The sequence below is a fragment of the Salmo salar genome, chromosome ssa12 (assembly GCF_905237065.1).
Source record: "Salmo salar chromosome ssa12, Ssal_v3.1, whole genome shotgun sequence".
NCBI lineage: Eukaryota > Metazoa > Chordata > Actinopteri > Salmoniformes > Salmonidae > Salmo > Salmo salar.
Window position 1 is genome coordinate 78,558,741 of NC_059453.1, and position 72,089 is coordinate 78,630,829.

Sequence of the window (72,089 nt, forward strand, 5' to 3'; positions counted from 1 at the left end):
CAAGAGATTCCTTCTAGGGCACTTTTTTTGCTAATGGAGAATAGCACGTCACAACGTCCACGCTCACATATATCTCCATGGGCTACTTTGGTGAGCTATAAATAAATGAATGTTGATGGATTTCCCTTAATATAATAGCATCGGTATTGCTGCCCGTCTCATCTATATACTTATTTCTAGTCTACGTGTAGTCCATGTTCAGAAAGATCCATACGTCTGAATTCTGAAAGAGGAGGAAGACAACTACTCTACCCAGAAGCCCTATCGCTCTTTTGCAAGCTGGCTTCTTGCGCTTTGGGAGTGTTTCCCATTTAAACAAACACAGTGGTGAAGATGGCGGAGAGTTAATAGGGGCAAGAAAGAAACTGGTGTAGCCTACTCAATGAATGCATTGAAGCGGGTGAGTTTTTCCTGCTAGTAGCCGGTGTTTTGTTGGTAACACTGATAGAGTTTTAAAACATGTGGCACATTTTCCAGTTAACCTGATGTAGCTAAACGCGTTTCTTGGAATAGGCAGAGGTTTCACCCGTAGCCTACAACCAACCTACCTTGTAGTTCTGAGCGTGTCCGTTTATTTTGGATTTGTTGGCAACATGAAGAGTGCTCTCTCCCTGATGATGTAAGTCCATATTTGTCTATTGGCTGTTTTAAATATGTGTGCATTCCTCGTGGAGGTTGCATACGGCTTTTATGTTAATCTTTGTTACAAAGTTTATCAGAGGGGCAAATTGATAACATTACATTCAGAAACTATTCCATCTCGACTGTGAGTTAACTCTTATATTTGTGTAGGCAAGATACCTGTTTGGCATTGCAACGGTTCTATTGAAGTCTAAGTAAATCTTTTTTTTTTAAAGTACTAGTTTGCCCAAATATTTAGGTTGCGTTTTCATACTCTTTAAATTAAGAACAAATATCCATAGTTTAACATTGGACTACAGCTGAATCTACTGTCGCCAACTAGGCTAGATTCAGAGGTTCAGTGTAGTTCTTATGGTATTAATGGTTACAAGGAATAACTGTTTTCAGCAATCTGCTACTTCGTAATGATTGTGACAGTTGACGCGTGAAAATGAACATTGGCAACATTGTATCAACCTCAACATGACGTAGCCTAATGGTCAGCTAGTGTTAAAATTACAACTAACTTATGTTGGACAAAACAGCGACATGGTGGAGGTAGTAGCCCGGCCATTTAAAAATCCGCACATTTGCTGTTATTTATGGTTCAGCCGTGCTAGGTTAAGTAGCTATTTGTGATCATAACGGTGAAGATAATGACCCACCACAACGCCGTAGGATTGAATACGTACGTCAGGCCACCAGCTCAACTCTCTCGTAGGCTTCATGCAACATTGCTACAGAATAGGCTATTTATGATACAATATGTCTCAAGTTCACATACATTTAATTTACTGCAGGGCATGGTAAGGAGAATGTTGGTCTTCATTCACGTGTGTGTGCGAGAGAGAGGGCTCATGTTTAAGCGACTCTGGGCTGAACACTCCTCACCGAGTTTTTGGTTAGAAAAATGGCAACAAAACGAATTACTGATCAGTTTGTATGCTGAGCATTTACTTTGCGGCAATAAGGGAGAATTCTTCGACAGCTTGCTCATGTATTCTCGACAGACAATGGAGGGTGAGTAATTTCCCTTGAATTTAAAGGTCTAGGTGGGCAGTCTTTGCTTGGGGGCAAACCACGTGAATCACAAGAAACCTTTCTGATACTCACACGCACACATGTACAGGAGGAGGACCTACTCATCCCAACATGCAAGACTCTCAATGCTCCGTCTGGCTTAAGACTTTTTTAAGGGTCAATTAATTGAATTTGCCCTAGAAGAATTAGAAAGAACTGTGTGGACACCTACAAATTAGTGGATTCACCTTTCCAACAAGTCAGTATGTCAAATTTCTGCCCTGCTAGAGCTGTCCTGGTCACTTGTAAGTGCTGTTATTGGGAAGTGGAAACGTTTAGGAACATCAACGGCTCAGCCGCAAAGTGGTAGGCCACAAAACGGGACCGCTGTGTGTTGAAGCGTGGAGAGAGAGAAGAAAAAAATACATTTGTCTGTCCTCGGTTGCAACACTCATTACCGAGTTCCAAACTGCCTGTAGATGCAATGTCAGCACTGTTCGTCGGGAGATATATGAAATGGGTTTTCATGGCCGAGCAGCTGCACACAAGCCTAAGTTAATCATGTGCAAGACCAAGTGTCGGGTGGAATGGCGTAAAGCTTGCCGTCATTGGACTCTGGAGCGGTGGAAACGCGTTCTCTGGTGTGATGAATCACGCTTCACCATCTGGCAGTCAGACAAACATATGGGTTTGGCGGATGCCAGGAGAATGCTACCTGCCCGACTGCATAATGGAAACGGTCAAGTTTGGTGGTGGAGGAGGAATAATGGTCTGGGGCAGTTATTTATGGTTTGGGATAGGCCCCTTAGTTCCAGTGAAGGGAAATCTTAATCCTACAGCATACAATGACGTTCTAGCCAATTCAGCACTTCCAACTTTGTGGCAAGTTTGGGGAAGGCCCTTTCCTGTTTCAGCAGGACAATTCCCGTGCACAAAGCGAGGTCCATACAGAAATGGTTTGTTGAGATCGGTGTGCAAGAACTTGACTAGCCTGCACAGAGCCCTGACCCCAACCCCATCGAACACCTTTGGGATGAATTGGAAAGCAGACTGAGCCAGGCCTAATCGCCCAACACCAGTGCCCAACCATACTAATGCTCTTGTGGCTGAATGGAAGCAAGTCTCCTGTTCCAACATCTAGCGGAAAGCCTTCCCAGAAGAGTGGAGGCTGTTTAAGCAGCAAAGGGTGTACCAACTCCATATTAATGCCCATGATTTTGGAATGAAATGATTGATGAGCAGGTGTTAACATACACTACATGGCCAAAAGTATCAGGTGAATGTGTATGGTGTCTGAGCTATGGGCTTGGAGTAAGAGTTAGGCCACTGAGCTATCCTGACTAGCAAATTGTCTTCATGGTCTCATTTTAGGATTAGGCCTATTTATCATGAATACTTTTTAATGCACATCTACATTGTCTCCATCTTCTCTAGCAGTGTATATGTTTGTAGGAAGGGAACAGTGGCTGCTGTGTGAAACTACTCAATGAACTGCTGCTGCTACTCTGATTCTTTGCAAATTGAGCCCCCCTTCTCTATCTCTCCCTTTCTCTCACAGGGTGTCAGGCTGCGTTAACAATGAATCAATCTTCTGGGAGATTCTTTGACTGCAGATGGGTTGAAGAAGTGACTTTGATGCATGCCTTTTTCTTTGTCCATTTACTACTGTGTTCTCAATAAGTCATTAACTTATCGCTTCACCTCATGGGTGTAGGAACATCTCTCTGGTGTCAGCTTCCTAGCAGATGAACCAATCCATTGATTTCCATGACATATTGAGTGGATATTGTTACTGTTTGTGCATTGGCATTTGTCAGCATTAAGACTAGGGTTTGATGATGCATACTTGGCCTAATATTTAACTGTCATATTGTTTTCGCACAGACAACTGTTGTCCTTGTCACTTCTGAAAGTATTCACTTATTTAAAATCTGGTTGTGGGTATTTTGACTTAAAGCAGAAAGAATGAGTGGGGAAATATGCAAATGCATCACCTTTTGTGGGGTGGAGAGGTACTTTATAACTGTTCCTACTCTCTTTGGCAAGCTGAATTTCTGCTCCATTGATGTTTGAATAGATAGCTTTTTTTTGTTTGTCGTCAGGGTTGTGACTAAGGGGGAAATGTTAAAAAATAAGGTATTTGTTGGTCAACGAGTAAAGGTGAGGGTGTGTGCTCATTCATCTTGTTAGTGGGGAGAGAAGAGCAGTGGGTAGGGGTGGGCTCTTGGAGACCCACTGAGCTGAAAGGAAAGCCTGATTGTTTCCCTAATTGAAATTTGATTCCTTGGCCTTTGTACCTTTTTTGTGGGTGGTAGTGAGGCGCTGGGTTTGAATTGAAAGCATAAGAGAGAGCTATAAAGTTACATTTCCAAGAAGACAAGCCCACATGACAACCTCAAGGTCATTAATTTGGTGACAGTAAACTCTGCATGTCAGCTGACATACCTGAGGGGCCTCGCAGCCCCACGCTCCACAAATACCTTCAACAGGTTAGTTTGTTGAATCAACTAAAGCAAAACTCCTCTCCCTCCCCCGAAAGGAAAGAGCCCAAGATAGAACTGGAGTGGAGACTTGAGTTCCTGCTGATGAAATATTTAGGACTGACTGCTCAGATGGAGTGTTAAAGACCAGAAGAGTAGGAACTGTGGAGCAACTAAAACAGCGGTTTCCCCTTCAATGACACCAAACCCTGGTCTCAATCACTTCATGCAGATTGCAGTGTGGCTCCGCTAGTATCAATTCATATTCATGCATTCCCCTCTCGTTCAACTCTGAGGTAATACCCAAATGCAGGGGTAATTCTGCCATATGTGAGCCCGAGCCATGCACACTTATGAAAGCCAAACGTGCAGCCTGAAGTAATCATTGCACCCAATTCCAATTTATAACCACTAAGGCGTTGGAACAGTTAGTACTCTGTAGTCACTGCTGGTTGGACGACAGAAGGAATAGCTTATGAGGAAGTGAGAGGGGGGGCACAGCTCTTCTTTCCACCCGTCTTTACTTTCTCTCCCTTGGCTGAAGAATGCTCGTTAAACTGGTTCACCTGAACAAGCCAATGGGAGGGTAGCTCCCTGCCCTGGTTTTGTTACCATTGTAAAATGTTAGTGAGACTATTTGTGTTTTGTTTAGGGCCCCCTTTTTATAAAGTCTGGGGGGAAAGGAAGAGGGAAAAAAAGTTTTGTTTGTGAGATAAATGTTACCAGATGCTTTCTCCGTCAGGCAGGCAGCGGGGAGAGAGCGTGTCAGTTCTGAACTTCTCAACTGCTACACGGCCACCTTGCTTTGATTCTGCCCCTCCACGGCTCGGAGGAGAGTTAAGTCTTCCACCCTGAAGTGAGAGGCCTCTGGTATTCTGGGTCGATCAGCGAGCAGACTGCGGATTTACTACACTGTGTTAACACCAAAGCATGATACTACATTTATTGTAATGTTAACATTTTTCTGCAACTAAATAGTCTTAATTGACTTGAGGTTGGGGTGTTATGGTGGGGGGGACTGTTGTGGAATAGATGAACATATTCTCTTAGCTGTCATTTATGCCCATTTTTTTACCATGATGTTGCACTTGTTTTTTTTGTTAAGATGACACCCAATCCAAGGGTTGCTTGCTGATACCTGTCAATCCCTGTTTTAAGAGCAGTGCAGCACTGCTGTCATTTTCACCATACTCAGAACAATGGGGTGACACACGAGTAAACCCATTTTGATTCTGAATATGGTGTTTTGAGTCTTGGCTCTGCATTTATGCACCTCAACTGATGGGCACTACCAGGAGTCAGGACTCTACCACTGCTTTGATAGGTCCCTGTGGTCAGAAGAGGTTAATAATGTGCAGATGGGAACCCAATTGCAGAAGAATAAGCTCCTATTTGATCAGATTTTATTTTCTCTTTCCCATATTGTTACTAGCCTGGCAAATTAAGCTAGTCTTTCCTTGTGTGTAAAAGAGGCACCCAACATTGAGGCTCCACCCTCATGCTTTATATTACCTAATGAAACGCCATTAACATGTAGAGTCAACCTCTGACCTCAACCCAGGTCAAAGGTTATCTTTTAAAGTGCAAAACAAATGTCGTTTACCGCTTTACTCGTCTAAATGGGTGGTGAAAGCTGAATGTTTCTCTGCTGCCTTTTGAAGAACATTCGCTCACCCTGTCACAGTTGAGTAGGCTTTTATACAGATATTCAGAGTCCAGTGTTTGGGTCGTTCTGTGCTAGAACAGAGAACCATCATGGTAGAATGTATATGTTATACTTTTTCACAGTTATATAATTTGTTGTGTTTTGACCTATGAGAGCTGTGATTGGCTGTAAAGGCTTGACTTATTTATTAACAGATGGAGTAGAGCGTGCTGCCATCGAGTCAAAAACAACCACGTTTGGGTTGTCAGTAGATGACAGCTCTGCTGGGTGGGTTTATGAGTTGATCTTTGAATCTGAGTGTTCCAATCCCCAACGTATGGCCCCCTCCCTCCTTTAAAAAGCTTGGTCCTTCTGACCCCTCTATCCACCCTGTCCTCATAAGTCATTTAAATACACTTTTAAGTGTTAATCTGAATCTGTGCAGCGTGTGGTGGGCCCAGTGCTGGACAGAAGGAGGGGAGTGAGAGGGTGAGACCGGCTTGAGTATACATTTTGGGCTACTTTGCTTTGCGAATTGCGTTCACGTTGACCACTATTATGCTGTACTTTGATTCAGGACTTTGTTTATCTAATACAAGAAATGTAGTAAAAACATAAAATGTCTGACCCAGAATTGCAAATGAAAAATTGACACCCTTACCCAGTTCAGCTCCAATGACATCTATTGCGATGGCTTGACATAAATGGTCCTAGAAATGAATGTTAGAGGTTTTATTCTTTAACCTCCACTTGTGTAGAATTGTGGTTCCCACTTCCAGTGGAGATGTTATGGAGAGAAATTTAACTAATTTGATCAAGTTGACCACTTGCACCTATAAATATGTGGTGGTGTTAATTGTATTAGGGGAGATTCAGTTTAACTCACGAGTAACCTGATCTGAGTAAGACCAATCATCCTTTTATTTCAAAGCTACTGGTGCTTCTTTCTCTCTGCATAGCATTTCTGTGTGTGTGTTTAAAAACAAATAATCAGTAAATAAAAAATGAATGGTGGGGCAGGGGGTAGTGATTAAACTGGCATCAGACCATTTGAGTGGAATTCTTTGCAGGGGTCATAGTTCAGCTGAGGAAAGGTGAAATTAAAACTATGCTAAACTTTTGACCCTGCAGGAGCTACGCAGGAACGCCCAGCTCTGGTGTGGAATGGAGACTGTTCTCTTCCTGTGTTTACTCCACGGATTCATAGAGGGAGGAGCGAGTAAGGGGGAAATGGGCTGAGCTGCGGTCTGAAATGAATGTTGACTTTTCAGCTGAGCAACACTGAACACCACACTGCTCCTGCCTGGTTGGTGGGGGTATAACGTTAGCACTCCTCTCTGTAGACATTTTTATTGTTCATATCATTTACCCTCAATTCAAGAGTTGAAACTTGGTGGTATAGATTTATGGTTGTCTTTTGAAAATACGGTTAAGGTACCGTGTGCTTTCCTCTCCATAGCCTCTTCAATAGGAGACAGAGGATGCTGATATGTTGATATGTTATCTCAAAGGCAGAATGGGGGCATTGCAGGCTTGACTCTGTGCTGTCAGATAAGTCTCTGGCCATTGATTAATGATCTCATTAGCATAATATTAGCCCTGTGTGATCATGTTTAGCCATGATCGGTGTTCTATTGGTTGCAAGATGGTATGGGGGGGATGGGGTAGTAGTTAATAAAAACCTAACTAGCACGTTCAAAGACCTTAGTAATGCCCTAAGGTAGTTAATATAGGGGATTATGATAGTACACTTTTATTTGGTGTGCTCGTGTCCGGTCTCCTTGATGCTCTGTCTATTTTAATGATGGATAGCAGTGAAGAGATGTTCCTGCAGAAACTTCTCTTTGTCTCTCCCTCTGAGAGAGATATAGAGAGATATATTACACAAACAGTGAGTGAGATTAATCTCTTTGTCTTCACCTTCATTTATGTCAAAGTGAAAGTGTGTGCGTTGTGCTGCTACGGCTCTGGGGATGGAGGGGGAGTACTTTCTCGGAGAAGCTGCTGTGCTTTGAATGTCTGTTCCTTTCAGCTTTGAACTACCTGCTCTGTGTCTGAATGTCTCTGTCTCTCTGTCTCTCTGTGTCTGAATGTCTCTTCCCCTTTACTGCAGCACCAATAATTCACTCTTCAATGTTAATGTGCACACTTTCACCTCTTCAGGGGAAAAAAACATGCAGAGAAGACACCTTCACTGTTGTGATTAGTTGAATATCCCTTAATCGTTGCAACTCTCTGAATAAGCTGATGGAGCCCATTGGCGGTTAGTCTACCAATGTTCCCTTTTCTTGCTGTAAATAAGGAAGTACATGTGTGGTTTTCTTGTCTAGAATCTCTGCCCTTCCTTTCAGTCCCCCCCCCTCTGTCTCTCTCACTCTGTCAGTATGAAGAATATGAAAGGCTTGTTTTATTCTAATTTGAGCTGTTTCCCAATGAGGCTGGGACTGTTTGAACTCTACTGTGAACTAATGATGGGGGAAAAATCGATACAGGTACATATCAAGATATTATTTGACAATATATCGCAGTATTACTTTTGTATTAGTAAGCTGTACCTGCACCAAAACATCAATATTTTTCTTATCTTGCACTCTTTTAAATTGTGAGCCAATTTCTTTTCAGCACTGATCAACACTTTTCTCATGACTCTGTGGTTCCGCTGCAGCTGACATATGGTGATAGCAATATGTTTGGAAAACCGCAGTATCGAACCGCAATATTTCAAAAATATATATATATTTTACCCCTTTTTTTTCTCCCCAGTTTTGTGGTATCCAATTGGTAGCTAGTCTTGTCTCATTGCTGCAACTCCCGTACGGACTCGGGAGAGGCGAAGGTCGAGAGTTGTGCGTCCTCCGAAACCCAGCCAAGCTGCACTGCTTCTTGACATAATGTCCACTTAACCCGGAAGCCAACCTCACCAATGTGTCGGAGGAAACACTTACACCTGGCGACTGTCAGCATGCACTGCTCCGGGAATCGCTAATGTCCGATGGGACAAGAACATCCCTGCCGGCCAAACCCTCCCTTAACCCTGGACGACGCTGGGCCAATTGTGCGCCGCCCCATGGGTCTCCCTGTCGCGGCCGCCTGCGACAGAGCCAGGTCTCGAACCAGGATCTCTAGTGGCACAGCTAGCACTGCGACGCAATGCGTTAGACCACTGCGCCAGTCGGGAGGCCCTCGAGCCGCAATACTTATAGAATCACAATACATATGGTATTGTGAGGTCCCTGGAAAATCACAGCCCTACTGTAAACCTTAGCTCCTGCTTTCCTGTCTGGGGGAGGCGCTGGCATTTAATTTGAGAGTATAGAGCATTTTTGGATGCCTCGTTGAGAGGATATTAAATCGTGACTTATTTTTCTCTGGCACGGTCTGCAATAGCTGCATTCTTCCTCCCCACTATCTCCTCCCATCTCACCCATCTGGTTGTGGAGATGGGGAGGAGTATGGCTATCAACAGCGCTATGAGGCTGGTTTTGATCTGAATTTTAAGAAAACGGACTCAACAATTTCAAAGATTTTATTTTAAATCATTTGGGCCCAAATCTATGGATGTCACGACTGGGAACGCAAATATGCATCTGTTGGTCACAGATCAGTAAACCAGTCAGAATCTGGTGTGACCACCATTTGCCTTATGCAGCGTGACATATGGAGTTGATCAGGCTGTTGATTGTGGCCTGAGGAATGTGCGAAGTTGCTGTATTTTGGCATGAACTTTAACATGCCATCATACACAGTGATCCAGAGCATCCCAAACATGCTCAATGGGTGACATGTCTGAGTATGCAGGCCATGGAAGAACTGGGACATCTTCAGCCTCCAGGAATAGGGTTGTGGCGGTCATGAAATGTCATTTGGTGACTGTCAAGCAAATAATAGCTGATCTCACAGTAATTAACAAACACATTTAACATCCACCCGTAGCCTACAAGCCACTGATGCAGACCTTTTTTGGAACCTCTTCAATTTAAAAAAAAAAGTCTAAACCCATGTAATATAGCTACACCACAATAAACCCATTTATTGATTACAATACTCTGAGTTGTCCTTATGTTAGGCCCTGATCTGGCTATGGCTGTGGGCTACGCTAGCTCATTTAGTAGTTAAGATTAGCATTCAGTGTCATTATTTTATAGTATGAAGAATACAATTGAACATACAGTAGCTGAATAAAACATATTTTCTCCAAACGATTTGAGGGAGAGTGCACATGCGGCTACTCTGTATTGCCTTTTGCATCCAGTGACCGTTGTGCCCTCAGGCTGAATATAATTATTGTTCCCTTCTCCTGGCTGCATGCGCCGAAGTGCCTCTCACTAACATAGCTCTCTGATAGCTCTATTATTATTAGCCAATGCCCGTCACGTAATCACACATCGGGGACGCAACTGTGAGCGTCCTTATCCAATTCTGAGGCGCATATTGAAGCTATTGGGACTGTACACATTTCGTTAGCCAACAAGATGTAGGCCTAACGAACAGCAAAAGCACTGGCCTATGTTAATCTACTATTCCCCCGTAGTACAAAAGTTGACCTATTCTGTGTAAGAACAAAATATTCCAAACATAGTCTGGGACCGTTGTGTGACGCGATAGATCCCAAAGTATTACAACCACTAGCCTCAAATTTTTAAGCAATGAGGCAACAGACGAGAATTTGGCTTAAAATGTTGATTAAGGATATTTCTTCACATAAACGCAGCAATGCGCACACGGCAGTAGGCTATAAGCACGAATGTTCCAAAATGCAATCAATTAGCGGGAAAACACTATTCTCAAGTCACTGCAGATGCGACCATGCATTTAATGATTGTATTATAAATCTGCATTTTTATGCTAAATCCTTCCCCCAACTTGAAACGCACTGTATATGTATGCCAGTTAAGCTGTTGACCCGTTGTAAAGCGGATGAATTCTAAGTTATTTGGCCACTTGTGATACAAACCTTATCAAAACATATAGGCCTATGGGCTATGCTACATTAGGTGTGTGTGACTATGATTTTTAAAGTTGAAAAAAAGGCATGCACTGTTTCTTGCCTTACTGCACACAAGCTGGGCATGTTTCACAAGTGATGGGCTAATATTGTCACCCATCAGACTTCTGGATTTAATCTTGTATTTACATATACTAACTAATGTGAAATTTGTTTTGATTTAGAATGGACCCTTATCATGCACCTCGAAACGGGCAGGGGAAAACATGTCATCTTATGCACTTAAATAGCGAATGGAGGATTCCCCCCCCCGTGGTTCATTTTCATGGCAGTCAGGTAGGCTATACGCCTGTTGTAAAGAGAAGCAATGTGCTTAACATTAGGGAAGTTGATAAATATAGTAGGAATGGCCTATAGAAAGCTGATGGGATCCTCTTTTTAATAAAGGCCATCACTCTGTTTTCTCATGCAAATGCATTAGCCTATAGAAATGTTGCGCAACATGAGCTCATGGGCTCTCAGGAAGTGTTTGATTAGATTTTTTTTCTTCACATTTGCATTGATGTCAGAGTGATTATAGAGACAGTGCTGAGTACCAGGCAGTTAACACGTTTGGTAGGCTACTAACGACCATCAGCCGCATCAGAGCTTGGAGAAACCTGATTACCGTGACTAAACTGTCACGTGGAATTTGACTGCCGTCATGACTCGTGACCGCCGGTGTGAATACGTTCACAGGAACAGCCCTATCCAGGAATTGTGTACAGATCCTTGCGATATGGGGCTGTGCATTATCATTCTGAAACATGAGGGGATGGCAGTGGCTGAATGGTACGTCAGTATCTCGGTGCATTCAAATTGCCATCAATAAAATGCAATTGTGTTCATTGTCTGTAGCTTATGCCTGCCCATTAGGCAGTATACCATATACTGGGGTATTTGTAAAAAGCCACGCGATGGTTTATTTTAAGTACTTTTTTTTTATACATTTGAACAGTGTCACAATACATTTTTGCAGATGATTCCAGGCGTAGTCTCATGAAACCAGGGTGGAAAACAATAGGTGTTCATGTTTTTGAAATGTTCTCCAAAAACTTGTCATTGAAATTCACACTTCTACTCAATACAACATTGAATTTAGCTTCACACTGTTCTGAGTATAATCAAATACTGCATAGAATGGCTGATTTGCTCATTTGCAGAAGCCTACCTATAATTTGGCTGGAGGAGTGGGAGGAAGGGATGTACATGCATGTCATTGTCAGTAAGGGAAATGGCATGAAACCTTTACTCTTCAGTTTACACACACACCCGCTCTCTCCCTCTCACAAACACATTGCTCCCAACTTTTAAAACGTTAGGAACCAAACAGAATTAAAGGAGAACCAGAAAAAAAATAGTTTTCATATATTTTAGGCCTTTATGAGTCCTACCATTTTTTTGAAGCACATCTCATGCGTTGCAGACCCTTTTCCTTTCAGGCAGTGCCAATCAAATTTGCCTAAACCAACCGTCAACTTACCAGGTTGTTAGCTAGCTAGATGACAACATGACTTAACAATGTTTGCTGTCAAACCAATAATTAGCGACATGGTTTGTGAAATGTGTCTGAAATGCCTGTGTTTAGGCTGGAGACAAGCTGTTTTCTCTGCTATGAAGCTGCATGCCTGTCGCCAAGCTGTGCTCCATTTTCCCTCTGACACTGAGGCTGCATGACCGTGAACTTGCAAAGTCTACTCAGACTGGTCTGTGCTCTTGGGTATAACGGCAATGAAATTATACAATGCATCAACATTGCCCTCTGCGCACTGCTCCAATGTAATAAATCTAACAAAAGACTCGTCTGGGTCTGCATCCCTGGTTGCCATCACGGCTAAATGTTATATTTTAATTGACAGGAATACACACATGAGGAGTGGACAGGGAGAAACAGGTGAGTGATGGCTGGCTGATTACAGCTGCCACACGTCATATGTGGGTGAAGTGGATATTATTGGACATCCCTGTACAAGAGACTAAAGGCTGCTTCAATTCAACTGAGTTTATAAAAAAACTTGGTAAACATTTTATAACAAGTGCCAGCAAATTCTTTAGCTCGGTAGGGTTGAATTCTGTAGTATCATATGAAACAGTACTAGGGTATTCTACAATGTCGGTATCATGTTTTTGTACTGTGATATTACCGTGGTACTGGTATACCGTGCAACACTACAATTTTATGTTCGTAGCTACTTAAGTATATAACTGCAGTCAACTTGTGCAATACGTTAGGAGATAAAGAACATTGCGTTTTTCATTTCACCTGTCACATTATGGCGTTTATGGTAGTTCCCAGTCATGTTTGTTTACAAGCACACAATGAGAGACCAGAGACTTCTGAGTCACTCACTGTTGTGCAGCCTGCTCCAGGTCATCTAATTACAGTATGCAATTCACAACTGGATGTTTGCTATTAAGTTAACTGTGATAAATGCTCTGCAATTGTGCATTTTTGGTTTGCTTGTTAGCTTCTTCCAAAATCAAGCATTTTACTTGGTAAAAGCAAATAATCCCCTCCTGGATCAAGAGATCAATGAGTATTTTTAGTTGTATAGTTTAGGTCAAACTGTACAAAATGTTCGCTATGTGCTCGTTAGCTGAAATTGTTGTGTTAAAATGCTATTTTATTTTAATATTTTTTTTTACAGTTCATATAAGGAAATCTAATGAATTTATTTAAAATTGACTGCTTTCCTTATGAACTGTAAGACCTAATTAAATCTATGGACTGGGCAGGTGCGCAGCCTTGGGTTGGCCTGGGAGGGTGTAGGCCCACCCACTTGGGAGCCAGGCCCAGCCAATCACAATGAGTTTTCCCCCAGAAAATGACTTTATTACAGACAGAAATACTCCGTTTCATCAGCTATCTGGGTGGCTAGTCTCAGACGATCCCGCAGGTGAAGACGCCGGATGTGGAGGTCTTGGGCTGGCGTGGTTACACATGGTCTGCGGTTGTGAGGCTGGTTGGACGTACTGCCAAATTCTCTAATGACTTTGGCAGCTTATGTTTGAAATGAACATTCAATTATCTGGCAACAGCTCTGGTGGACATTCCTGCAATTAGCATGCCAATTAGCATGCACCCTCAACTTGAGACATCCGTGGCATTGTGTTGTGACGATACTGCACATTTTAATGACTTTTTATTGTCCCCAGCACAATGATCATGCTGTTTAATCAGCTTCTTGATATTCCACACCTGTCAGGTGGATGGATTATCTTGGTTAAGGAGAAATGCTCACTAACAGGGATGCACACAAATTTGAGAGAAATAATCTTTGTGCATGTGGAAAATTTCTGGAATCTTTTATTTCAGCTCATTAAACATGGGACAAACTTTACATATGGGGTGTGTGTGAGACGGCTCTTGGGATGGACAGAGGAGGAGAGAGCAGCCAGATCCAACTCCAGACTGTCCTGCTCTGAAGTGCAGACGAGGAACAGTTAATGTTTCCCCTCATGTTTTTCTTGCGTCAGGGCTTGGCTGGAATTTGGAGCTGCCAGCGTGCTTCATAATAGAGGCTTTCCTAGTTTATTATTTTTTTTTACAGCTTAACTTTTTAGAAGTCTGCACATGTACACACACTTGGCATTTGTCTGCCTCGCTGCACTTTAGTCCCATTGTGTATCGTATTTCTTTGACTATCTCAAGTCAGTTTTCTGGCTCACTCGCTCTGTTTTCATGAGAATTGTATGCATTTTCACAAATGGATGAAACCGTTAGGATTCTGTGGTGAACTCTGGCACATTTACAGTGCCTTCAGAGTATTCACACCCATTTGACTTTTTAACACATTTAGTTTTACATCTGGAATTTAAAATGGATTTCATTTTATATTTTTGGGTCACTGGTGTGATGCACGCACACAACGTCAAAGTGGAGTTCTGTTTTTAGTCATTTTTACAAATTGAATAAAAAATGGAAAGCCTGCCGGGGCGGCAGGTAGCCTAGTGGTTAGAGCGTTGTACTAGTAACCGAAAGGTTGCAAGATCGAATCCCTGAGCTGACAAGGTAAAAATCTGTCGTTCTGCCCCTGAACAAGGCAGTTTAACCCACTGTTCCTAGGCCGTCATTGAAATTTAAGAATTTGTTTTTAACTGACTTGCCTAGTTTAAATAAAGGTAAAATAAAGTCTTCAGTCAATAAGTATTCAACCCCTTTCAAGTTCAAGAGTTAACATGTGCTTAAGTCACATGTTGCAATACTAGTGTTTAACATGAATTTTAATGACTACCTCATCTCTGTACCCCACACATGCATACAATTATCTGTAAGGTCCCTCAGTCGAGCAGGGAACTTCAAACCGATTCAACCACAAACACCAGGGAGGTTTTCCAATGCCTTGCAAAGAAGGGCACCTATTGGTTAAAAAAAAAAAAGCAGTCATTGAATATCTAATTGAGCATGGTGAGGTTATTTATTACACTTTGGATAGTGTATCAATACACTGTCCAAAGTGTTGTACAATCCAGGTGTGCAAGACTCTTAGACTTACCCAGAGACTCACAGCTGTAATCACTGCCAATGGTGATTGTAACATGAATTGTCTCAGGGATGGGAATATTTATGTCATTGTATATTTCATTTTCATTACATTTGCTGAAATGTCTAAACATGTTTTCACTATGTGATTATGGAGTATTTTGTGTGTTGGTGGGTGAGAATATATTTAAACCGTTCTGAATTTGGGCTGTAACACAGCAAAATGTGGAATAAGTCAATGGGTATGAATACTTTCTGAAGGCACTGTACATGGTTGTGAAAACACATTATTTGTTGATGTGCACAAGTCTGTCAAGTTCAATTGTATAAAATGGATATGACACTGGGTTGACGCAAGAGAAAAGCTCCAGCAGTGTGAGCAGCAGCTATTGTAATGTACCTGTCATCATCCCAATGTGTGAGCTCTAAGCATGCTCCTGAGGTGGAGGTGGGGCTGGTCTTTGAAGAAAAACAGGAAGTAATTCTGTTTCCTTTTACACTTGTCCTAAAATCCAGTAGATGCCTTTTTGTTTCTGTAAGACTGTGTGGAAGAGGGTGTGTCTAGTAGGTGGGTGAGGGGGGTAGCTATACATGGTTAAAGAAAGGCTCCAAATGTTTCTGCCACAATTTTTATATTTGAAGACAAAAGACTGATCCCTCAAGACAGATCCCACTCAGGATGGTGGCATCAGTGGGTGATGGTTTGTCGGTTTAATATGTTGTGCGTAGCCTTTCGTGTGAAAGCTGTGGTATGGTAAGTCCATTTTGTGTTTTCTTTGTTTTGGGTGGGACATGTTTGTTATTTAGCCTGCGTCTCACAGAGCTCAGATTACAGCCTTGATTTCAGGCTCTGCTGGAATGTCCCCGGCTCCTCGCTATTCTGGTCCTGACTGAGGGACACTGCAGCTCTAGAGCTCAGCCCAACGCTCTTCCTCCTCCCCTTACTATACCTCCTTTTCCTCCCTTCTACTGCACCTCCCCCCCCCATCATATTCAGCTGCCTTCAGCTGTACCTTTTTATCTCAGTTGCTGTGGGAGACCTATTGGATTTGATCTGTGTGGAAGATCCCATAGGCGCACAGTTGTTGCCACGCTAGCAGTGCCTACTTTCTCGTGTGTCGGCAGGAAGTTGACCTATGAATAATGCAGGTGACCCCTCCAAGGGGGGCTAGGGGATGTGGAAATTAAGTGACTAGGTTACCAAAAAAACGGACAGGGGATAGCTTACCGTTGCTTGGTACTGAGGGTATTAAAGATGCAGATGGAGCGAGAAAGGGACAGATGCACAGAATATGTAAATGTTGTGGATGGGTGGCCACATCCAGGAAGTGATGATGCAGGGGACGATGAGAGAGGATGCAAACAGGATGTGATCTTCTGTGGCTTCCTGTTTCTTTTTAGAATGAATGTTCCCATGAAGTTCTACCAAATATTAAACATTTTAACAGGAAGTAGAAGAGTGTGGGTTCTGTTCTAAATAGTATCAGCCAGCCAATGGGATCGCTCATTACTGTAGTGCTTTGAAGGCGGGACATAGTCCACATTAAAACATATCTAATAAAAGGAAGTTGGTGAACAAACTCAAAATAGCCAAATAAACTTGCAGTTTGTTACGTTAGTTTTCAGGAGCCACATTGGGCTTGGTTAATTTTGTTCAACTCTCACCATTTTATCTTACAGTCCTGTCTGTCAGACTGACTGGTAGCATCCATTGACCATTTACTGCTCAGTAGCCTTTTTCTTTTCTTTTTTTTCTTGGTCAGAGTACTTGCTTTAGACCTGCCAGTGTACAGTGTGTGAACTGGTCTCTTCACTCATAACAGGCTGTGCTGAGACATTGAGGTCATAGACTCTGAATTGGGATTGGACACAATCAGGTGAACAAGTGCAGTGGAGTCCATGTCATTTACACTGCACCCCATTCTCCAGATCCTCATTCATCTCAATCTAGTTCAAACTTTGTAGGCCTATGCTGTCTTATAAAAACATTAACTGCTTTCAATTCCTATCACTTTAAAACCTGCCCCGTACCTGGAACGAACATCTCCCAATCTCTGGGCAAGTTTCACATTGTCAGGTGGCTGATTCAGGATAATTTGCATAATGCCAGGCTTGTTGTGACTTGTTCATGGTGGGCTTCTGTTCAGACGACGACTCTCTGAAATATCTAGCTGGCGTACATTTGTTTCCTTCCTCTTCAGAGTATAGGTCTGTTGAAGTAAAAGCGAACAACAAATGGAATGACCTAGCTTTCACCTGGATTCACCATTTCAGTTTGATTTCTTATTAACGTCACCTGTTAAATCCGCTTCAATCAGTGTAGCTGAAGGGGAGGAGACGGGTTAAAGGTTGTTTCAGCCGTAAGACAATTGGGACATGGATTGTGTATGTGGGCCATTCAGGGTGAATGTGCAAGACAAAAGACTTAAGTGCCTTTTGAATGAGTGTCAAGAACTGCAGCGTTGCTGGGTTTTTCACAACAGTTTCCTGTGTTTCAAGAATGGCCCACCACCCAAAAGACATCCAGCCAAATTGACACAACTGTGGGAAGCATTGGAGTCAACATGGGCCAGCATCCCTGTGGAACGCTTTTGACACGTTGAGTCAATTCCCCAACAAATTGAGTCTGTTCTGAGGGCAAAAAGGGGTGTAACTCAATATTAGGAAGGTGTTCCTAATGTTTTGTGCATGTATGCAAATATATTCCGTTTGATGCCACTGGGCAGCATGGTTGTCAAAATATTTGAGGTAATCAATGTTCATATGCTTTACCAGCACCACATTGATATTGTGCAATGGAAAGAGTTGTACAAGGAAATAAAACTTTTCACTGCAGTCTCCTATACAACCTCTTTCTTGTTCTTTTCCCCCTATATCTTGTATACAGTCAAGCTATATAGCTTCACCTTTTTCTTTCAGTACTGACAAGTGGGACTCTGCTCTAAGGTGTGAGGGAAGGGGGGAGAAAATAAAGGAAAGACAGATTTAGAGGGATGGTGAAAAGGAGATTGAACAGGGAGCATGCAGTGGAGACGTATGGCTTAGAGACTAGGGGTGTGTCAGTGGTGGTGCTCTACAAGAGACTAGGAGTGTTTCTCAATGCATACTACTGTGCTCCTAGCACGGGAGGGTCGGAGTACGAGTTCAAATCAAAGTATGCGAAAAAGCAGCACTAATCAAACGCATACTCCGTTTGTACATATTTGGAAGCTTCAACAGAAAGTATGCACAGAAATATATATATATATATATATATATATATATATATAAATAAATGCAACCACGTAAAAAATTATGCACATTTTCTTGAAATCAATGGCGGCCATTTTTTGAGCTGAAGCGAGAGAAAATACACTGACTTCGGATTGAAATGTTGCCCAATCACATCGCATGCTGTATGTTTCCAGGCTACAATATTTTATCTTGACAAGTTAATAAATGCATGTTGTAATTTGGGCATTGTTTTACCTTTATTTAACTAGGCAAGTCGGTTAAGAGCAAATTCTTATTTTCAATGATGGCCTAGGAACAGTGGGTTAACTGCCTTGTTCAGGGGCAGAATGACAGATTTTTACCTTGTCAGCTCGGGGATTCAATCTTGCAACCATTCGGTTACTAGTCCAATGCTCTAACCACTAGGCTAGCCACCTGCTGCCCCAATACCCACTGTAATGTGCGTAGGTCGCAAGCCTATAGTCAGTCCGGGTTCCCGATTGGCGCAGTGGTCTAAGGCACTGCATCTGAGGTGTCACTACAGTCCCTGGTTCGATTCCAGGCTGTATGACATGATTGGGTGTCCCATAGGGCGGTGTGCAATTGGCCCGGGTTTGGCAGGCTGTCATTGTAAATAAGAATTTGTTCTTAACATGTCTGAGAAGTGGGACGCTTGCCTAGTCAACAGCCAGTGGAATCGTGTCGCGCGAAATACAAATGCCTCACAAATGCTATAACTTCAATTTCTCAAACGTATGACTATTTTACACCATTTTATAGATGCACCTCTCCTGAATCGAACCACGTTGTCCGATTTTCAAAAAGGCTTTAGAGCAAAAGCAAAACATTAGATTATGTTAGAGTACACTGCCATTTTCAAAGCAACTAGCATGCATCACAAATACCCAAAACACAGCTAAATGCAGCACTAACCTTTGACAATCTTCATCAGATGATGCTCCTAGGACATCATGTTACACAATACATGCATTTTTTTGTTTGATAAATTTCATATTTATATATAAAAACAGCATTTTACATCGGCGTGTGACGTTCAGAAAATATTTTCCCTCAAATGCTTCCGGTGAATTAGCGCTACAATTTACAAAATTACTATTCGAAAACATTGTTAAAATGTAATATTGTCATTCAAAGAATTATAGATTAACATCTCGTGAATGCCACCGCTTTGCCAGATTTAAAAATACCTTTACTGGGAAATCACACTTTGCAAGAAACGACGTGGTATGCTCAGAAAAATAGGCTGGGCGATACATGTTAGCGCCATCTTGGAACCATCTAAAATCAAATATACTATTGTAAATATTCCCTTACCTTTCATTATCTTCATCAGAAGGCACTTCCAGGAATCCTGGGTCCACAACAAATGTAGTTTTGTTCGAAGAAGTTAATTTATGTCCCAATAGTTCCTTCTTGTTAGCGCGTTCAGAAGGCTACTCATAATGTACGAGGCGCGTTGGACTTGTCGTCACGAATGTGCAAAATAACTATTTACGTTCGTTCAAACGTTGTATAACAAATCTTTAGGGCCTTTTTCAACCAGAGCTTCAATAATATTCATGGCGGACGATTGCATTGTCTTACCAAATGTTTCGGAACAAAAGGGTTCCCATGGGCGCCCGCGTCATAGTAGTAATGGCCCTCCCCATGTGACCAACTTCCCAAGCCTCTCTTTGGGTCAGTTTCTACCATAGACTCAAACCACTTTGTAAAGACTGTTGACATCTAGTGGAAGCCTTAGGAAGTGCTAAATGATTAATAAGTCCCTGTGTGTTTCAATGGAAAAGGCTTGAAAGTGATTCCACACATCAGATTTTCACTTCCTGTTAGGATTTGTCTCAGGGTTTTGACTGCCATATGAGTTCTGTTATACTCAGACACCATTCAATCAGTTTTAGAAACTTTAGGGTGTTTTCTATCCAAATCCACTAATTATATGCATATTCTAGTTACTGGGCAGGAGTAGTAACCAGATTTAAATCGGGTACGTTTTTTATCCGGCCGTGCAAATACTGCCCCCTATCCCCAACAGGTTAACTGACTTGCCTGATATTTGTATTTATTTTTTAACCTTTGAAGTCAATAGCGATAGCAACTTCTATTAGCTAGCAAGCCAGATATAGCCACACATAATTTAGCTAGCTACCCACGAAGAATTGACATCTGCCTTAACATTAGTCATTTTTGCGATCTGGTTAGGGTTGGTTAGATTATGATTCTCACATACTTCATAACTATCAGCTAGCTACTGTAACTATTGTTGCCATTGTCCTGGCTGGAAGAAGGTTCAGTGACTGGGGGCGTAGCATGAGGTAATACAGTAGGGGGGGGGTGTGGGTGCTTCTCAAATGTAATGCTTTATCTGTTCTCCACACTATCCCATCTTCACAAAAACGTCCTCGGAGAATGTACTTGGCGCATGAGCATGTGGAGCACGGTAGTATGTACACTGAGAAACCCCCTAGGAGTGTCAGAGGTGCTGCTCTACACGTCCAAGCCTGCAGTTTTGGACTGAGGTTGCATAACAGCGCTCATCCATTCTGCAGTTTTCCACTCAGGAATGATGAGCTCATAGCGTGTGTGTGATTGTGAGAAAGACGGTATGTCTGTGCGTGCCAGTGTGCTTGCCTGCCCATTTCAGTTTGTGTGTGTCGTAGCCTACCTCTCAAGCGCTGGAACAATGAACTTGAATGTTTTTGTTCTTTGTGGTGCGGGAAAGGGAAAGTAGTGGCCGTCTTCCTCTGGTGTGAACCCTGAGGGGGTCAAGGCCCGTCCAGGGGAGGAAAACAAGGGCAGAGTCTACGAAGAAGGGAAGAGCAGATGTAGAGGGAGGATTCTGGGTAAGAGAAGTGGCCATGAAGGGAAGAGGTGTGTAGTGGCGGCAGGGGCTGTTGGAAACGTGAATGCAGTATAGTCTAATCTCAGGACCAACATTTTCTATTGTTTTCCATGAATATAATTCAGCTTGTCCCTGTGCTGGTGTTTATTGTACTGCTAGAGGAGGAGTAGCGCAGGCAGCAGCAGGCTGAACGCAGGATGACCCATTTCTCCAGAGGCTTTAAATCACATCAGTCCCTCAAACTGGAACAGATGAGATTTTCCTCCTATCAAATGCTATGTAGGAAGACTCGTGTAGCTATTAGCTAACTCCGCTTACTGTCTGAATCGCCTTTGTTAATATGTCAATTCAAAAGAAAAATAGGAGAGGGATTTTGGTAGTTAGTGTATGGAATAATAGTAGTAATGGACAAACCTCTTGGACAAGGTGCACTAAGAAGAGGCCTAACGCAGTTTCAACTTAATCTTAAAAGTTGTAATGGTAGAATGCACAAGGTGCAATTTGGAAATTGGGTGTTACATCATCAGTTCCTCTTGTCATATCAGTCATTGCATACCTTGGCTATTTATAACTTTCAGAAATGTCCAGATCAACTAACCCATGTAAGCTAATGTTTTTTAGCCCATAGATTTTGTTGTGATGTTTGAGTCACTCATATCACAGGAATGCACATTAGCCATGGCAAAATGTATAGAATTGCAAGAAAATGACCTTTAAAACCTGCACATTTTTTTTCTGCAAATGAGGGGTGTGAACAACTTGTGTCGTTAACAGTGCATGGGATGTTCCCCAATGCTGGAAGGGGGGCCTGAGTAAAAAAATGTCTGGGAACCCTTGCTCTAACGCATAAATCGGAGCGGAATAAAGTACAATAAGCCAGTCAGTAGCACTGGTCACATGTCAGTCAGTGTCTGCGTCTCAGATCTGTCTTGTCTCCCCAGGTGCTGATATGTGCTGAGGATGAGTGGCGTGGCAGACAACTCCATGGCGCCCATGTGCTCCGAACGGAAACGCAAGATCTCCACCTGTGATACACCAGGCCTTGGGCGAGTCACTGTTGGGAGCTGTGCCTCCGTCTGCATCTCCTTCCTTTCTGTCTCTCTGTGTGTGCCTGTCTTAGTGTGTTTTATAAGCAAAGAGTTTTCTTTCCTCCCTAGCCTTTGTGAAATGCCCCTTTCCTTGGCTTCAATATCTATTTTTCATTCCCATAGATTTCTGGTCATTATGGAGGATAGGTGTGGTTGTCATGGTGACATATTTGACCGTACCCTCCCCCACCCTGCAGGTGTGACAAGCGCAGAAGGGAGCAGGAGAGTAAATACATTGAGGAGCTGGCCGAGCTGATCTCTGCCAACCTCAGCAACATGGTCAGCTTCAACGTGAAGCCAGACAAATGTGCCATCCTCAAGGAAACCGTCCGGCAGATCAGGCAAATCAAAGAGCAAGGTACCAGCTCCCCAATGCTCTCTACTGATTCCACTAGTGTGCTCTTAATAATTGTTTTTTATTTCACCTTTTTTTAACCAGGTATGCAAGTTGAGAACAAGTTCTCATTTACAATTGCGACCTGACCAAGATAAAGCAAAGCAGTTCGACACATACAACAGAGTTACACATGGAGTAAAACAAACATACAGTAGAAAAATAAGTCTATTTACAATGTGAGCAAATGAAGTGAGATAAGGGCGGTAAAGGCCATGGTGGCAAAGTAAATGCAATATAGCAAGTAAAACACTGGAATGGTAGATTTGTAGTGGAAGAAAGTGCAAAATAGAAATAATGGGGTGCATAATATCAGCATGTTTTGGATTTTAGCTTAACAAAAGGAGGTAGGAGAACATGGTTAGTCATAAATCATTGATGTAGTATTTGCTCAGTGCATGGTTTTATGATTAGGAGGATGCTGTGTCTAACTGGGCTGTAGAGACTGTCAGTGATGAAGCTGTTAGGTGGTGGCTGCCTGGCCTCGGTGTTGGTGGGTAATGAACACCTGTAATTGAGTCGTGGTGGCGATGGCTCAAGGCCATGGTGCTCTAGGCTCATGTGTCTGCTTGCACTGGAGTGGCAGGCCCAGCCTAGGAGACGGATGGGACTGGAGATCAGGGTGGAAGGGGAGGGCTCAAGACAAGCGAGGGATTCAAGCACCATAAATTCCCCCCCCCTTGCCCTTTGTGGCTCTTAAGTGGTTGGATTGTGTAAGCAGTATGGTATTAGCTCCACCTAGCCTTCAGGTAAATTATGTGCCGTTTATACCTATGCAATCCACTCGGTTTAGACCAGTGAGGAAGGTGAGAAGGAAGGAAACTTATTGGATTGGTATCCACCCCAGGGCCACAGCTGGCTGCTGCTGCTTGGAGCTTTGTAGAGCCAAGTTGCCATAGTTACAGGAAGTGAATGATGAAGGCCGTCTTGTTCTGTTACCTTTTAACCACCTATCTCTTGCCCTTTTTTTCTCCAATACCTTTACTCCTGTCTAATTTAGTTCTACTCTTTCATCTCTTCCCTCAAATTAGTGTTAGCCTTGTGTAACTCTACATAAAGAACCAAAAGCTATTTTTGTTCAATCTCCCCCTTCCAAGTCAATCTCTCTTCGAATCAGAATATGTTGAACACTGAACTATATCATGATTGAATCTAATGGTATTTTTAGAAGTGTATAAACTTTGTTAATGCTGCCTCCTGGTGGTGGGCAGTTGGTCATTTTTACAGTGACATGGTTGGCTGGATAACTGGTGTCTGTAGGCTAATTTTGGTCTCCTGCAAAACTGTTTTGCAGTTCTGTTTCTAATTTATCCTCACAATTCCACAATGGATATCAAGCTCCTTGTTTAGAGTTATGTCCTGCACTATGTGTTGCACTGTAATAACTGGATTTACCTCATCTAATGTGAATTGTCTTCCCTGTGGCTCAGTTGGTAGAGCATGGTGTGTGCAACGCCAGGGTTGTGGGTTCGATTCCCACAGGGAGCCAGTACAACTATTTTTTTTTTAAATGTATGCATTCACTACTGTTAGTCGCTCTGGATAAGAGTGTCTGCTAACTGACTAAAATGTAAATGTAAGTAACTGTGGATCCTTGTCCCTCTGCAGGGAAGAGTTCATGCAGCGATGACGACGTCCAGAAGGCAGATGTGTCTTCCACTGGTCAAGGGGTCATTGACAAGGACCATCTGGGACCGCTGCTGCTACAGGTTAGCCTCTGGACAGGGTGGGGGTCAAAGGGCAGTGAAATTAGGTTCACCTCCTTATGTTGAATCGGTGACATACAATTCTGTGACTAGCTCTTTTATCCTCTCTAGGGTATGTGGGACACAATCGTCCCACCTACTCAACAGCCAGTGGAATCCCGTGGCGCGATATTCAAATACCGTGGAAATGCTATTACTTCAATTTCTCAAACATATGACTATTTTACACCATTTTAAAGACAAGACTCTCGTTAATCTAACCACACTGTCCGATTTCAAAAAGGCTTTACAACGAAAGCAAAACATTAGATTATGTCAGCAGAGTACCCAGCCAGAAATAATCAGACACCCATTTTTCAAGCTAGCATATAATGTCACATAAACCCAAACCACAGCTAAATGCAGCACTAACCTTTGATGATCTTCATCAGATGACAACCCTAGGACATTATGTTATACAAGACATGCATGTTTTGTTCAATCAAGTTCATATTTATATCAAAAACCAGCTTTTTACATTAGCATGTGACGTTCAGAACTAGCATACCCCCCGCAAACTTCCGGTGAATTTACTAAATTACTCACGATAAACGTTCACAAAGAACATAACAATTATTTTAAGAATTATAGATACAGAACTCCTTTATGCAATCGCTATGTCCGATTTTTAAAATAGATTTTCGGCAAAAGCACATTTTGCAAAATTCTGAGTAGATGGCTCGCCATCACGGGCTAGCTATTTTGACACCCACCAAGTTTGGCCCTCACCAAACTCCGATTTACTATAAGAAAAATTGGATTACCTTTGCTGTTCTTTGTCAGAATGCACTCCCAGGACTTCTACTTCAATAACAAATGTTGGTTTGGTTCAAAATAATCCATAGTTATGTTCAAATATCCTCTGTTTTGTTCGTGCGTTCAAGACACTATCCGAAGGGTTACGCGCCCGACGCGTTTCGTGACAAAAACTTTCTAAATATTCCATTACTGTACTTCGAAGCATGTCAACCGCTGTTTAAAATCAATTTTTATGTGATTTTTCTCGTAAAAAAGCGATAATATTCCGACCGGGAAACCCTGTTTTCGTTCAAAGACAAAAAAATAAAAACATGGTGTCGGCTCGTGCACGCGCCCCCAGTCTCATTGTTCTCTGATCGACCACTATCCAAATGCGCTACTGTTTTTCAGCCTGGGCCTGCAAAGTCATCATTCCCCGTTCTGCCGCCTTCTGAGAGCCTATGGGAGCCGTAGGAAGTGTCACGTTACAGCAGAGATCCTCAGTTTTCAATAAAGAGAGTGTAGAAGGCCAAGAAATGGTCAGAGGGCACTTCCTGTTTGGAATCTTCTCAGGTTTTTGCCTGCCATATGAGTTCTGTTATACTCAGACACCATTCAAACAGTTTTATAAACTTTTTAGGGTGTTTTCTATCCAAATCAAACAATTATATGCATATTCTAGTTTCTGGGCAGTAGTAATAACCAGATTAAATCGGGTACGTTTTTTATCCGGCCGTGCAAATACTGCCCCCTACCCTAGAGAGGTTAAGTGCAGCTGGTCACAAACATTAGTATTGATAGTTGAAAATTGAATTCTCCCTCTGTTCCTCCCTCTCTCTCCCCTCTCCCCCCTCCCTCAGGCCCTGGATGGCTTCCTGTTTGTGGTGAACCGGGAGGGCAGCATCGTGTTTGTGTCTGACAACGTGACCCAGTACCTGCAGTACAAACAGGAGGAGCTCATCAACACCTCTGTCTACAACATCCTCCATGAGGATGACCGGGAGCAGCTGCACAAGAACCTGCCCAAGACCAACGGTGCCAGACACACAGTCCCAATAAAACTTGAACATATGCCATTTCACTTTTATTTAGTGGCACTGCAGAATGGCATGAAAGTAATTATTGTGTCCCTTTATCTCATCCAGCGCCCAATGGTGGGTCATGGGGAGGAGAGGCACTGCGGCAGAAGAGCCACACCTTTAACTGCCGTATGCTGGTGAAATACGGTCACGGACAGAACCATCAGAACCATGGGCAGTCTGAGGGTCCCAACAGGCAGCGCTACGAGACCATGCAGTGCTTCGCCCTGACCCAGCCCCGTGCCATGATGGAGGAAGGAGAAGGTAGTGAGCTAGGCGCAGGACGTCCTCCTCAATCATGTGTAACAGTTAAATGTGTATTTTCTATTTATGACACAGACCTGTTGTACTTCTCACATTTGACTTTCTGTAAATGTATTATGGGAACTGGGACAAATGTTGTAGAGCCTGATCTAGGTTAATTAGAGAATGATTGTGTACTGACTGGGCTGTGGCTGTGTATGTCCAGACCTGCAGTCGTGTATGATCTGCGTGGCCCGTCGCGTCAATGCAGTGGAGAGGACCGAGAGGTTCAGCACCCGCCATGAGCTCTCAGGTGAGACGACTGTAAACACGCTACAGTCACATGTTCATTCTCTATTCAAATGCTCGCTCCATTCGTTCAATCTGAGTAACCGAACACGCTCTCAAACTGTTGTGATTGTCTATTGATCTGTACCGTTTTAGGACATGAATTTGAGTCTGGGACACAGACATTTGTTGATCAAAATGAAATAAGAATACAGTTGCAATGTATGTGACCCCTGCCCTGTGGTTGTGTTGTCTGATAGGTAAACTGATAGAGATCGAACAGCAGAGTTCTCTCCACACCACCATGCATCCAGGCTGGGAGGACCTGGTGAGGCGCTGCATGCAAATGTTCCTTCATCGCAGCGAGGGCCAGCCCTGGTCCTACAAACGTCACTACCAGGAGGGTACGTCTCTCTCTGCTATACTCTTCTTTTCTGGCTCCCTGCAATATAACCATGTCTTCTCACAATGTCTCCCCTTGATACTGAGCAATAAATGCACAAGTACAAAGCATCTCTGCTCCTCATTTATAACAGACTACTATTAGGTGATAAGCATGTTGGTTGGTCAGTCTCATTTACTGTCTTCATGGTTCTCTCCAGCCTTCCTGCATGGCTGTGCCGAGACGCCATCTTACCGGTTCCCTCTCTCCGACGGCACCCCGGTCACGGCTCAAACCAGGAGCGAACTGTGTCGTAACCACACCTCCAATGAGCCACCCACCTTCCTTTCTACCCACCTGCTACAGAGGTTAGTATGTCAGCTTGGTGTGCTCAGAACCATGGCATCACCATCACCCACTCAGTGTAGGATTTGACTGTTTTCTTTGTCCAGTTGTAGTAGGTCAGATTGAGGTTTTTACTTTATTGTAGGTAGTTTTCCACTCCTGACCTCTCATTCTCCTTCTCCCTGCCAGGGAGCAGAATGGCTTCCAAACCAACCACGGGGGTGTGATGAGGCACCAGGGCATGGGCCTCCCCAACACCCAGATGAACATGGCTCCTGGAGGGGGCATGGGTGGCATGAACAGGGGCTTCGGCATGGGGGCAGAGCAGGGGCACATGGGTCAGAGAGGCGGGCCCCCGTATGCAGCTGGCAACAGGATGAACTCCATTAATCAGACTAACTCAATGAACCCTTCGATGCATCAAATTAACTCTCAAATGAATTCAATGAACAATAGGAGTCCGATGAATTCCATTAATCAAACAAACTCCATGCATCCAATGAACTCTCAGATGAATTCCATGAACCAGATGAATTCTATGAGTCAGATGAACCAGATAAATCGGATGAGTCAGATGAGCCTCCCTGGAATGCATCAGCAGCATCTACAGCATCCTCAGCAGCAGCAGGCCCCGTTCCATGGAGTGGGGTACGGCATGGGGGCCGTGACTAGCCCCCCCCAGGGCAGTCCAGGTATGAATGCCCCCCAGCAGAACATCATGGGCTCCCCTAGAGTAAGGGGGAGCCCCAAAATGTGCGCTAGCCCCTTTTCCCCAGGAGGTATGCACTCTCCCATGAGCTCGGGTCACCCAGGGGGGTCAGGAGTGAGCACTGGCTTCTCCAGCAGCTCCCTAAATGCCCTCCAGGCCATCAGTGAGGGGGTGGGCACCTCTCTACCTGCACTCACCTCTCCCCCCGCACACAAGCCTGACAGCTCCCCAAGCGTCAACTCCACCCAGCAGGGACCAAGCCAGGGGCAGGGCGCGGTCTGTAAACCAGGCAGTTCAGACTCCAAGAGCCCGGGTAGCTCACTGGCCAGTGGAGGGGAGCAGCAACATACCCCCACCACAGAGGGGACCTCAGACAAGCCAGACAGCCAGGCCAACAGGGAGGGCCCAGCCTGGGGAGAAGCCAACCGACGGGGCCCTGACAACAAGAGGGGCCATAAGAAGCTCCTGCAGCTCCTCAACTCCCCTACAGAGGAGTTGGTGCCCCCTAACCCCCAGGCCGGCCCTGGCACCACCCCCATGGGCTCCGAGGCCAAGGAGAGCTTGGGGGGTATGCCCAGCCCCTCCACGGGTGTGTCGTCCTCCACTGCTGCAGTGGGACAGCAAGGCCTAGGAGCAGGTGCTGCAGCAGCACACTTTGTCAACCAGTCCCTGCAGGAGAAGCACAAGATACTCCACAAGCTGCTGCAAAATGGCAACACCCCAGATGAGGTGGCCCGCATCACAGCTGAGGCCACGGGAAAGGTCACTGATGGTGGTCCAGAGGCTGGGCCAGGAGGTCCAGGATTGGGGCCAGGGGCAAGGGGGGCTGAGATGAAGCAAGAGCAACACAGCCCCAAGAAGGAGAAGACCCACGCCCTCCTCCACTACCTCCTCAACAAGGACGACTCCGAAGGGACAAGGGGTGATGTCAAGCCAAAGCTGGACGAGCTAGAGGGGAGGGGAGTCTCAGGGGTCACAACCTCTGAACCCAATTCCATGGTGGGGAAGGTCAAGACTGAACCACCTGATGAGGTAGGGAGAGACGTTGTGCCTATGGTTAATTAATTTATATTTATTCAGCAAAGAGCAGCTTGTTAACAGAAACAAACAAATGTTATCCTTCCCAGTTGGAAACCCTGGAGACAATTCTTGGAGGCTGCAGGAACTCCAGCTCTGGGTTTTATCCCGAGCCCGACTCCAGAGCTGGAAAAGAAGGGGGAAACCAGCGGGGAAGTGGCCCAGACAGTTTGCATGGTAAACTAGCATGAGTGGCTGCTAATTCTGAATAGATAATTCCAGAAGTGCTTATGTTGCCCATTTTTAATTGACTTATGCAGCAAACCACACATCCTTACCATATGTAGAGCGTTTGTCCTTGGCCTGTACTGACCCTTCCTCTGTGTGTTCCAGATGGGGGGAGAGGAGCCATGATGTCTGCCCAGCGTGGTCCCCTCCAAAGGGCTCTGTCATTGGACGCTAGGCCCCTGGGTGGTGGTGGAGGGCTGGCAGGGAGGAGGAATGTCCCCTGCCCCACCCTCATCAAACTGGAGAACATGGAGGCCCCTATCCGGCCAGGCATGACCAACGGTTTTCCAGGACCTGGAGGCATGGGTATGTGTCCACCACAGGGTGGTGCTGCCAACAAATAACTTTCTTACTCACTTACGTTGGGTTGATTGGTTCTTACGTTGGGTTGATTGGTTCTTACGTTGGGTTGATTGGTTCTTACGTTGGGTTGATTGGTTCTTACGTTGGGTTGATTGGTTCTTACGTTGGGTTGATTGGTTCTTACGTTGGGTTGATTGGTTCTTACGTTGGGTTGATTGGTTCTTGCGTTGGGTTGATTGGTTCTTGCGTTGGGTTGATTGGTTCTTGCGTTGGGTTGATTGGTTCTTGCGTTGGGTTGATTGGTTCTTGCGTTGGGTTGATTGGTTCTTGCGTTGGGTTGATTGGTTCTTGCGTTGGGTTGATTGGTTCTTGCGTTGGGTTGATTGGTTCTTGCGTTGGGTTGATTGGTTCTTGCGTTGGGTTGATTGGTTCTTGCGTTGGGTTGATTGGTTCTTGCGTTGGGTTGGTTGGTTCTTGCGTTGGGTTGGTTGGTTCTTGCGTTGGGTTGGTTGGTTCTTGCCCCTTTCCCTCTCAATCTAGTGACCTTTCTGGCTTCTCCTTATTACACTCCAATGACAGCACTGCTGTTCAGTTCTACAGTTAGATATATTTAGGTAATTGACGTTAACAAGACTGTTCTCTAGGAGGTATGAACAGGGCTATGGGGATGCCACAGCGGCCCTCCATGGCAGGGCAAGGTGACTGGGGGATGCCAAAGTCCAGTGGCAGTCCTGTGGGGGCACCAGGATACCCCTCGATGGGCCGGCCAGGGATGGACTTCAACTCCAAGGGCATAATGGGAGGCCCCTTGGTCAACCGATCCAATAGTTTACCTGGCAACACCAGGTCTATGCTGAAGCAGCAACTCATGGAAATGGGTATGTAGTGTGTTGGTGGGCGGGGTGAGTGAATATTACAAGTAGTTTGGTTGAGTATTTATGACCAACTGTATGCGTGTTTGTGTATGATTTGGTTCATGCTGAATTCTACTCTGTAGCTTCCAATGAGGTGAATATGGGGATGAGTCCCTTCAGTGGGCAGGGACCTCCACCTCACTCCCCCTCCTGGCCTGACAGTGCCATGGGAATGGACAGACCACCCACTAACACACATAGGTGAAAAACCATCTTAATCATAAACACACATTTATACACACTCACTGTCTGCCTCTGTCTTCTGTTAACCCAAACATAATTAGCACTTGGTCTGGAGTGTGTTGGCTCCTCTGTATACAGTACAACTGGTGCCTGTACTGTACTAACCCCCCTTCCTTGTTGTGTACCAGGCGTAAGTTTGGGAACCCCCTGGATGAGCTCCTGGTTCCACCCTCCACCAGCCAGGGGCAGAGTGACGAGCTGGCACTGCTGGACCAGCTGGACTCTCTGCTCAACAACACTGATGTTATCGCCCTTGAGGAAATCGACCGGGCCCTGGGCATCCCCGATCTCGTAGGACAGGTACCTTATGAGGACTTCCAGATAACATGGAGCTGAATCCTTTATTTACAGTGCCTATAAACCATGTGACAAGAATCATACTGTTATATTGACCATGTCTAACCTCTCTCCTTCCCAGACTCATGGTCCAGAGCAGCAGCCACAGCCAGGTCTGGGGCGGAGGCCCCCATCAGAGCCCTTCGCTGGCCCAGGACCAGACACCTCCATGGGGGTGGAGCAGAAGCCCATGTATGGCCAGGGGTACCCAGGACCCCCCTCTATGGGCATGCAGTCAGCCTATGGGGGTAACCCCATGCAGGGCCAGTCCCCTGCTGGTTTCAACCCCATGATGAACCAGATGGGGGGCCTGCAAGGCTCAGGGGGCTTCCCTGGCATGGGGGAGATGGTCCACCCCCGCGCCAACATGAGACCCCGCATGATGAGTGCCATCAAGCCCCTTAGACAGCAGCTGGTGCAGAGGTTACAGGGCCAGCAGGTATGAGCATATGACACACATCACTTCAAAGTTGCAGAAAAGGCTATATTTGATTGTGATGTCTAGATGTAGAGGCATGTGGACGCAGGCAGGTGGATCACCTATATGGATGGCAAATGTGACTAACTTTATTCTCTCCCTCTGTAGTTCATGAACCAGACCCGTCAGGGTATGGGCATCAAGATGGAGAATACCCCTACAGGAAACCCTGCGTTGCGGCCTGGGATGCAGCCCAGTATGGGGAGTCAGGTAGGTAGTCACACCCCTCCCATGTCATGTTCCATAAAATCAACATCTGGTAGGGCATACCACCCCTCTCTCTCACACACACTGATTAAACCCATCCTGTTGCCATGTAGGAAATCTCATTTTATTGGTCACATGCAGATGTTATTGCGAGTGTAGCGAAGTGCTTGTAGTCATATCAGTGTGTTCCCCTGTCTGCTTGGGCAGCCTGGATTCCTGAATGCTCAGATGATGGCTCAGCGCAGCAGAGAGATGATGACACTACAGATGAGGAGACAGAGGATGATGATGCTAATGCAGCAGCAACAGGCTGCAGCAGGAGGCTTCAGCGCCTCACCTAACATCACGGCCCCTGCAGGCATGGACAACCCAATGGCAGGACCCCCCATGAACCAGCCAGGACAGCAGCAGTTCAACTACGGCGGGAACTATGGTCTGACCAGGATACATTTCCATTTATTTATTAGCCTTGAAGCATCTCCTCCATTTGCTATTCTCTAAAATAGAAGGCTCTATACTCCTGTACCTACTCCCTTTCAAATTCATACCCTTCTGACGTGGAGTTTGTCCAGTCATAGGGTTTGTAATGTTAACTGTCCTCTGTCTAACTGCTATTTCTAACGCATCATTACAAGTATGCATTGTTCATTCAAAGACCTGGCTGTGCTTACAGGAATGAGCCAGCAGGGGGACCATTCGTTTGTAGGTGCAGGCAGCAGCCCGCCCAGCAACATGCCAGGTCGTGTGGGAGGGCCTCAGAATCCCATGATGCAACACCACCCCCACAGCGGCCCCATGTACCAGTCAGCAGACATGAAAGGCTGGCCACAGGGTGGAATTCCACGGAACAAGTATGTCTGATGCGCTGATTATAATGGGGGAGAACACATTACTTCCTGTTCTCTCGATCTTCTCTACTCTGTTCTTTCTGTTTCAGCTCATACCCCCAGCATCAGTTCACCCAGCAGGGGAAGACAGGCCAGTTTGGGGGGCCCATGATGATGAATGGCTCCATGGGCGGGCCAGGCCCGGTCAGTGGTGCTGGTGGAGCACAGATGGGTATGAACTCCATGGGAATGGGCCGGATGCCAATGGGACCTGAACAGGTAGATGGCTTGAAATGTGTTAATAAATAAAAATGGTTAAAGGTAATAACTTACCGGTAGTGGTTTGATAGCTCAGCCTGAACAGTGTGGATTTATTGTAACATCTGTCCATCCATTTTGTCATTTACAGAAATATTGCTGAAAACGTATGTAATCTATAAGAGCCCTCACCAGGAGGACAGCAAAGACTGTAGTGCCCCACCTATGTGTCTGCAGTGTGGGTGGGAGAAGGGATGGCTAGGGGTCACCGAACAGAGCCCCAAGATCTTCTCCCTCCACTGGTCTCCGGCTTGAGCGTGGAGGACACTCATAATAAGCCACAGTGAAAACAAACCAACTACACAGTGAGACTCTGGAATAAAGATACACCTCATACCTAATGCAGCCTCCCGTTGTAGGCTTGCCCCTCTGGGTGGAGTGTGTATGACTTAGTTCAAGAAGAGGCCCTGCTTGTTCTTCCTGTGGGAGTGTGTCTGCTACACCAGAGGAGGCCACATCGTATGTGTGCTGGGAAACAGAATCTATTTGATACAGGATGGGATACGGTACAACTCGCTATGGCTGCACTTTACCAGAGGGCTTCTATGTAAAAGGATTGTTGCAATATTTCTTAGTCATTACAGCCTTACTAGATTCAATGCATTCACAGCATTGGTTTCTTTTTCTTTTATCCTTTGGATATGCCCCTCTAATTGAAATATACATTTGGGGAGCTGTTAGCGCAGGTTATTTCTATATTATGCAGATTCAAGCAATACAACTTTCTTCTATGCTTTAGATGGAAACTGAGTGTCAAACTCGTAAGCAAACGGTACTGCAGTATTAATGTCACAATTTATTCTATGTGAATACGAATTTATAAATATGCTACAAAAGTATCGTACATGCTTTTTATAGATCACTTTTTTTGCACAGAGTATGAGACTTGGTCAAATTCTAACTTGTGTATTTGTCTATTAAGGTCAATACCATTTTAGTCTGCAGTTTGTTTTAACGTTTTGGACTGATGAGTGAGGGTTTCCCACTTTCCACTTTGTCATTATCTTCTGAACATGTTTTTTCTAAGTGATAACAGCCATGTGTTTCTTTTTAGAAGCACTTTTATTTGGATGTGGTGCATTGACAGTTTGGAGCTTTGAAATTATCAAAAGGTTTGGTGGTGATGGAAACAAACACCGAATTGCAGTGAATGAAGAAAGGACAGTGTTGGAGTGAGTATGAGTATTATAGAAAAGATGGGGTGGCGTTATTGACTAGGGACTGTTTATAAAGTAGTTCTTCCTTTCTTTCCTAGCTCTCACTAGTATTTTATTTCCTTTGACTGTTACTCTTGACTCCAAGAAATGTACCTTAAATCTTGCGCAATCCAAAGATATTTCTCCAGTTCTTTGTATGGTTTTTGACAGTGTACATTTTTATCTATGCATTGTATATGCAGACAGTAACTGGGTACATATTGTCATATGATATTGTACTGATAGCATAGGGGACTGAGTACTGTTGTTCAGAAGCCAGTGGGTAGCTAACAGTAGCAGTAATGTGTGGACTGGTGATTCAGTGACTGGCGAAGCCCTTTGCAGTGGAATGCAACAGAATGAAAGGCATATCAACCTCTTACTTTTACTTTTTATTTGAATTTTTCTCCCGAAAATAACATTTCTGTTTTGTCAAGTTTAATTACTTAAGTAATTTCATTATGTAGAAATGCAATGAAGTCAAAAACAAAGGATTCACCTGGGTATGTTAATTTTTGTAGTTTTCCTTTGTTTTACAAGATGTATATTCCAACGGTTTTGTCTCGATGTTGATAGGGCCATGCTATCCTGGATCCTTGGGACATCTCTAAGCTGACTTTTTTTTTTTTAAATGGTTAAGGTTGGGTAAGGGTTATGGTTAGTGATGTCCCAAAGGAACCTGGCTAGCATTAACTGATGTTGATATTGATGTAAATACAAATTTCTATTTAAACACTCATGGCTCCAACAGTTGTCTTTTGTCCACAATTTATTAATCAAGAAGAATTGATGGTTGTCTGAGGCATGGCTCATCTCTGGACCTCTGGACACCAATCATTTTTCATAGGGGGGAACAAGCTGCAAAATACTGCCAAGAACCGAGTGCGATGGAGGTTAATCTTGGCCTACTCTACCAATGGATTGATGAGCATATGTAAGTAATGCCTCATTTAGGCTGTGTTTAGATAAGCAGCCAAATCCTGAATTAAAAAAATTAATTACAAATTATCCCAGTATTTGGTCTTTTGCTCCTTTAACATCAGATATTTTTCAGAGCTGATCTGATGGGTGAAAAATGTATTTCACCAATTGGTCTTATCATAATCGGGCTGGCGTATTAACACACATACACCAAAGGTTCAAATCGGGGTCAAATTGCTTTGTCCTTCTCGTGGTGCAATAACACCAGAGGGTGGCGCTCTTGACTGTCCACCTCAAGCCTAATACTATTATTACTTATCTGGGAGCCCATGACAATACACTGCTCAAAAAAATAAAGGGAACACTAAAATAACACATCCTCGATCTGAATGAATGAAATAATCTTAAATACTTTTTTCTTTACATAGTTGAATGTGCTGACAACAAAATCACACAAATAATCCATGGAAATCCAATTTATCAACCCATGGAGGTCTGGATTTGGAGTCACACTCAAAATTAAATTGGAAAACCACACTACAGACTGATCCAACTTTGTAATGTCCTTAAAACAAGTCAAAATGAGGCTCAGTAGTGTGTGTGGCCTCCACGTGCCTGTATGACCTCCCTACAACGCCTGGGCATGCTCCTGATGAGGTGGCGGATGGTCTCCTGAGGGATCTCCTCCCTGACCTGGACTAAAGCATCCGCCAACTCCTGGACAGTCTGTGGTGCAACGTGGCGTTGGTGGATGGAGCGAGACATGATGTCCCAGATGTGCTCAATTGGATTCAGGTCTGGAGAAGAGGCGGGCCAGTCCATAGCATCAATACCTTCCTCTTGCAGGAACTGCTGACACACTCCAGCCACATGAGGTCTTGCATTAGGAGCAACCCAGGGCCAACCGCATCAGCATATGGTCTCACAAGGGGTCTGAGGATCTCATCTCGGTACCTAATGGCAGTCAGGCTACCTCTGGCGAGCACATGGAGGGCTGTGCGTCCCCCCAAAGAAATGCCACCCCACACCATGACTGACCCACCGCCGAACCGGTCATGCTGGAGGATGTTGCAGGCAGCAGAACGTTCTCCACGGTGTCTCCAGACTCTGTCACATGTGCTCAGTGTGAACCTGCTTTCATCTGTGAAGAGCACAGGGCGCCAGTGGCGAATTTGCCAATCTTGGTGTCCTCTGGCAAAAGCCAAACGTCCTGCACGGTGTTGGGCTGTAAGCACAACCCCCACCTGTGGACGTCGGGCCCTCATACCACCCTCATGGAGTCTGTTTCTGACCGTTTGAGCAGACACATGCACATTTGTGGCCTGCTGGAGGTCATTTTGCAGGGCTCTGGCAGTGCTCCTCCTGCTCCTCCTTGCACAAAGGCGGAGGTAGCGGTCCTGCTGCTGGGTTGTTGCCCTCCTACGGCCTCCTCCACGTCTCCTGATGTACTGGCCTGTCTCCTGGTAGCGCCTCCATGCTCTGGACACTACGCTGACAGACACAGCAAACCTTCTTACCACAGCTCGCATTGATGTGCCATCCTGGCTGAGCTGCACTACCTGAGCCACTTGTGTGGGTTGTAGACTCCGTCTCATGCTACCACTAGAGTGAAAGCACCGCCAGCATTCAAAAGTGACCAAAACATCAGCCAGGAAGCATAGGAACTGAGAAGTGGTCTGTGGTCTCCACCTGCAGAACCACTCCTTTATTGGGGGTGTCTTGCTTATTGCCTATAATTTCCACCTGTTGTCTATTCCATTTGCACAACAGCATGTGAAATTTATTGTCAATCAGTGTTGCTTCCTAAGTGGACAGTTTGATTTCACAGAAGTGTGATTGACTTGGAGTTACATTGTGTTGTTTAAGTGTTCCCTTAATTTTTTTTGAGCAGTGTATATACTGCTTCAATTCGCATTCACTGGCATATTTCACAGCTGCACCCCAGGTATGGTGTGTGTGTGTGTGTGTGTGCTGAACAAAAATATATAAACGCAACATGTACAGTGTTGGTTTCATGAGCTGAAATAAAAGGTCCCAGAAATTTTCCACACATACAGCCTATTTCTCATGTTGTGCAACAATGTTTACATCTGTTAGTGAGCATTTCTCCTTTGCCAAGATAATCCATCCACCTGCCAAGTATGACATATCAAGAAGCTGATTAAACAGCATGATCAGGTCACCTTGTGCTGGGGACAATAAAGGGCTATTTTAGCAATTTTGTTACGCAACAATGTCACGTGTCAAGTTTTGAGGGAGCGTGCAATTGGCATGTTGACTGCAGGAATGTCCACCAGAGCAGAGCTATTGACATAAAATATACCATGATGAGATCCTGAGACCCATTATCGTCCCATTCATCCCCCACCATCACCTGATGTTTCAACATAATGCATGGTCCCATGTCGCAAGGATCTGTGCACAATTCCTGTAAGCTGAAAATGTCCCAGTTCTTCTATGGCCTGAATACTCACCAGAAATGTCACCTGTTAAGCATGTTTGGGATGCTCTGGATCAACGTGTATGACAGTGTTCCAGTTCCCTCCAATTTCCAGCAACTAAGCAAAGCCATTGAAAAGGAGTGGGACAACATTCCACAGGCCACAATCAACAGCCTGATCAACTCCATGCGAAAGAGATGTCACGCTGCATGAGGCAAGTGGTGGTAACACCAGATACTGACTGGTTTTCTGATCCCCACCCCTACCTTTTTTTTAAAGATATTTGTGGCCAACAGATGCATATCTGTATTCCCAGATTAGGACCTGATGATTTTATTTCAATTGACTGATTTCCTTTAAACTGTAACTCAGTAAAATCTTTGAAATTGTTGCATGTTCTGTTTTTACATTTTTGTTCAGTATATTTTACTGCAACAAGAAGGAATTTGGAGTGAAATTTGTTTGAACCATAAAGAGTGTAGCCCACATCCCAATAACATTGCATAGTGGTTGTTTTACACATGACAGCTGTGGTCCGATTGCTGCCTTCACTTGGTGCCAGTTTATAGCCTGTGAATTAACCATGAACAAGAGTTGTCATTTGGGTGGACTGCAGTCTACCAAGCGGCCACATGGGTGCGGTATATTAAAAGGTATTCCAGAAAAACATAGACAAAAGTATTCAGTAAAGATACAATATACTTTTGCTGTTTTGTGATTGTTCGGCATTAAGGCAAACAAATGTTAGGCATATATTTGTGTAATATATTACTGTGTAAGCTAGGCCCCAGCTGTAGCCTACAAAACCTTCCCAGTCAGAACCCACTAGGCACACACTGGTTCAATCAACGTTGTTTCCACCTCATTTTAATGAAAGTACGTTGAACTAACGTGGAACAGACGTCGAATTGATGGCTGTAGCCTGTAAGAGGGCCCTTTAAACTTTCCTCTGAAAAAATGTATGATTGAAAGGTCAGTTCAAACGGGAATATATTATTGGAAAAATAACAGAAAACGTGGCATATTTCGTCCACAAGTAGGCTAAACATATATTACGCAGATTTTATTTAAAATAAGTAAATTATTTAGCTTACTTATGTTACAGTATAAACGTGCTATTACTATATACTTTGTCTCTATGTGTGGGAATAGAATCTATAACAGTGAGAGTCCCTTTCTTGGGAGAGCGCCCCACCCATCTGTGGCCTGGGTTCGTGGATTACTGTTAATGTTTCAATCAGCTGTGTGTTGAGGAATGTGGAGCTATTTAACCTGAACTTCCCCAGGTGTGCCGAGGCGCCGCTCAGTCTGGGCCCCACCGCCCGCCCCTGCCCTTGTCACAAAGCTATCACACAAACACAATCACACACTGGCCGTGCCTCAGAACGCCGGGGCTGCAGCTGTGCGCATCGCAATGCAGGGAAATGGGAAAACATTGCACCAGGGAGACACAATAAATCTTATAACGAATTGCCTTTCCAAAAACAGTTTAACCCCTGCCCTGCCGAAATAGAAAACGCCTATGTAGAGGGATCCTCAACTAAAACACAATTTACATCAGTGTTTTAGCATGTTCCAAATTGCTATTATATATTTTTTATGAATAGTTACTTAATTCCTGATTAGACCAAATGCTTTCCTATAATTTTGCTAATCTGTTTGACAATTCAGCACATCTTTTCTGCAGTTATCATTGTCAATATCCGTCACGACCTCTTGACTCAAGACTTCACCATATTATTTATACTGTATGCTAACTTGTAATTTGCTGTTGTATGCCTCATTAATGGTTAACTGCCTCAGCTCCTGAAATTACATAATTTGAATAATTGGTGAAGGTGAATGATATTGTAAGACCCCCCCCCCACACACACACATTTTACACAAAATGATGTTATTCCTGAATTTAGTCCAGGGAATGTTTGTCTTCCTCATCTCTCCAAGCCTGTGCATATATGAACACTATATGAATGTATTATGCCTAACTGAATGTGATGTGGAATGGGAATGATCTGACACACATACCATGAACACCAAAAACCATGTTTAAAAAGAATTGTCTTGTTTTAATAAAAACACCATTTAAGGTACATTGTATAAAAAAAATAAACTATTTTTTTCACATAGTGTGACATTGTAATATACAATACAGTTTGTCGCTCAGGAATCTGAGAAAATTAATTACTTTTCTTTATAAAATGTTGAATTTCTACATGTTTCACAAGAAACTTTCTTGAGCAACTACACAACAGGCGAAGCTGTTTGCAGTAACTGCCATGGTCCCCTGGCTAACACAGTCTATTCGGACCCAATCGTCTCTATGAGATCCGAGATCTCGAAATGGATCGAATGCCTTGAGTGACAGTTCCTCGCTTCTTGAGAATGTCCATCGAAAGTATTTTCTAGCATGGGAGTTTGCAACTTCCCTACTTGGCTCAAGGTTTGGTAGTGATCAAATGTCACATAATGTAACCTTGTTCATTCATCGTGGTGGTCGCTCTGGAATGATGGTGCGATACTCCGAGAGCTCTAGCGGCACATGATTCTGTCATCCGAGCATCCATTCTGGAGAGAAAATAAAAACGTTTAGGTCAGTGTTTGCAGTGAAATTACTTGCCTACTGACACGCATGTGAAACTGAACATAACTTTACGCAGTTATAAACAAACCAATTTACGCACAGTTACAAACTATTCTTACTACTACTTATAGTTACTTCAGATGGGAGACACTAGGTAGCTCTTGTAAAAACTCATCAAGACGTGTCAGAGTGATATTTACCTCGACAGTGATGCTGGCCAGCTCTGCGTTCAGGGTGGTCAGAGGGGTGCGGGACACGTTGATCTGCTGACGGCTCTTTTCCGGCTCGTCCAGTTCGACCTGCAGGTCCCATATGTAGTCAATGACGTGTTGGAGGATCTCCACCTTGCTGGCCTTCTTGTTGGTAGGCAGAGTGGGGACCAGCTCCTTCAGCTTGCTATAACAGCTGTTCATGTCCTGCAGAAACACGGTCATCTGCTCGTCCAGCAGCGGGATCTTACATTTGGAGATGGAAAGGCTCTGGTCGGATAGGCACCGCACCATGTCCTTGCCTCCAACCTTGCTCTTCAGTGCGCAGGTAGGTCCGACAACCTTCATATTGGCTGATGTTGTAGTTTCCAAGGATAATGAAAAGATGGTGCGTAAAAAGATTAGCGAAGGCTCCAAAAGTATTGTTAGTAGTCTTGTGAATGTTGTCTCAGTGATGTTGACAGTTCTCAACAACGCACGAGTGTACATCTTTGAATTTATAGTAGACTATTTGGGGGCGCCCCCAAACTGTCCTGTTTGCAGAGCGAGGGCCAATAGCACCGCCGTTTTAGCGCTAGAAGGACGGTTCACAAATGAGTTCTTGGCCAATGGGAGCGCGCGCCTGGTTATCAGGATTTACATTCTGTTTGAGGGATGCCGTTACAAATCGAAACAAATTTCTGTCTTTTTACGGGTGAGATGTGGGAATCCAGCTGTCCATGGTTTAGGGACTCTGCAGGTGTAGAGTTCCTGGGGACACTCAAGGGGTGGTGTTGGGTATGTGTGCTGTGTTTGTGAATGTGTGTGGGATGGGATTGATTGGATGGCTGATGGTAATAACCACAGCGTTTGAGATTTTTCTCACCCAATAACCGTTAGAGAGTGCACCACAGATATGACCATGTCATTAAGGTGCTATAAACTAAGACCTACCCAGACTATGGATCATAACTGGTTTATTACCGTTTGGTAGTATATGGTTCAAGTCCATTCAAACAATTTGCTAGATCTATAGGCCTAACACGCACATTCACAATATAGTGTAGCATTACTTCTTTATTATAAGGTTATTTACACATCTCTGTCTTTCGTGCACTTTCTCCTGTTAACATAGATGGCAGAGAATCTGTTGTCTCATTATTGGCTACTTACAAACTGCACTTTTTAGCACAGACTCTCTTTTTCCACTCGTGAAGGGAAGTTCCTGTGAGCAACTTCACGAATTCCTTCACATGTTCTCCGTGTGTGCTCAGCCTTGTGTGCACATTGAAATTGCATTGCTCTGAATCTTCCCCCAGATTGTCCAAACAAGCCGAGGCAGACTGGCAGGCGCCAGCGCCGTGACGTCACCCATTCATCCGAGCCTTGAAGCCTGTCAGCCTGGCGCCGAGCGGGCGGTCGCTATGGAGACCTCAAACAACAGGCTCTCACTCCCGCATTCACCTGCATAGCGCGCAAACCCTGAGAACAATCTGGCTGCGGTGATCATCATTCATTTATCACCTTAAATCACTCTGATGATATTACCGCCCCACGCACCTGCAAACGGCCATTGTTGCCAGTTTACTCGAGAATACTATTTTAGGGAAAGAAAGATAAAGACGGAGAGCTGTAAAGTGAAAGCATGCATTTGTACCGCATTTTTAGCAAATTGATAGGATAAGTTGTGGCAGCATTCCTTCACATGGAAATATGTCTATATGCAGGAGTCTGTCTCTCTGTGGATGCCTCATCACATGAACACACTAGCAACCAGCAAAATGTGTTATATGAAATATGCAGCTTTTCTAAAAGCTAGAATGTCCAAGAAAAAGTTATGTATTCATTAACAAAGCTATTGATTGCAAACAGTGCTTTAAAGTGCAATTATATGTTATGCAACATTTTAAGACCATATGCGAAAATAACTATAAATGTAATATTTTCTGTTTTTAATTTGTTTTTCCCCTAGTTTTTCTGGTGATATCTAGGTTAATTTGCTTATGTATATAATTGCAATTGTTTTTAAATATTACATTTATAAACTAAACTCATTGTTATAAGGATCCAAATAAATTACCCATAGAAGTAGGCAACCAGCCTCACAAGCAAAAATGATTACTTAACTTTGTTATTACCAGTAATAATAGTTAACAAGGAACCTTTTTTTACTTGCTGCAGTAGCCCCTAAAGAAAATAAATATATATTGCCCTCTGTCCCAGGTCGCAGATGACATGGCAGAGTGAGAAGGGGGGCGGGGGGAGGCAGACAGAACAATGGGAGTGCGGTGCAGGGATTGTTGGAGAGAATCTAGACTGGAGCCACAGTGTCTGGAGCGCCCCTCTATTCCCCTCATCCAGCTTTTGTTCAGCTGCAAAAGCTATCAGCACTTCCTACTGACACCAACAATAACTCCACACAGCTGGGCCCTTTTCAGCCTGTTTGCAGCACATCAAGGCAATGGAAGAGAGAGAGAGGAGAGAGGGAAGAGGCAGAGGAGGGAAAAGAAAAGTGAAACATATTAGCTCCTGATTTTAACTGACAGAATGGCAATGCCTCCCACCATCACCCACCCATCCAAAATCCCCTCTTCCATGGCCAGTCATTCATTGTAGTTAATGCTGGAATGCAAACTGACATGTAATTGCACCAATGAATGTTAATGATGTGCAGTAAAAAATGTATCCCACGTTGTATTTCATCTTTGTACATTGTATTCTGTATGTATCAATGTCAACACATGCAATTACAGCATCCATCAAATTACTTGTTGATGACAGAGACACTAGCATCCTTTTACTTCTTTCTGGACAAGACAGCAGCCTTTGACACAGTGAATCATGAGATTCTCATTAGCAGACGTAAGAACTTTTTGGGATTCTCTGGCACAGCACTCCAGTGGTTTTGCTCCTATCTGACTGATAGACAAGAATTTGTGACACTTGGAAATTATGAACCCAACCCTGCGGCAGTCACTCAAGGGGTCCCACAGGGCTCAGTTCTGGGGCCACTCCTGTTCTCTATATACATGCTGCCACTTGATATACTAATCCAAAGATTTGGACTAAACTTTCATTTTTATGCTGTTGACCCACAAATATATTTGAGAACAAAAGGGGACACTGAGACTGTAACAACCAAACTGACAGAACTGTCTAGATGCAACCAAAAGATGAATGCAGTTGAACTTCCTAAAACTTAATTGCAGCAAAACAGAGCTTGTGCCCTTTGGCTCTAAGAGTGCATAGGGTAAGATGAGCACTTAATACATTTTCCCACCTGTATAACATTGCTTGAATCAGGTTATTCTTGTCCACTGCGGATGCTGAGAAGCTTGTCCATGCCCTGGTAACATCTCAGCTTGACTATTGTAATGCACAGCTGACAGAAATCGCAGTAAGGCTTCTGTCTCGACTCCAGATGATCCAGAACGAAGCTGCCAGGATGCTCTCATAAACTACACAAAAAACTCACAGCACCCCTGTTTTATTCAACCTCCATTTGGCTTCCTGTTCAATACAGGATAATTAAATTCTGCTGCTGACCTTTAAGGCCCTTAAGGGTGATGCACGTAAATACATATGCAAACTTCTAGAGGACTATTCTCCAGCACGCACGCTACAAAGATCAAGCTCAAACAGCCTGGTCACACCAGGCACAAACCTTTGCAGCATGGCTGACAGGGCCTTCTTACATGTCGTCCCAAAGCTCTGGAATGCTCTGCCTACAGATGTCAAGGAGTCTGCTTCAATTTCCTTGTTTAAAACACAACTAGCTTTAAATGTTTGATCACTTAATCTGCTTAAAGTCTTTATTTTGTATTACTAGGTAATGGTTTGAGGTATCGTTATTGTTTTTTCAACTTTTTGATGTATTGTTGCTGAATTTTGTTTGTGATTTACAAGTAAATTATTATTATTATCAAAAAGGCTGGCATGGAAGCGTTTCAGTCTGTCACTCAGAAGGAACACTGTGTACAGCACAGCAGTGTTTTCAATAGTTTGTGCCAGTACAGAAACTTCCCCCCCACAGCTTTGTCATTATACTGTAAATTGTCCCATTTGTAGAGGGGAAGTGTATCGGCTAATATGCCCTCTTTATCGCTACAGAAAGTAGTTCCACAAAAGCAGAGTACAGGAAGTAGTGAGGGGAGAAGTTGGTGTTCAGAGGGGAAAGGCCATTCCAGTAATGTTTTAACCATGTTTTAGCTGTTATTATTACCATGGAACAATAGCTACTGCTCAAAGGGCTTCCTGAAACATGGACCTTCTAAAACAGTGTTGTCAAACTAATTCCATGGAGGGCCTAGTGCCTGCTGGTTTTGGTTTTTTCCTTTCAAATAAGACCTAGACAACCAGGTGAAGAGAGTTCCTTACTAATTAGCGACCTTAATTCATCAATCAAGTACAAGGGAGGAGCGAAAACCTGCACACACATGGCCCTCCGTGGAATGAGTTTAACACGTTTTCTAAAACTACGAGTCAACAATAATTATGGATATCATTGTTGATTGTGGACGTCACACTTAGCAATAATCATTCAATCATATAACATAACATAATGACAACATGACATAATATAGTAGAGTTTATTTTATAATGTAATTTAACTTGAGCACAAGTACCCACGCACCAGCGCGCACACACACACACACACACACCATCTCCCTACAGCTGTGACATTCGTTTCCAGTTCCCAGTCTGGCTCTTCCTATTTGGTGGATAATGATCACACCTGTGCAGGTATGTGGAGAAGAGGGCCGTCATTCATATGGGAGTGGTGCGGTGTCACGTATACAGAATGTGTGATGTGATAGTGAAACGCTGTCATGGTTTTCTCATAGCTGCCTCAATGTCACATGTATAATGTTGATAGTGATTGAGACACCTTAGGAACAGGGACAATAATGATGATAATATGGAGTGGGGGGGGGCTGAGTGTGTCATTTCTGCTTACTCAATGGGTTTGTTATGATTGGTTCCCTCCTGTTCCCTGTGGTGACTGCTCGTCTCTGCCATGGCCTGCTATGCCCTGCCCTGCTCTGGCCTGGTCAGCCATGGCGTCCCCCTGGGGAGACTGGCCTCTAATGAGCGCCTGGCCGTGGGGAGTCAGTCACATCCTGTCCGATGACAGGGCAGCTCCTGTTCACAGATGTGTCATCAGCAGAACAGGCTTGCTGCTGTAAGGTCTGGAGGCGTTTGAACAGTTACTGTGTGTGAGGCTATTTATTTTCCTGAGCTCCACAGGCTTGTCCTGCTCTCAACTGAAATACTCCACGAAACAGGGGCATGTTGCAGGGGGAGGGGGTGTTGCTGACAGCTGAGAGGATGAACAAAGTTAGTTCATGGCTACGTTGCTGTTCATCCTAACAGTCTATTAATTGACATCAATATTGTCAGATCTCTGGATTCTAAATGTAACGTGTTGTATTTACTGATCGTAAGTGCTGCGGCCATAGATGTAGAGATCCAGCCAGTCCCACAGTTGTCTAGGACTGTGTCCTTGGCCCTGGCTGCCCTCTCCCTCACACTCAGGGACAGGCACATCTTGGGCACTCTGCATCCAGCAGCAGCTTGTGCCTACGCGTTCACAGTGGGACCAGCGGACCTCGGCCTAACCCCCTGCCTCCGCCTGGTTCCCACACACACTATCAAAGCCCTTTAATGGCTTCTAATTAGCTCCCCATCTGCTGGTGACGGCGCACTGGTGGCATGCAAAAGCACCCATTGAGAGCATCGGCATTGTGCTCTGGAATACTTTCCACTCCAGTGGCAATTGTCTGGAGAGAGTTTTAGCCAGGGGGGAGTGTTCTACGGTCAGGGGTTTGGGGGAGGGACAGACAATGGGAGACAGTGTTATGGCTTGTTGCAAATCTAATAATGCCAGAGTCCCTTCCATCCCTGGACATCCTCTACACTACCCCCCCCCCTTACCTCTCCTTTCATTCTCACAGTTTGGCCTCTCTAAAGTGTTTTACATGGAGAAGGTGCTGTTCTGTGTTCGGTTCTGAGTATAGGTAATAAACCTGATAAGGTGTTCCGATTCATTCCGTTGCATACGACTCTCCAGCTCTACCTCTCCACAGGGGAAACAATGACTCTACCTCTCCACAGTGGAAACAATGACTCTACCTCTCCACAGGGGAAACAATGACTCTACCTCTCCACAGGGGAAACAATGACTCTACCTCTCCACAGGGGAAACAATGACTCTACCTCTCCACAGGGGAAACAATGACTCTACCTCTTTAGAAACGGCGATGTCTTCTAATGAGGCCTAGTCATTAGATGCTCCTCTAGTGGCCTGCTATGCTATATGTGAATAGGGCCTGTGTTTGGACTACATGGTCCTCACACAGACACACACAATGACAGACAGACAAACAAACAGACAGTGGGGCCCAGCCCAGGTTCAGTAGATCCATTAGGGGGAACCAGCTGTTCACAGCGGGGGAGGACTATGGAGGACTATGGGGACCAGGGCCCACTGCTGCTGGGCAGCTGTCACCAGCAGCAGGGAGATGATAGAGGGCAAACTGCTGCTGAAAATCATCAACTCAACCAGCCAGCCAGCCTCCTCTGCCTCCCCAGAGCAGAGCCCATCCTCACCTCAGACTGCCTAGCGCATTGAACTGGACATGGAGAGTTGCAAGTCATCTAGCTTACGATCATACACACTGGGACCTGATCAAATCTGTTTTAAATTATATGGCAGAGATATACACTGTTCATGAGTGTGGAGTGTTGTTCAGGAGCATCAAGATGCTGAATTAATAATAAGATGGAATGCTTTGTGGTGGAGTATAGGTATGTACTCATAATTGAGAATATTTAACTTTTAAGATAGAGAGCCTTTATTTCAGATGATGCGTGAGTGCCTGTGTGTAGGCTGTGTGTGTGTGTGACGAATGGTCAGTCACCTGACCTCTCTCCCTATTACACACACATCCCCACAGCTGCACAGAGGCGTCCAGTCAGCACAGCCAGGGGACATGGGAGCCAAACCCTAAAGATGGAGCCTGGACAGTGGCAGCTGGGGAGCTCACAAAGCCCCATTCAGAGGGCCCAGGGCTGGGGACAATGGCTGGGCCAGGCTGAGCTCTCTCCTCCGCTGTTCCACCCAAAGATTAATACTTCAGATCGGCTTCCCGGTGGCAGGCTCAGCTAAAAGGAGGGCCCTCCTGTTTGTCAGTGGGCATTGTGCAAGTCGCCTGAGAACCAACCTCTTGGATTGGCTTGACAAATGAGCTCCGCCATTGACAGTGAAAAGATTGTCCCACCACTTTTGTTTTGATTGTGGCATGTATATAATCAGGTTATTTGGGTGTTGGTTTTTTGTTTCTCTCCCTTTAGGCACTTGACACTTCTGCACTTTCGAAAGGGCAATGATGAGGCTTCCTCTGTTTTTTATTGTTTTGTTTATCTAAGCTATGTTGAATGAACATCACAATCATGATGGTATTGGATGTTGGAATTCATACATCCATTCCATTCATCCTCCATCTTTTTCTGAAGATGCTGTACAGGAGCCACAGGTGTGAGCGTGAGTCTCAGTCAGCAGACTTACATTGTTATTGCTTTGTATTCTATGCAGGCTTCCCCATCTACCTGACCTCAACAAAGTGTTAGAAAGAACACCCTCAGTGCAGGAAGCTCAGTAACATAATACAGTGTTAGGTGAAGTGGTGTGATGTGAGATACCAGGGCACAGTGCCCTATGGGAGGGTCCGCCCTCAGTCTGGGAGTGGAGTGCAGGTGTTTAGCTCCCAGCAAGGCACCATTTCAGGTTTGACTAAAATAACCCCCACCCACCCACCTCTCTCCATATAGGAAACAATAGGTGTCCACTAAACAACGCGCACAGTCAGTCGCACACCTGTGCTCACAGGAAGTTGGCTAATCTGTTTAGATCAGAACAGTTCATTGCACAGTCCTAGAAAATATTTCATCAGGAGAACATGAAGCAAAGAAATGTTGTCGTTGTTAACTTTAAAGCTATGAGATTTGTCTTTCAGAGTTCAACATCTAAGCTATGCTTCTAGTGGCATCTCCTTAAGCTTTCTTAAGATTATTTACAACAATAAAAACCAATGTTATAACAGTTCAACATATGACTCGAGAAGTTTGAACAATTTTTTTATATTGAAACAGTTTGTGAACAACTTTGGTCCTCTAATTGATTCCAGTAAAGGATGAGTCGTCTGTCCATCTGTCCCGTCTGTCCCTGTGTGTTGGCTGTATTCTCACGATAAATGAATGTGACCACCACATAAACACAGACCTCCCCTACAAGCCTCATTCCCTCAACGTCCAAACTTAAGACACTACTCTGTTTCCCTGTCTCCCCCTCTCCCTCTCCTTTGACTCCCTGGTCTCCCCTACTCTTCCCTCTCTCCTTCCTCTCCCCCTCTTCTAGCTATAGCACCACTCTCATAGTCATGCCGGCAACAGGACCTCAAGGATGCTCTTCTTTCACACGTTGTCTAAGGCACGCTGAGCTAGGACGTCACCCTGCTTCTCACCCAGCTAGGGCCCACTTCCAGGAATCCGCTTGTGTGAAACTTAAAGGCAGCAGAAGGTGCCCTAGTTTTAAAGTTCTTTCCCTGGGATTGTTTCAGGGAGTTAACAAAGGGGGATAGAGTGTGTATCTGAGTTGTACACGCTAGTGTGTGTGTGAGTGTGTGTAACAGTGCGTATGTGTGCACGTGAGGGGAGGTGTGTAGGATTATAAAGAGGAAGTGAATGGGAAGTACACACTCAGTGACAGAATGGGAGGGAGACATTCCTTCGCAGGCCCTTCCCCTCCTCCTCCCTCCTCTCCACTCCTCTGTCGCTCGCAGGCCCTGGGAAAATCAAACAGGTGGTTTGGCTCTGGCAGGAAAGCTGGCTGGGCCCGGGGTAGGCAGGCTACAGGCTGCTGGGGGCTATCAAAAGCTCTTTGGCCCAGCTTTAGGCTGGCGCTCTGAATGGCCCTCCGCTTCATTATCATGTGAATTCTGGGAACTGCCTTGGACCCCCAGTAACACCAGTGAGCTGCCCATATGGAGTTTGCTTGGCAACTAGGGAGCCCCTTGTCTCCTCACCCCTCACTCTGCACCCCTCCCTGCGCTACCCTTCTATTCCACCACTCCTGATATCAAAGGAGGACAAGAAGAAGAGAGACACTGAGGGGCCCAGCAGCTCCCCCTGTAACCCCCTGGTGGGCTGGACCACACAGACTAATATTGGACAGGCCTCCTCATGGTCGTTTGACGCTGCCTGCTGCCCTAGAGGGAACTTTAAGGTAGTGAACCTCTGGGTGGATTTAGCATCCTGACATATTCTAGTTGTAGCTATGATTGACAGAGACACTGTGAGCCTCCTCTCAGTGTGACATGGTGTCCCAAATCAATGGGAATTTATCATTTCCCATATCCTACTCTGCGAGAATAAGAGTGTAGTTTGTAACACAACAGGGTCAGTGGAGTGTGCCAACCCAAACCACACACTTTGACCTGTCTCAGCCAGCCTTCATTGTTTTTGTGTGACACATTTACAAAACATTGTGTATCAAACATTAGCACAATTTGCCTGACGACTCAAACTGAGAAGAAACCCACTCGGCACAGACGTCAATTCAATGTCTATTCCACGTTGGTTCAACGTAATTTCACTGAAATTACATGGAAACAATGTTGATTCAACAAGTGTGTACACAGTGGGAACATTCGTAGGCGTAGCTGGGCGTTTGTCCGGAGCAATGTGGTTGGGTAGACAGGCAAAACACAATCACAAAGTGATCCAATTGAGCTTGAAACAACATGATAAAGGCTATACTTACTCATGTGACTAATCTAACATTGTGATGAATGTAATTTTCCTAGACCATACGGCCACTTCCATTTTCTATTGTGGTGGAGACATCAGTCATCAGTAACAGCATACCAGGGGAATGCTCTGCTCTAGAGCCACCTGTGGTTGAAGGGCAGGAAGGAAGTCTCTAAACAGTATGTCACATGTACCACATGATTTCATAATGATGCAGAGAATGTATCATTTTTTACATGCTGAACCTTGTTTGTGTGTGTGGTTGGGTGTGTGTGTATGTGTGTGTGTGTATGGGTGGCGCACATGTGTGTGTAATCTCTTGGCTTACTTCCCTGCTTGCACCTGTGTAAATGGGCAGAGGCATGGAAAATGCATGGATGGGGTTTGGGAGAGTAGGGGAAAGATTTGAGTCTGATCCTATTCAGAGGAACTCCCCTGATGACTCATGTTCTTGCACATGGAGCGATTCACTCCCTCTGCAGCAGTCCAGCCACATGCGGAATATTATTTCACAACATCTTCCCTGTCCTTGGAAATTCCTCCCCCTCTCCCCTTCCACCCTCTAACCAGCCTGGCTTCACTGAAACACCCTGAGTAGGAGCAGCTGCAGGTGTTACGCATGTCCTCTTCCCCTCTTCCCTGGATGTGCCTGTGCTGTGAGAGCCTTTAGTCAGCTAATAAGCTTCTCTATACCACAAAAACCTGACAGCCTCAAGTATGTGTTGTAATCACCCTGCCCCGCCCTGTGTGTAAACACACAGCTTATGACATCCTTAAAGGCCTAGTGCAGTCAATAACGTTATTTACCTATGGTTTTTTAAATATATTTCCACACTATGAGGTTGGAATAATACTGTGAAATTGTGGAAATTATGATAATGACCTTTTAGTCTCATCTGACCAGAGTACCTTCTTCCATATGTTTGGGGAGTCTCCCACATGCCTTTTGGCGAACACCAATACATGTTTGCTTATTTTTTTCTTTAAGCAATGGCTTTTTTTCTGGCCACTCTTCCATAAAGCCCAGCTCTGTGGAGTGTACGGCTTCAAGTGGTCCTCTGGACAGATACTCCAACTTTGCAGCTCCTCCAGGGTTATCTTTGGTCTCTTTGTTGCCTCTCTGATTAATGCCAGCTTTGCCTGATCCGTGAGTTTTGGTGGGCGGCCCTCTCTTGGCAGGTTTGTTGTGGTGCCATATTCTTTCCATTTTTTAATAATGGATTTAATGGTGCTCCGTGGGATGTTTAAAGTTTCAGATATTCTTTTATAACCCAACCCTGATCTGTACTTCTCCACAGCTTTGTCCCTTACCTGTTTGGAGAGCTCCTTGATCTTTATGGTGCCGCTTGCTTGGTGGTGCCCCTTGCTTAGTGGTGTTGCAGACTCCGGGGCCTTTCGGAACAGGTGTGTATATATATATATATACTGAGGTCATATGACACATAGATTGCACACAGGTGGACTTTATTTAACTAATTATGTGACTTCTGAAGGTAATTGGTTGCACCAGATCTTATTTAGGGGCTTCATAGCAAAGGGGGTGAATACATATGCACGCACATATGCAAGTACCACTTTTCCGTTTTTTTATATTTTATAATTTTTTTAAACAAGTTCTTTTTTTCATTCCACTTGTCACGCCCTGACCTGAGAGAGCCGTTTTTCTCTGTTTATTTAGGTCAGGGTGTGATATGGGATGGGCATTCTATGTCTTGTATTTCTTTGTGTTGGGCCGAGTATGGTTCCTAATCAGTGGCAGCTGTCTATCGTTGTCTCTGATTAGGAATCATACTTAGGCAGCCTTTTCCCACCTGTGTTTTGTGGGTAGTTGTTTTCTGTTTTGTATTATGTGACCTGACAGAACTGTTGGCATTCGTTTTGTTTCTTTTGTTAAAGTGTTTCGTATTATTAAATAATATAATGAAGACTTACCACGCTGCGCTTTGGTCCCCTCTTTACGACAGCCGTGTAATGGGCATACACAAAATAGTTTAAAAAATAGTCCAAATTGGTGAAGTAATCCAAATAAAAATACATTTAAATTAAAAGGTTGTAATGCAAGAAAATAGAAAAAACGCCAAAGGGGATGAATACTTTTGCAAGGCACCTCCCATTAGGCTTGTCCAATTAAGCCGCTCACTCAGACCACTTCTAATTGCTAAGAAGCTATTGTTGTTTCTTTTTGACCATTTTAATTGAAAACAATCACAGTAAGGTACTTAATTGTTACCCAGAAATGATAAAAACAGTTGCATTGTACCTTTAATACAGTTTTTTTCAAAGCTTTCGTGCAATTTTATCAAGTCTGTGGTACATTTTCGCAACTCTTAGTACAAAACTCAAAACAGATATACACAAATAGTACATTATTTGATGAAATTGCTTTAGAAAGGGAAACAAGACAGGGTGTCCCCTCTCACCCCTCTTGTTTGTAATGGCAATTGAACAGCTTGAAAAAAGAATTAGACAGGACCCAAAGGTAACAGGTATCAGTATTGGTAAACATGAATATAAATGAAACTTATTTGCAGACGATCTCCTGATATACCTGACCAATATTGAAAACTTAATGCCCCCTTTGCTAAAAATGTTTTCAGAATTCTTCTAGAATCTCAGGATATAAAATGAACGTGGAAAAATCCTGAAATAATGGCAATAGGAAAGAGAAAAACAATAACTCACAATTTTCAGCAATCCTTTAAGCGTACCACCAAAAATATGAAATACTTAATAGGATGATTAACAAGTGACAACAAATGCGTAGTGCATTCGGAAAGTATTCAGACCCCTTCCCTTTTTCCACATTTTATTACGTTACAGCCTTATTTTAAAATTGATGAAATATTTTTTTCTTAATCAATCTACACACAATACCCCAAAATGACAAAGCGAAAAACAGGTTTTTATAAATTAAGAACAGAAATACCTTATTTACGCATGTATTTAGACCTTTTGCTATGAAACTCAAAATTGAGCTCAGGTGCATCCTGTTTCCATTGATCATCCTTGAAATGTTTCTACAACTTGATTGGAGTCCACCTGTGGTAAATTAAATTGATTGGACATGATTTGGAAAGACACACAGTTGACAGAGAATGTCAGAGCAAAAACCAAGCCATGAGGTCGAAGGAATTGTCCGTAGAGCTCCGAGACAGGATTGTGTCGGGGCAGAGATCTGGGGAAGGGTACCAAAAAATGTCTGCACCGTTGAAGGTCCCCAAGAACACAGTGGCCTACATCATTCTTAAATGGAAGAAGTTTGGAAGTTAAAACAACTGCATATACAACGGGTTACCGTCATATTCTAATGATGATGTACATATTTTCATTAAAAACGTTATTTTGATGCATTTATTCATACTATTTTATCCTTCCACAAGATATAGTCCCGACACAAATCTAGGGTTGCTAACCAAGCCGACTGGTCGTTCGTTCTATCGGTTTGGTTGCCAGAGACGCGACCCAATCTTTTTGTTCTGTATCTATGGACCCGACCCAGTCGTTTGTTGTAAATGCCATACTGGCTGGCAACGTTGTTTTCCCTTGCTTACTAGCTAGCCAACTACGACTAATTTACAGTCACGTCAAAAACCACCTGCAGCCAGAATAACAGCAAAGTAGCCCATTTGCATTTGTTTAAACTGTTTTCTAGTGACATTTATTTGGATAAATCCATAACAATGTGCTAATGAGGCGTTATTTCACCTGGCATAGAAAATGTGCTCACTCATCAGGACACTGTTGTTCAGAGGAGCTAGCCAACAACACAGCTGACACAATCACTTCAAACTGAAGCTGGAAAGACTGCAAACTAGCTGCACTTTGTTTAATTTGACCCTTTTTTTATTTACATATTTTTGTATATATCCAGAAAAATTATGCCAGCTGATTCATGAGTTTGACTGGCTGAGAAATGCTGCCTGTCTGTCCGTCTCGTCCCGACTCCCTACACGTTCATTACTATGGGACAATGTTGCAAATGTCGGAGAGACAGACATACAAATCTCCGCTGTTGAAAACTAAATGTTAGTCTAAAAGAAATGTGACATAATGTTTAGAGGCTTTTTGTAGTGGAGATCAAGTTTATAAATTGCCTGGCTGGGCTGATGAGACAGTGGATTGCGCAGTCAGATGGAACAGAGTAAATAGGTATTTTAAAAATCAGAGATTTAACTGGCGGTAACCTGTGGAATAGACACCGGCTGGAATGTGGTTTTAACCAATCAGCATTCAGGATTAGACCCACCCACCCGTTGTATAATGACTCAATAATCCATGCCGTCTGGGAATGTTCAATAATCCATGCCTTCTGGGAATGCTATAAATTCCAAAAGTTATGGGCAGCAGTAGAAAGTTGGCTGTCAGAAGTATTACAATGTAAACTTACTTTTAATCCATCTGTCTGCATATTTCAAGACGTCATATGGGGGTTTAGTGAGATCCAATAGGCTGGATGATTCTTTTCTTATCACTCATCTTGAAAAGACGTATACTAAAAACGTGGAAATCTATCAATCCACCATTATTAACACAATGGAAAAATCTAATAATATATCATTGAAATATTGAAATAGCATGGGCAACCAAGATATTTTTGGTGGTACAATTGAAGGCAATGTGGCAAACAATAACGCAGGCACTAGAGATGGGGTGTGAACATGCGTATCTGGGTGGAGGAGATTTTTTATTTCACCTTTATTTAACCAGGTAGGCTAGTTGAGAACAAGTTCTCATATACAACTGCGACCTGGCCAAGATAAAGCACAGCAGTTCGACACATACAACAACACAGAGTTACACATGGAATAAACAAACATACAGTTAATAATACAGTAGAAAAAAAGAAAAATCTATATACAGTGAGTGCAAATGAGGAAAGATAAGGGAGGTAAGGCAATAAATAGGCCATGGTGGCGAAGTAATTACAATATAGCAATTAGACACTGGAATGGTAGATGTGCAGAAAATGAATGTGCAAGTAGAGATACTGGGGTGCAAAGGAGCAAGATAAATAAATAAATACAGTATGGGGATGAGGTAGTTGGATGGGCTGTTTACAGATGGGCTATGTACAGGTGCAGTGATCTGTGAGCTGCTCCGACAGCTGGTGCTTAAAGCTAGTGAGGGAGATATGCGTCTCCAGCTTCAATGATTTTTGCAGTTCGTTCTACTCATTGGTAGCAGAGAACTGGAAGGAAAGGCAGCCAAATGAGGAATTGGCTTTGGGGGTGACCAGTGAGATATACCTGCTGGAGCGCGTGCTATGGGTGGGTGCTGCTATGGTGACCAGTGAGCTGAGATAAGGCGGGGCTTTACCTAGCAAAGACTTGTAGATGACCTGGAGCCAGTGGGTTTGGCGACGAGTATGAAGCTATGGCCAGCCAACGAGAGCGTACAGGTCGCAGTGGTGGGTAATATATGGAGCTTTGGTGACAAAACGGATGGCACTGTGATAGACTGCATCCAATTTGTTGAGTAGAGTGTTGGAGGCTATTTTATAGATGACAGCGCCGAAGTCGAGGATCGGTAGGATGGTCAGTTTTACGAGGGTATGTTTGGCAGCATGAGTGAAGGAGGCTTTGTTGTGAAATAGGAAGCCAATTCTAGATTTAATTTTGTATTGGAGATGCTTAATGTGAGTCTGGAAGGAGAGTTTCCAGTCTAGCCAGACACCTAGGTATTTGTAGTTGTCCACATATTCTAAGTCAGAACCGTCCAGAGTAGTGATGCTGGACGGGCGGGCAGGTGTGGGCAGTGATCGGTTGAAGAGCATGCATTTAGTTTTACTTGCATTTAAGAGCAGTTGGAGGCACGGAAGGGGAGTTGTATGGTATTGAAGCTCGTCTGGAGGTTAGTTAACACGGTGTCCAAAAAAGGGCCAGAAGTATACAGAATGGTGTCGTCTGCGTAGAGGTGGATCAAACAATCACCAGCAGCGAGAGCGACATCATTGATGTATACAGAGAAGAGAGTCGGCCTGAGAATTGAACCCTGTGGCACCCCCATAGAGACTGCAAGAGGTCCGGACAACAGGCCCTCCGATTTGACACACTGAACTCAATCAGAGAAGTAGTTGGTGAACCAGGCGAGGCAGTTATTTGTGAAACCAAGGCTGTTGAGTCTGCCAATAAGAATTTGGTGATTGACAGAGTCGAAAGCTTTGGCCAGGTCGATGAATATGGCTGCACAGTGATGTCTCTTATCGATTGCGGTTATGATATCGTTTAGGACCTTGAGCGTGGCTGAGGTGCACCCATGACCAGCTCTGAAACCAGATTGCATAGCGGAGAAGGTATGGTGGGAATCGAAATGGTCGGTAATCTGTTTGTTGACTTGACTTTCGAAGACCTTAGAAAGGCAGGGTAGGATAGATATAGGTCTGTAGCAATTTGGATCTAGAGTGTCTCCCCCTTTGAAGAGGTGGATGACTGCGGCAGCTTTACAATCTTTGGGAATCTCAAACGATATGAAAGAGAGGTTGAACAGACTAGTAATAGGGGTTGCAACAATTTCAGCAGATAATTTTAAAAAGAGAGGGTCCAGATTGTCTAGCCCGGCTGATGTGTAGGGGTCCAGGTTTTGCAGTTCTTTAAGAACATCAGCTATCTGGATTTGGGTGAAGGGGAAATCGGGGAGGCTTGGGCGAGTTGCTGTGGGGAGTGCAGGGCTGTTGACCGGGGTAGGGGTAGCCAGGTGGAAAACATGGCCAGCCGTAGAAAAATGCTAATTGAATTCTCAATTATAGTGGATTTATCGGTGGTGACAGTGTTTCCTAGCCTAAGTGCAGTGGGCAGCTGGGAGGAGGTGCTCTTATTCTCCATGGACTTTACAGTGTCCCAGAACTTCTTTGAGTTTGTGCTACAGGATGCAAATTTCTGCTTGAAAAAGCTAGCCTTAGCTTTCCTAACTGCCTGTGTATATTTGTTCCTAACTTCCCTGAAAAGTTGCATATCACAGGGGCTATTCGATGCTAATGCAGAACGCCACAGGATGTTTTTGTGCTGGTCAAGGGCAGTCAGGTCTGGAGAGAACCAAGGGCTATATCTGTTCCTGGTTCCACATTTTTTGAATGGGGCATGCTTATTTAAGATGGTGAGGAAGGCACTTTTAAAGAATAACCAGGCATGCTCTACTGACGGGATGAGGTCAATATCCTTCCAGGATACCCGGGCCAGGTCGATTAGGAAGGCCTGCTCGCTGAAGTGTTTTAGGGAGCGTTTGATAGTGATGAGGGGTGGTCGTTTAACCGCAGACCCGTTACGGATGCAGTCAATGAGGCAGTGATCGCTGAGATCTTGGTTGAAAACAGCAGAAGTATATTTGGAGGGCAAGTTGGTTAGGATGATATCTATGAGGGTGCCCGTGTTTACGGATTTGGGGTTGTACCTGGTGGGTTCATTGATTATTTGTGAGAGATTGAGGGCATCAACCTTAGATTGTAGGATGGCTGGGGTGTTAAGCATGTCCCAGTTTAGGTCACCTAGCAGCACGAGCTCTGAAGATAGATGGGGGGGCAATCAGTTCACATATGGTGTCCAGGGCACAGCTGGGGGCAGAGGGTGGTCTAGAGCAAGCGGCAACGGTGAGAGACTTGTTTCAGGAAAGGTGGATTTTTAAAAGTAGAAGCTCAAATTGTTTGGGCACAGACCTGGATAGTAAGACAGAACTCTGCAGGCTATCTCTGCAGTAGATTGCAACACCGCCCCCTTTGGCAGTTCTATCTTGTCTTAAAATGTTATAGTTAGGGATGGAAATTTCAGGGTTTTTGGTGGTCTTCCTGAGCCAAGATTCAGACACGGCTAGGACATGCGGGTTTGCAGAGTGTGCTAGGGCAGTGAATAAAACAAACTTAGGGAGGAGGCTTCTAATGTTAATATGCATGAAACCAAGGCTTTTAGGGTTACAGAAGTCAACAAATTTACATTTACATTTAAGTCATTTAGCAGACGCTCTTATCCAGAGCGACTTACAAATTGAGCGCCTGGGGAATGGGAGTGGAGCTAGGCACTGCAGGGCCTGGATTAACCTCCACATCACCAGAGGAACAGAGGAGGAGTAGGATGGGTACGGCTAAACGCTAAAACAACTGGTCATCTAGTACGTTCAGAACAGAGAGTAAAAGGAGCAGATTTCTGGGCACGGTACAATAGATTCAAGGCATAATGTACAGACAAAGGTATGGTAGGATGCGGATACAGTCAGGGTAAACCTGTGCATAGAGTGACGATGAAAGAGATATTGTCTCTAGAAATATCATTTAAACCAGGTGATGTCACCGCATGTGTGGTAGGTGGAACTAAAGTGTTAAATAAGGCGTATTATGCAGGGCTAGAGGCTCTACAGTGAAATAAGGCAATAAATACTAACCAAAACAGCAATGGACATGGCATATTGACGTTAGCGAGAGGCATGCAGAGCCGAGTGATCATAGGAGTCCAGTGAGTGGCTTGCTAGCAAGCTAACAGAAGGGCCTTGGAGGGACGTTGCGACGGAAGAAAGTCTGTTGTGGCCCCCTCGTGCTATTACGTCAGCAGACGGATCAGCAGGGCTCCGTGTGGTAAACCAGGCCAAATTGGCAGAATAGGTATAGTAGCCAAAGAGTTTGTCCGGTGGGCCTCTTAAGCTAACAGTCCGATGTGCTCTGGACAGCTAGCAGGCCGTGGCTAGCATGCTAGCGGATGGGCATTCAGGGGATGAAGCGACGGCAAAGCCAGTTGAGTAAAACCCCATCGGGCGAATCACATCGGTGGTCCAGTCGTGATGAGTCGGCGGGGGTCCAAGCAAGTTGGCAAAAAGAGGTATTGTAGCCCAAGGAGTTGCTGATGGATCTATTTGGCTAGCCGGGAGATGGGCCTAGCAAGGCTAGCTCCAGGCTAATTGGTTCTTGCTTCGGGACAGTAACGTTAGCCAGGAGTAGCCACTCGAATAGCAGCTAGCTAGTTGTGATGATCCAGGTGAAGAAAAAAAAGGTTCAGAGCTTGCGGTAGGAATCCGGAGATACGGAGAAAAATAAGTCAGATTTGCTCTGGTTTGAGTCGCGCTGTGCAGACTCAAACCAGACACACAATTCTCTACCTAAAACACAAAAATCTAACAGGAAGTGACTTGCAAAATGCTACACTTACTCACCAGGTCACACACACACTCCTCACATGTGCAAACACTAATTGCTTAACTGATCACTAACCAATCACTGCTTTACTGTAGTATAGGCCTATAAATAGGTCAAAGGTCAGATTACCTGTTTTGAACAATGGATGCCAACAATGGACAGAGAGCAAGAGGAGTAGGAGGGAGAGGCAGGGGACAACAACGAGGACAAATTCAAAGACGAAGAGTTGGAAGAGGAGGAGGAGGAAGAGGAAGAGGAAGAAGAGGACGCGGGCAAAGACGAGAACGAAGGAGAGCCATCTCTGATGAGATTAGGGCAACACTTGTTGATCATGTGATAAACCACGGATTGACCATGAGAGAGGCTGGACTGAGAGTCCAGCCCAATTTGAGTCGGTTTACAGTGGCGTCCATAATTCGAACCTTCAGAAATGAGAACAGGTATACAACTATCTAATGACTATTTTAGCATTACAGTAATGTACTGTAAAATACGTATGACTGCATAGTATTGCATAAACATTTGTAACTCTAAGCCATCCATTTACTGCACTGCATTGAATGAATGAGGTTGGTTATCATGCTGTACTACATTTTTGTACATCGTTTACAGTTCCTATGCTGAACACATAGTGTGTTTGAATTCTGTACAGAGTGGAAAGGCAAAGACATCATGGAGGACGAGGACGCTTGTTTACAGATGTACAAGAGACTGCAATTATAAATATGGTTTTGGCCAACAATGCAATTAGGATTCGAGAGATAAGAGAGCATATCTTGAATAATGACACCATATTTAACAACATCAATGCTGTAAGCCTGGCGACCATACAACGCATCCTCCAACGGCACCGAGTGACGATGAAACAACTTTACAAGGTGCCATTTGAGAGAAACTCTGACAGAGTCAAGAATATGCCACATGACTTTGTAGAGGTATGTATGCAACACTACTTCCAGTACTTCAGACATACCATATTTACTCATCTGTATATCCTTTTGTCTGTTACAGAGAGTATTGGAGCTGGATGCCCATGTAATTCGCCATGAATTTATGTGGATGAGGTTGGCTTCAACCTCACCAAAACCAGGCGCCGCGGAATAAATGTAATAGGACAGAGGGCAATTACCAATGTCCCTGGACAGCGTGGGGGTAATATAACTATGTGTGCTGCCACACTGGGTCCATACAACACCGGCCATATGCTCACTTTTCTGGATGCAATTTACACAATGCTTGTCCCTGATCCAGATCAGGAGCCTGCTAGATTTGTGGTTTTATGGGACAATGTTAGTTTTCACCGGGCTGTTCTGGTCCAAAACTGGTTTGCCACCCATCCACAATTTGTAGTTTTGTACCTACCCCCATATTCACCTTTTCGAAATCCCATAGAGGAATTCTTCTCAGCCTGGCGCTGGAAAGTGTATGATCACCAACCCTATGCCCACATGCCGCTTCTCCAGGCAATGGAGGACGCATGTGGGGACATAGAGGTTACCTCTGTCCAAGGTTGGATACGCCATGCTAGGAGATACTTCCCTCGATGTTTGGCAAGAGAAAATGTATCTTGTGATGTGGACGAAGTATTGTGGCCAGACCCAGCCGGAGAAGAGATGAAGCATAGCTTAGCACTGGTGACTGCCCCCCCCCCCACCAATTCCTGGACTGCCCCCGGGACCCCACACACACAATTGTGTTCTTTACTGTATTCTAAAGAATATACTTTTGGTTTATATATGTTTATGGTTTTGTTGTATGCTACTGTATACAACAGTAATGTTTTCTGTTTCTACATTGCATTGGTGTTTACAGTGTACTTGTTACCCCACTCAGCAGATTACTTTCACTGTAGAACATTGTATTGAAATGTAGATATAAGCCTATGAAGACCAAAGAGCTTTAGATTTAGAACAACAGTGTTTACATGGTATATCCACAAATGTACTATTATGAAAGCAGTGTTTTCCATTTGATGCAAATGCTTCATTCTGACATATGTTTATGGCATTTTGAATGCGGTGTTACATTTTGAAGGTGCTTTGAGGCATTTTGCATTTTGTGTGTGCAGTTTTGGGAATTGTGTGTAGAGTTTTGAGAAAAAAGGAGACCATTTTGAAAACGTGTGTAAGCAGTTGGAAAAAACTGTAAATAAAAATAAAAAACATAGCAGACACTTTTATCCAGAGTAACAACAGTCCACACATCTTGGTATGTGACACCCAGGTGGAATCAAACCCACTCTGGTGTTGCTAGTGCCATGCTCTCATGAACTGAGCTATGTACAGGACCCCTACAATACATACGTACAATACAATACTGTAATACAATACACAATTTCAGTACAATTGGAAGATGTATGAGTGTGTATCACCCTCCTTCAGGGCATGGATAAGGCATGCAATGATTTTAATTCAGACATATGTCAGGCTTGGATTCACCATGCCAAAAGGTTTTTCCCCAGGTGCATGAACAACGAGGATATTTACTTGGATTTTGATAAGAACCTAACCATTTAACTCTGTGTTGTTTGTAGCTACATCTTGTTTGGCTATCTTTGTGTCAAGTCACTCCGGTTCACACTGACCATGGTGTGTGCAGAAAGTAGGCCATCACTTTTTCCTACTGATCTGTCGATAGCGCCTACTAAATTCAGGACATCAATGTTGACAAAAGTAGCAAAACTTTTGTAGTTCTCGATGGCTAACGTAATATCTTTCAGAAACGATACGGTAGAAAGGACTGTCAACACATACTGAACAGCTCACGTTATAGACAGAAGTGTGCTACATGGCAGACCAATCCAAATTCTTCTCCTGGTATGTTCGGCCCATATATTATCTCAGCCAATCATGGCAAGTGGGATGGTTCCTTGCTTTTTCCATGGCTAAACCAACTAGTCTCGTAATTTAAAATGTTATTTGTATTTATGGATGGAATACAGATTTTGTTATTAAGGCAAATGAAAGCTCACATGTTCCAGAAGGCATTTCTGCCAAAAAAAACAACGCATTTTGATAAAAAAATACATTCAAATGCTTCTCCTGTGAAGTAGTGACGTGCCGCATATACCTACTTTCCTGAAACGAGTCACCTACTGTGGGGGAAAAAAGTATTTGATCCCCTGCTGATTTTGTACGTTTGCCCACTGACAAAGAAAGGATCAGTCTATCATTTCAATGGTAGGTTTATTTGAACAGTGAGAGACAGAATAATAACAAAAATATCCAGAAAAACGCATGTCAAAAATGTTATAAATTGATTTGCATTTTAATGAGGGAAATAAGTATTTGACCCCCTCTCAATCAGAAAGATTTCTGGCTCCCAGGTGTCTTTTATACAGGTAACGAGCTGAGATTAGGAGCACACTCTTAAAGGGAGTGCTCCTAACCGCAGCTTGTTACCTGTAAAAAAAAGACACCTGTCCACAGAAGCAATCAATCAGATTCCAAACTCTCCACCATGGCCAAGACCAAAGAGCTCTCCAAGGATGTCAGGGACAAGATTGTAGATCTACACAAGGCTGGAATGGGCTACAAGACCCTTGCCAAGCAGCTTGGTGAGAAGGTGACGACATTTGGTGTGATTATTCGCAAATGGAAGAAACACAAAAGAACTGTCAATATCCCTCGGCCTGGGGCTCCATGCGAGATTTCACCTCGTGGAGTTGCAATGATCATGAGAACGGTGAGGAATCAGCCCAGAACTACACGGGAGGATCTTGTCAATGATCTCAAGGCAGCTGGGACCATAGTCACCAAGAAAACAATTGGTAACACACTACGCCGTGAAGGACTGAAATCCTGCAGAGCCCGCAAGGTATCCCTGCTCAAGAATACATATACATGCCCGTCTGAAGTTTGCCAATGAATCAGATGAGACCAAAATGGAGCTCTTTGACATCAACTCAACTCACCGTGTTTGGAGGAGGAGGAATGCTGCCTATGACCCCAAGAACACCATCTCCACCGTCAAACATGGAGGTGGAAACATTATGCTTTGAGGGTGTTTTTCTGCTAAGGGGACAGGACAACTTCACCGCATCAAAGGGACGATGGACAGGGCCATGTACCGTCAAATCTTGGGTGAGAACCTCCTTCCCTCAGCCAGGGCATTGAAAATGGGTCGTGGATGGGTATTCCAGCATGACAATGACCCAAAGCACACGGCCAAGGCAACAAAGGAGTGGCTCAAGAAGAAGCACATTAAGGTCCTGGAGTGGCCTAGCCAGTCTCCAGACCTTAATCCCATAGAAAATCTGTGGAGGGAGCTGAAGGTTCGAGTTGCCAAACGTCAGCCTCGAAACCTTAATGACTTGGAGAAGATCTGCAAAGAGGAGTGGGACAAAATCCCTCCTGAGATGTGTGCAAACCTGGTGGCCAACTACAAGAAACGTCTGACCTCTGTGATTGCCAACAAGGGTTTTGCCACCAAGTACTAAGTCATGTTTTGCAGAGGGGTCAAATACTTATTTCCCTCATTAAAATGCAAATCAATTTATAACATTTTTCACATGCGTTTTTCTGGATTTTTTTGTTGTTATTCTATCTCTCACTGTTCAAATAAACCTACTATTAAAATTATAGACTGATCATGTCTTTGTAAGTGGGCAAACGTACAAAATCAGCAGGGGATCAAATACTTATTTCCCCCACTGTACGGCCAAACACTCAAGACAGGCTTGATGCAAACTACTGCCTGCTAAACATTATGTTGCTTTAATTTCTTTCATTTGATTACAGTACACCTAAGTTGTAATGATATCGAAACAATACATTTATTTTATTGCGTTAATGACCGTAAAAGATGTCTTCAATGATCATACTTTTGATCGAACATTAATAGAAATGATGGAAATTATATGTTCAGTTCATTTTAATCGGTAGTGCAAGTGTATTGCCTATTGTGAAAACAGTGTAATGTACTGTAATTTACAGTACTCTAGTATATTACATTCAATGGGAAATTTTTAAACCTATCTAGCTTTTTTTATTACTATGTTGAGCAGATTTGATGTTGTGTTTTGGTGATGGTATTTCACAGTCAACTTATATTTTGGATGGTGGTGTGGTGAAAGATGCCTTTAAACAAAATGAATGCGCAATAAAAATATTTTAATATGAGACTTGCTGCATTACAAGTGTTATCAGTTTGAAGTTTTGTACTAAGAGTTTTGAAAATTCACCAAATACTTGTGAAAATAGCAACAAAGCGAATGAAAAAAACTGTAACAACAATGATAGTACTGTCATCACAAGATACTAATAATGATGATTCACCTGTGTGTGTGTGTGTGTGTGTGTGTGTGTGTGTGTGTGTGTGTGTGTGTGTGTGTGTGTGTGTGTGTGTGTGTGTGTGTGTGTGTGTGTGTGTGTGTGTGTGTGTGTGTGTGTGTGGGCATTGTGTGTGTGTGTGGGCATTGTGTGTGTGGGCATTGTGTGTGTGTGCAGTGTGTGTGTGTGTGTGTGTGTGTGTGTGTGTGTGTGTGTGTGTGTGTGTGTGTGTGTGTGTGTGAGGGTGAGGGTGTCACGTCCTGACCAGTAAAGGGGTTATTTGTTATTATAGTTTGGTCAGGACGTGGCAGGGGGTGTTTGTTTTATGTGGTTCAGGGTGTGTTAGAGTATGTGTTTATGTAGAGGGGTGTTTTATTTATTAGTCCGGGGTTTTTTGGTTAAGTTCTATGTTGTATATTTCTATGTCTTTCTAGGGTGTTTAGATCTATGTTTAGGTATTGGGATTGGGGCCTTCAATTGGAGGCAGCTGTTTATCGTTGCCTCTGATTGAAGGTCCTATAATTAGGAGTGTGTTTGTTATGGGAATTGTGGGAGGTTGTGATTGCATAGCTGTGTTTAGCCTGTAATCTTGTTCGTTCGTACGTTTTTTTGTTTTCTTAAGTGTTAAAAAAATAAATATATAATGAGCACTCAACCTGCTGCGCTTTGGTCCACTTACTACGACGGCCGTTACAGAGGGCATTGTGTGTGTGTGTGTGTGTGTGTGTGTGTGTGTGTGTGAGGGCATGTGGACAGATAGGGGTCTACTTGTGCTCGAACACTTGCCCCTTTGCCCTCCGATTCGCCAAGAGCCCTTTTTGGATGCAGTTTTTGTCGTTGTTGTTCATGTCGTCGTGACGTCGTCAAGTTCACCACCGTCCTCTCCCACCCCACCCCATCTGTTGGTTGCTTGCGCCTGTTGGTCTGCCATGTACAGAGCTCGCACGCGCCCGGATGCGGCCACCGGTCGAGTGTGTGTAGCAAGCTACCTCGTTATCAACAGTACTGCCACAGCCGCTGCAGCATAACATTTGATTAACACAATTGATAACGCTTGATTTACTTACATCATCATCAATATTCAGCCTGGTTGGCTGATAGCCTACGCGCAGAAGAGAGGCAGAAAGACATAGAGAGGAGTAGCTGTATCTACGACCCTCCGACCCAACTCTATCCCTTCTTCAGTCGGGAGTCTAGACTCTAGCTTACCACCATATGTACTGTATACACTCAAATATCCACACAAGCCACTAGCCAGACAGCCATATTTGAGTTAGAAGATTATGACTATTCTATTAGGAAGTTATTATTTAAGAGCATTGAAGATTCATCACAATCAGTTAAACATATTTTTTTAACAAGCTGACTAGCAGATGCCGGTGGTGACCCTTTTTTCATTAGCACCTTCCCTCTGAAGTGTGTGTGTGTGTATGACAGTATCTCTCTAGAGGACTGCCAGCTCTGGTCCAGCTCTGGTCTAGGGGAGAGCCGCTCTGTTCCTCCCCAGGATGACGTGTGTGTGTGTGGCACCCGTAACTCATCACACAGCTGCCCCTGGACTCCCACCCACCCTGGAGGAGTGGGCTCAGTCAGACCAGGTAACAGGCCAGGGGTGACACCACAGTGTTTACAGCAAAACTAATGATGTCTGAGGAATAATGCACATTCTACTATAGTACTACTCACTGATACCGCTACTATTTCACAGCACATACAATCTGTTGAACATGCACATCATGGATCAATCTCCACTCAGACTCAGACCTGGGTTCAAATACTATTTGAAATATCTCAATTACTTTCACATACATTCAAAGTAAGTATTTAGATATGTTTGATTTTAAAAGACAAGTAGTTGAATAATTGATTGTATTTGGAAATACACTTGGTAAGTATTTGAAAATACTCAAATACACTGACTCAAATACACTCATATGCATTTAAACAATGTATTTGAAAATAGTATTTGAAATAAGTCTTTGAAAATGCTCTCAAATACAATTTGGTAGACTATTTGGATTTTACAAATTAACATTCAAATACTCAAATAAAAGTACTTTTGGGCTGTGTATTTCAAAATACTTGTATACACAAAAAAAGTGTTTTAAATACCAGATACTCAAATACACATGTATTTAAACTCAGTTCTGCTCATAATAACACATTCTTCAAATAGCTTCACCTTCACTACAACATGGTAATGTCATGTCTCCGTGAGGAGGGTTATTCAAATTGCTTCTATTCACATATAATGATCTCTACTCTAGCGTTTACCAGTGAATGGCATTTTGTTATATGCAAGTCCAAATAGCCTATAGAAATTCATATGGAAAATTTAACTTTTCATTCAAGAGAGTAATTTACCAAACCCAGTCCTCCCGCCAAAACAGAAAGAGAATGAGCCTTGAATAGAGAGAGATTAGAATTGAGTGAGGAAAGAGTGAGTGAGTGAGAGATAGAGAGGGAGAGAGAGAACAGATCCCTTTCTGAGGGGCCTAAAGACATGTTTCCCTCAGATGTTGGGTCTTCTTCAGATGCTAATAGAAAATGTCTATTCCCAAGCAGACCTTAACATAACAATGCTATAGAAGTGAAAGAGCTAAACCTCAGCTTTCTTTAGGAAGCCAAAGCTGGTCTTTCTTATGGACTAATGCCCTTCTCTCTTTGTACAGCGAGTGAAAGCCCTCTGGAACGCGATGGCAAGGTGATCACAGCGCTAACTGAAAATTAGATTGAAACAACACATTATCCACCCAAAAATACCGCTTTAACTCAAGAAATGACCAAATATAGCACTGTGTAGAAAGGCAATGCCAGATACACTTACTTTTAGACAGAGATTGTTTCAAATATTATCTGTTTATCTGGCTTTTGTTTTTAAAATCTGTGGTGAATTATGTCTATTGGAATGCACAAACCCAAATGTTTTGATTGTATGTCTCATTCAGACGCCAAAATTATATCTGAAATTCAGAGCTTGAAGCATTTTTGGAAGACTGACCATGAGGATTACAATAGAATACTTTTATCAGCTCTGATATGAAGAGTTCATGGGTTTCCTTTATGTTGCTTAAAACAGGTGAGCCTTCATTCAGGTTGTGTGGTTGAATGGTGGTAGATATCATTTTAGAAATGTTAGTAATCCTGTCTGTCAAATTTCTCAAAATGTTGTTTCAAGTTATTCTCCATGGAATTTTGGGCTATTTATTCATCCTTAAAAAGTTTTTTTTGAGAGGCGGTTTCATAGGCATCCGTTAATGAGTGTGTTTATGGCATATAACATAGCCTATGTATTATAATACCACGCTCAAGATGTATGGATGTGTTATTCATTGACATTTTACTGGCCCGAGGGAGTGGCTGTTAATGTGATTTTATTTGTTGACATTGAAGAAGGGGACAACAGAAATGGTTTGATTTGAGGGTACGATCCACCAGTTGTGTTGGAAGACTTCATGTCTCTGTAGAATATGACGTAACCTGACATGAGTCACATGGGTAACAGTAACACAATTAGGCTTAATCTCTTTTTCATGTTGCCTCATGATGACAATTGTTGCTTAAATACCCCACAATCACCAGCCTTTATCTCATTAATACCTCTCCTGTTCCCCGTCTGTCTCTGAAACTCTCTCTTTATGCAGATCAGATGCAAGTCCAGGACCAGGTGCAGCACGGAGGAAGTTAGCACCTTCTCAACCAGGCAGACACACTCTATTTACATGCAAAATGCATGCAGGTTTATTCAGCAAATGTGTGAGCACAGGTGTGAGTGATGTATGGGAGGGGGACACACACTGTTGTCACTAGAGCAACATACAGTGCCTACGGAAAGTGTTCAGACCCCTTGACTTTTTCCACATTCTGTTATGTTACAGCGTTATTCTAAAATTGATTAAATATTTAAAAAATTCTCTCGGCAATCTACACACAATACCCCATAATGACAAAGTGAAAATTTTTTTTTTAGCATTTTTGCAAATGTATTAAATATGAACAACAGAAATATCTTAATTACATAAGTATTCAGACCTTTTGCTATGAGACTCGAAATTGAGCTCAGGTGCATCCTGTTTCCATTGATCATCCTTGATGTTTCTACAAATTGATTGGAGTCCACCTGTGGTCAATTCAATTGATTGGACATGATTTGGAAATGCACACACCTGTCTATATAAGGTCCTACAGTTGACAGTGCCTGTCAGAGCAAAAACCAAGCCATGAGGATGAAGGAATTGTCCGTAGCGCTCCGAGACAGGCTTGTGTTGAGGCACAGATCTGGGGAAGGGTACCAAAACATTTCTGCAGTATTGAAGGTCCCCAAGAACACAATGGCCTCCATCAATTTTTAAATGGAAGAAGTTTGGAACCACCAAGACTGGCCACCCGACCAAACTGAGCAATCAGGGCAGAATGGCCTTGGTCAGGGAGGTGACCAAGAACCCAATGGTCACAGAGCTCTGGAGTTCCTCTGTGGAGGTGGGAGAACCTTCCAGAAGGGCAACCATCTCTGCAGCACTCCACCAAGCAGGCCTTTATGGCAGAGTGGCCAGACGGAAGCCACTCCTCAGTAAAATGCACATGACAGCCCACTTGGAGTTTGCCAAAAGGCACATAAAGACTCTCAGACCATGAGAAACAAGATTCTCTGGTCTGATGAAACAGAAATTGAACTCTTTGGCCTGAATGCCAAGCGTCACATCTGGAGGAACCCTGGCACCATCCCTACGGTGAAGCATGGTGGTGGCAGCATCATGCTGTGGGGATGTTTTTCAGCAGCAGGGACTGGGAGACTAATCAGGATCGAGGCAAAGATGAACGGATCCTTGATGAAAACCTGCTCCAGAGTGTTCAGGACCTCAGACTGGGCCAAAGGTTCACCTTCTAACAGGACAACAACCCTAAGCACACAGCCAAGACAATACAGGAGTGGCTTCGGGACAAGTCTTAGAATGTCCTTGAGTGGCCCAGCCAGAGCCCGGACATGAACCCGATCAAACATCTTTGGAGAGACCAGAAAATAGCTGTGCAGCAACGTTCCCCATCCATCCTGACAGAGTTTGAGAGGATCTACAGAGAAGAATGGGAGAAACTACCCAAGTACAGGTGTGCAAAGCTTGTAGCGTCATACCCAAGAAGAGTGAAGGCTGTAATCGCTGCCAAAGGTGCTTCAACAAAGTACTGAGTAAAGGGTCTGAATACTTATGTAAAACATTTACCAAAAAAATCGAAAAACCTGTTTTTGCTTTGTCATTATGGGTTATTGTGTGTATATTGATGAAGGAAAAAAACAATGTAATCAATTTTAGAATAAGGCTTTAACGAAACATGTAGAAATGTCAAGGGGTCTGAATACTTTCCGAATGGATGTATGTCTCTATCTTGACTCCATTTTGGGGGAAAACTCAGATGCAATATATCGGTTATTGTCCCGTGTAATATGTGTTATGTACTTCATTGAGGCTTATTTGCCATGTTCTTTATGTTTAGCATGCATTCATGCAGCACAGCATGGATAACGCTATATTTATGCATGGCACAAAACACAGTTTTGTTTTATTGTGGAGTAGGTAGAAGGTGTCCTATCTCAATTTATTAGCTGGGTGCTCTGTCATATATGACAATTACTTCAAATTAATGTTTATTTTCGTCCGGGCCGGCTAACGCATTTCGGCAGTTATACGTTCATCAGAGCAAGATATCACACCTGTTACCCACTCCACAATCATTTATATTCAGGTTGCAGCTCTCAATTTTTTAAATGATCTAAAGACACCACCTCCATCATGGCCCATTCTCTTTTCCAGGAAGCTCTGCTGAAGGTATAACTGCCGAAATGCGGAAGCCTGATTAGCCCAAAATAAAAAGGTAAAATGAGGTGACGTCCTTTTGTCTTTTTTTAAAAACACTTTGGAGTGCTGCCATTTCCAAATGTTCTTGAACTTGGGATTTCATTTGATGGTTTGGTTTCACTTGTGTTTAAATGACCACTATGAATGTTTGTGTGTGTGTGTGTGTGTGTGTGTGTGTGTGTGTGTGTGTGTGTGTGTGTGTGTGTGTGTGTGTGTGTGTGTGTGTGTGTGTGTGTGTGTGTGTGTGTGTGTGTGTGTGTGTGTGTGTGTGTGTGTTTATCCATTTGAAGATGGGAGCTCAGCACCAGAGCATCAGGACATCACTCCCTGGTGCATGTCTCATATTTATAAGGTAAATGAAACACAGCTGGTTCTGTGGAGACAGATGTCACTGCCATCCACTGTAGTGTAGACAGCTAACTTCCTGCAATTCTACACATTTTGCTATGCGGGAAAAAGAAAATGTTGCTGTTTTGAAGCTAATTTCCTATACTTCTACACATTTTGCCATGGGCAGAGACAAAAATGTGCAGTTTTATAGTTAATCTCATGCTATTCTACACATTTTGCCATGAGACTGCGAGAAAATGTTGCATTTTTTAAGTAATTAAAGCTAAAATATACAGCACCTTCAGAAAGTAATCACACCATTTAACTTTTTCTACATTTTGTTGTGTTACAGACTGAATTGACAATTTATTAAATTTGGATTTTCTTTCACTGGCCTACACACAATATCTCATAATGTCAAAGTGGAATTATTATTATTTTTTTTTTTAACTAATTAATAAAAAATGAAAAACTGAAATGTTTTGAGTCAATAAGTATTCAATCCGTTTGCTATGGCAAGCCTACTGTAAATAAGTTCAGGAGTAAAAATGTGCTTAACAAGTCACCTAATAAGTTGCATGGACTCTGTGTGCAATAATAGTGTTTAACATGATTTTTGACTACCCCACACATACAAGTATCTGTAAGGTCCCTCAGTCGAGCAGTGAATTTCAAACACAGATTCAACCACAAAGACCAGGGAGATTTTCCAATGCCTTGCAAAGAAGGGCACATATTGTTAGATGGATAAAAAAATGAATATCCCTTTGCACATAGTAAAGTTATTACTTACACTTTGGATGGTATATCAATACACCCAGTCACTACAAAGATACAGGCGTCCTTCTTAACTCAGTTGCTGGAGTGGAAGGAAACCACTCAGGGATTTCACAATAAGGCTAATGGGGACTTTAAAATAGTTACAGAGTTGAATGGCTGTGTTGGGAGAACTGAAGATGGATCAACAACATTGTAGCTTCTCCACAATACTAACTTAATTGACAGATTGAAAAGAAAGAAGCCTGTACAGAATACAAATATTCCAAAACATGCATCCTGTTTGGAACAAGGCACTAAAATAATACTGCAAAGAATGTGGCAAAGCAATTCACTTTTTGTCCTGAATACAAAGTGTTATGTTTG

At 43.7% G+C, this 72,089-nt stretch overlaps 2 protein-coding genes and 1 long non-coding RNA gene across 8 annotated transcripts; 2 read left to right on the forward strand and 1 right to left on the reverse strand.

Moving 5' to 3' along the window:
- Positions 1 to 263: 263 nt before the first annotated feature.
- Positions 264 to 35,183, forward strand: LOC106565793 (nuclear receptor coactivator 3). 6 transcript variants are annotated; one of them, XM_014133323.2, is made up of 22 exons: positions 340 to 400; positions 514 to 619; positions 22,248 to 22,352; positions 22,592 to 22,752; positions 24,397 to 24,497; positions 26,132 to 26,306; positions 26,417 to 26,614; positions 26,820 to 26,906; positions 27,142 to 27,285; positions 27,484 to 27,631; positions 27,798 to 29,349; positions 29,445 to 29,571; positions 29,728 to 29,928; positions 30,570 to 30,803; positions 30,923 to 31,040; positions 31,211 to 31,382; positions 31,501 to 31,857; positions 32,005 to 32,106; positions 32,311 to 32,536; positions 32,777 to 32,954; positions 33,041 to 33,209; positions 33,340 to 35,183. In XM_014133323.2, the coding sequence occupies exons 3-22, from the start codon at positions 22,267 to 22,269 to the stop codon at positions 33,349 to 33,351; spliced, it is 4,548 nt and encodes a 1,515-aa protein (XP_013988798.2). In that variant the 5' UTR covers positions 340 to 400; positions 514 to 619; positions 22,248 to 22,266; the 3' UTR covers positions 33,352 to 35,183. The 6 variants fall into 6 exon arrangements, with proteins under 6 accessions (XP_013988797.2, XP_013988800.2, XP_013988798.2 ...); XM_014133322.2 differs by lacking the exon at positions 514 to 619 and having other exon boundaries at positions 264 to 400; XM_014133325.2 differs by lacking the exon at positions 514 to 619 and having other exon boundaries at positions 264 to 400; positions 30,573 to 30,803.
- A 4,664-nt stretch (positions 35,184 to 39,847) lies between these two features.
- On the reverse strand, positions 39,848 to 41,084 carry LOC106565791 (DNA-binding protein inhibitor ID-1). Its single transcript, XM_014133320.2, has 2 exons — positions 40,588 to 41,084; positions 39,848 to 40,371 (listed from the first exon to the last, which is right to left on the reverse strand). Exons 1-2 carry the CDS (start codon positions 40,942 to 40,944, stop codon positions 40,336 to 40,338), a joined length of 393 nt encoding a protein of 130 aa, XP_013988795.2. The 5' UTR covers positions 40,945 to 41,084; the 3' UTR covers positions 39,848 to 40,335.
- A 135-nt stretch (positions 41,085 to 41,219) lies between these two features.
- LOC106565792 (uncharacterized) lies at positions 41,220 to 43,265 on the forward strand. Its single transcript, XR_001319733.2, has 2 exons — positions 41,220 to 41,373; positions 41,895 to 43,265. It is a non-coding gene; the product is annotated as an uncharacterized lncRNA (long non-coding RNA).
- The last annotated feature ends 28,824 nt before the right edge of the window (positions 43,266 to 72,089 follow it).

Bases quoted from the DNA above. Each gene is read 5' to 3' on its own strand.
- LOC106565793 (XM_014133322.2), top strand. From the start codon at position 22,267: ATGAGTGGCGTGGCAGACAACTCCATGGCGCCCATGTGCTCCGAACGG. The intron at 26,307-26,416 runs GTGCCAGACACA...TATCTCATCCAG, and splicing joins GAACCTGCCCAAGACCAACG to CGCCCAATGGTGGGTCATGG. The intron at 31,858-32,004 runs GTATGAGCATAT...CTCCCTCTGTAG, and splicing joins AGAGGTTACAGGGCCAGCAG to TTCATGAACCAGACCCGTCA.
- LOC106565791 (XM_014133320.2), bottom strand. From the start codon at position 40,944: ATGAAGGTTGTCGGACCTACCTGCGCACTGAAGAGCAAGGTTGGAGGC. The intron at 40,372-40,587 runs GTAAATATCACT...TTTTCTCTCCAG, and splicing joins TGGCCAGCATCACTGTCGAG to AATGGATGCTCGGATGACAG.